The sequence below is a fragment of the Patiria miniata genome, unplaced genomic scaffold, assembly GCF_015706575.1.
Source record: "Patiria miniata isolate m_02_andy unplaced genomic scaffold, ASM1570657v1 HiC_scaffold_13, whole genome shotgun sequence".
In the NCBI taxonomy this organism is placed as follows: Eukaryota; Metazoa; Echinodermata; class Asteroidea; order Valvatida; family Asterinidae; genus Patiria; species Patiria miniata.
In genome coordinates, this window is record NW_024037051.1 from 5,921,244 (window position 1) to 5,988,375 (window position 67,132).

At 40.8% G+C, this 67,132-nt stretch overlaps 2 protein-coding genes and 1 pseudogene across 2 annotated transcripts; all 3 read left to right on the forward strand.

Moving 5' to 3' along the window:
- The first annotated feature begins 4,024 nt into the window (after positions 1–4,024).
- Positions 4,025–13,458, forward strand: LOC119719243 (annotated as a pseudogene).
- Positions 13,459–21,724: 8,266 nt separating this feature from the next.
- LOC119721528 lies at positions 21,725–22,063 on the forward strand. The gene has a single exon (XM_038191606.1). It carries the CDS (start codon positions 21,725–21,727, stop codon positions 22,061–22,063), a length of 339 nt encoding a protein of 112 aa, XP_038047534.1.
- Positions 22,064–26,992: 4,929 nt separating this feature from the next.
- LOC119721010 (A disintegrin and metalloproteinase with thrombospondin motifs 4-like) lies at positions 26,993–56,197 on the forward strand. The gene is made up of 11 exons (XM_038190876.1): positions 26,993–27,091; positions 35,034–35,106; positions 35,650–35,939; positions 36,162–36,315; positions 37,468–37,637; positions 38,671–38,757; positions 48,711–48,832; positions 49,337–49,477; positions 54,423–54,575; positions 55,268–55,321; positions 55,683–56,197. The coding sequence occupies exons 1-10, from the start codon at positions 27,032–27,034 to the stop codon at positions 55,293–55,295; spliced, it is 1,278 nt and encodes a 425-aa protein (XP_038046804.1). The 5' UTR covers positions 26,993–27,031; the 3' UTR covers positions 55,296–55,321; positions 55,683–56,197.
- The last annotated feature ends 10,935 nt before the right edge of the window (positions 56,198–67,132 follow it).

The window sequence follows — 67,132 nt, forward strand, 5'->3', positions numbered from 1 at the left end:
CAGGGCAGTGCAGTGGAAGAGGTCAGATCATAGAGGTAGAATTAGATGTACCCATCCAGGAAATGCTACCTCCTAGAGAGCACAATATTTGGCTAATATATGACGTTTTTCTATTTTTTTTTACCAATGAGGCGGCCGGCCATATGGGCCGCCATATTGGCACTTTTGACAAGGAGTACCTTGTGTGACAAAAGCAAAATAGCGCCCTCTTACATGTGTTGATGAAAGGATTTACTAATAATTGAAAAGCTACCACTCTCTTGTCACTTCCAATGAAAACAAGTATTTAGATCTTGAATGTATTGTTGCAGCACATAGTAATGAACATGAAAACAAGATGAGCTGAATTTCCACTGCACGTTTCCTTTAATGATGTAATTCAGTGGGTTGTGATGGCAATGTGTGGTGTGTATATCGACTTGAGTCCAACTGGAGTCAAGTCTAAGCTGAATTAGGAGCGTCCCGCAATGCTCAAAGTATGATGTGACCATTAAGCATTGCAAGATGTTGAAAGATGCCTTCGCGATGAGACTTTGTTCCAGCGGGTCTCTGCAGTTACTAACATTGCAAATTGTCAGTTCTAAAAATATTAAACATGCGCTGGGCATTTTGGCATGTTTGTATTTTGATCAAAAACCGGTTTGAGCCAATTATCCTGTGCACTTGTCTCAGGCATCAATGTCGCCAAAGCAAAGTCACGTGATTCTACTGTTCCTCTAGGACTACCAGCCTAAAGTTTTAACCAATAAACTAATGCGAATCGGGATATAACATGTTCGGGAAACCTTAAAATTCAATTTACTTTCTAATCCTTGAGTTTAATGAATTGATGAAAAAACAGCACTTCAAAATGCTGTTCAAAAATGAACTCATTCAGCAAATGAAACTTCACAATGCAAACGTTGGGGGGGGGGGGGGAGGTTGAAGGATGGTGTGTTTGGTTTTTGTCACTTCGTTGATCAGGAACTCTCTGAGAAGCACGCGTCTCATATAAATGTATAAAATGAATGATCCATTCCACACTCAGGTCGCAACGGGACACCGTTTCTTTTTAAACACCATGCTATGTTTGGGAATCTGGTTGCCTTACCGTTCAGGGTAACTCACAATGAAATAAAGAAATAAATAATAAAGTATTTATAAAGCGCTGTTACAAGATAGATCAAAGCGCTGTACAAGAGAGGACTATGATGTTATGAAAAAGAAACTTTTCAGACGTTTCTTGAAAATGGTGAGAGATAAGGCGTCCCTGATGTTGATGGGAATAGTGTTCCCGAGATAATTTGGGGCCTGCTATTGAAAAAGATTTGTCCCCCAATTTTGAACCTGTATGAATAGAGAGAAGTCTATCGTCGGAAGATCTTAATCCCGGTCTGCCTGGTTGATACAAAGTGAGTAAGTCACACAAGCAAGGAGGAGCAATACCATGTAGGCACTTGTAAACCATCAAAAGAACTTTGAATGATATACGCTGCTGGATGGGTAACCAATGAAGATTGGTGATAAGAGAAGTAGCCTGTACAGTGCATTTGACAGAGAAGATGAGCCGAGCAGCACGGTTTTGGATTTTTTGTAGTCTATGTTTTTCACCTTGAGTTATACCAAATAGGAGAGAATTGCAGTAATCAAGCCGGGATGTTATAAATGTACGAACATCATGGTGACATGGCGAATGCGCCAGGGGTTACGTAGTGAAAATTAACTGACCTACAGATGGAAGAGACATGGTTGGACACAGAAAATGGACAATAATACCGTGTCTATTTAAAGCTGAATGTACATTATCACTCTTGGATTTCAGCATTTGCCTACCTAAAGAAGATGTAATTAAGTGACATCCACAATTCAAGATCATTAACAGTTCAAGTGTCTTTTTTAAATAGTTGTAGGCCAGTTTCCTTATTTCAATTAAAATAGTTATTTGTTTTACGGTTAAGTTGCATCGAGGCGTTAAATTAACTCATAATGCTTAGGCACTCTCAAATAATTGGACTACCAGCCTAAAAGTTTCAACCAATTTACTAAAGCGGCTCGGGATATAACATGTTCGGGAAACCTTGAAATTCAATTTACTTTCTAACCCTCAAGTTTAATGAATTGATGAAAAAAAAAATCCTCAAAATGCTCTTCAAATAATGAACTCCTACAGCAAATGAAACTTCAAAATGCAAACTTTTATTATTATGTCAGGGCGGTGAAAATCAATATAAATTGCAATTCGCTGAGGATACTCCGACCGAGTAAAGTTTCCAACCAACCAACCAACCAACCAACCAACCAACCAACCAACCAACCAACCAACCAACCGACCAACCAACCAACCAACCAACCAACCAACCAACCAACCAACCTAATATCCCTTTTCTAAAACTCTTCCATTTGCGACAAATCAACCCACCTTGGAAATTCCTAGTTTTTGAGTAAAATCCATATATCTATTTCGTGAAAAACTTGTGGGGTACCAAAACGGTACCCCGCAAGTCGGTTGGCATTCCTTGTGGAGTACCTCCCATTGTTCCGGTACCCCACAAGGCAGTGTTTGTACACGCACACACACACACACACACACATATATATATATATATACTTGTTTCACATGACTAGTGTGGACTTTCCATTGCTTTCGTGTAGTTAAGAAAAACCAGTGAAAAAACTCATTTTTCTCAAACTGTGAAAACTCTTTCAACCCAATTTTTTTTCTATGATTCCCTTTAGTGTTTCTCTTCATTCTGCTACGGATAAACCTAACCCAAAAATGCCTCTAAACCTGTTTTCCAGAAATGGGGAAACACTGTGTGGACGTGGGGTAAGTCCACACAACGTCGGTGCTACCTACATTATGTGGACGTCTTTTGTTCGGAAGTCCACACTGCGTATGTAAGACAAACTCACCCCTACACAGGCATAGAAATGGGGTACTTCATTTTGTTCTCGTGTAATAACATTTTGCAACGTCGCATACTAACGTCAAAATGCTTTTATTTTAACCAGAATTAATTTTCTGGGCTGAAATTCGGACTAAATATCCCTGTTCTAAAACTCTTCCATTTGCGACGGATCAACCCACCTTGGAAATTCCTAGTTTTTGAGCAAAATCCAAAGTCGGTGGGCATTCCTTGTGGGGTACATCCCATTGTTCCGGTACCCCCATAAGGTAGTGGTTGTACAAACCCATGTTTGTTTTACATACCTAGTGTGGACATTCCTTTGTTTTCGTGTAGTTCAGAAAAACCAGTGAAAACAACTCATTTTACTCAAACCGGAAAACTCTTTCAACCCATTTTTTTTTGTCTATGATCCCCTTTAGTGTTTCTCTTTATTTTGCCACAGATAAAGCTAACCCCAATATGCCTCTAAACCTGTTTTCCAGAGGGGGAAACCTTGTGTGGACGTGGGCAAGTCCACAAAATGTCGTTGCTACCTGATTTATGTGGACATCTTTTGTTCGGAAGTCCACTCAAGTGAATGTATTGCTTGTACACCCACACACACACACATCCACCAGCCAACATAAGCGGCTCGAGCCCCGGCATGTTTCACACCGCCGTGGGAAAAAGGTGTAGCCCTATTCTTTTATCAAATGAATAGTAATCTATTGTACTTATTGTAGCTACCATGGTGTTCTAAAAGGGACATGCAAACGTCGAGTGCGTGAGTTTCACACGACGTTTGAAACTCAAGCTTACGACGTTTACCTGTCCCTTTTAGAACACCATAATAAAGTTGTACGGTCAAATTGCCCTCAGACTCAATTAACACAAGTATAGTTTAAAATATTTCAATTTATTGTGAAACACCAGCACGTTCTTAAGTGTTGATTGATGCTGGTGTGGAAACTATAGGACGTTTGAATTGGGCGCCAAGAAGCGCGTGCTGGGGCTACATGAGACGGTGAGAGGTCTTCTGTTTGTCTCCCTTTGTTAAAAAACGGGGGTTTGGGCGCGTGGACAAGCCCAAACGTAGCCTATAAAAAGTCCACAAAATGACTCAAATTCGTCATTCCGACAGACTCAACAGCTGCAGAATGATGCTGAAGATGGTCGTGCTTGCCGTGCTGGCCTACACGGCTTACTCCAAGCCAGGGGTACGTAGACTCTTCATTCAGTGCATCTTTGCAAGATAATGTTTCGAACATTGACGATTATTTTGTCGATATTGACGATTTTTTTTTATCCATGGTACTTTATAATCGTACCTCGTTTATTGTGTCTATTTTTTGTTTTGATGCATGCAGCGTTTTGAACATTTTTAATACAGATGAATAGTATCCTCATTGTCAGACAAATGGTTTTCAAAAACCTGTACCAACCTGAATAATGTTAAGACTGCTCTCCCTCACTCCCTGTACATCCAAATAGACCAATCAGCAGCTTAGTCCACATTTCTGATCGAAATAACGTCACGCAATTGGCTGGCGCGCGGGGTCGCACAAACGTTACATGATGGGATATATCAGGCGTTCGACCGTGGCTCTTGCACACGTGAATATCTGATCCTCAGACTACCCAAATACTAGTTTTCAAATTACGAATTGTTTGCGGCCCGGAAATACTCCAGTCGTTTTTTCTTTTGTGTGTGCTGTATTGGGCACGAAAAGAACCCAAAATAAAAGCGTCTTGAAGTTCTCGAAAGGGGTAACAACGTCAAAAGTAGAGAGAAAAAAGTAGTTTTTGTCCTTCATGATAAATCAGCATGAATATTGAACATTCGCCAGGGGAAATAGTCGACTACGCGGGTTAAGCAAGTTTAACTGCAATAGAAATTTTGTGGAAACTCATATCCATCCTCTATCTTATATAACATTTTACAAAAGGTGTAAAAGACACCACCCAATTATAAATGATTTATTTTCCAAGAAGTACAAAAGGGTGTGGTTTGGGTGTATTGAATACACCTGAAAACACTCGTATTCCTTATTTTTTTCCGCTGCGTAGGTTCGTACCAAAGATCTTGAATTTACAACACAGGAGCTCTCTCGCTACTTCGGTGTTAAAAGCCACGAAAAAGGTATTTGCAATTGATGTGGGCATCCGCGCTAAAACATCGTTTTATTTTAGTGACGTCTTTCCACACGGAATATGACAAAATTATGAACGTCTCTCGATTCATAAGAAATACGAACATTGCCGCATAAATATTTTGTTTATACGAAGTATAATTTATGTATCGGGTTTATTTGCAAACTACTGCGTTTATTCGCAAAGCTGATGCGTTTTATTTGCAAAACTATTTCGGTTCAGTATCACTTACAAAACCTGACACTATACTGCACATCAGTACGATGCTAGCTATTAAACTCAATATTCCAAAATGCATTGCCACAACGCATTCCTTTGTGCACGCTCATTACAAGGTGCAATAGTTTTTAAAAAAGTAGTGTTGAGAGAAGTCACCAAAAGTTCATTGCATTGAAGACCATAACATTTTTCTCTCTGTCCTGTGTAGCCCCGGAATATGAGATCGTGTACCCACTCGTAGTCGAAGCTGAAGGCAAGAGGAGTGTTGGCAAGGGAGCCACTGCCGCCTCATTCTTAGAACTGGAAGTCGAAGCCTTTGGAGAGACGCTTAACCTCATCGTAGACCACGACGACAGTAATTATGCCCCTGGACTCAAGGTTGAGATCTACACAGATGAAGGCATCCAGAAAGTGCCGCTTCGGACTGACTGCGTCTACACAGGGAAGGTAGCCGGTGAAAAGGACTCTCTTGCATCCGTAACCGTTTGTGACGGCTTGGTAAGTCATCGGCCTAGTGCTACGGTGAATCCCATAGCTGCCACCAAAATGTTTGATGAAGGGTTTATAGTATCATTGATTGGAATAAGTTTTGACATTTCCCAAGTAAATAATGAAAGGAATTATTTCAAAAGTAATCCTTGTCTGGAGCCGACACCAAAGGTCTGTTTGCATGCCTTTTATTCGGTTGTTTTATTTTCTGAATGGTGTCTTTTTTGCAAGATGGCGGTCATATTTCGCAACTATGGCCGTGGTGAGCTTTACATCGAGCCACTAGATGACGAACATGCCGTCAAGCGAGATGTTGGTCGGGGTCACCCGCACGTTGCCTATAGGAACAGACCAGTGGAAAGAGGGGCATTCTGCGAGACAGAACGTAATATAATGTATTTGCTTTTGTTTTTATTGATCACACTTTTAAAACAAATTCCGCAAGTAAGTCAAAACAATAAAGAACTCACATTTCTGACGCAGATCATTCATTCTGAAGCTGAAATCTGGAATGCTGAACTAAAGTTAAAAGGCTCAACTATTTCTTCGCCTTTATATAAACCTGCTCACAATAATTTCAACATTGATCTACCTTTTGTTGGTAATTTTTGACAATGAGTCGTCAGTTTCTTATGACAGCTTGTCAAACTCCAAGCTTGATGCCCGACTGGTTTGTTTTTTAATTGTTCTCCTAAGCGCCACCAACTTTGCCGTTAACATTTGCTGACGAGCCGCCAGAAACCTTGCTGATTGACACGAAGGCAACGAAATATCTGGAGCTGGCATTCATTTCCGATCCAATGTACACTATTATTAAAGGGGGCAGCACCAGCACAGCCACCACGTGCATTAACACCCTCTTCAACGCGGTGATTTTCGGATGAAATCCGATAATTTGCAATTATGCGATACCGGTTATATAATGACAGAAACCTTGCTCAAAGTGAAGGTTAGACTGTTTGTTACAACTGATAATATAGCAACCAACGGATAGCGTATCACCAACCTATAATTTCACACACAAATTGACCGGAGCTGTAGCACTATAACCGATCATTGACCAATAGTTGTAGTAAATGTTGCCACACCGTGGGTCAACTGTTGTTACATTATCGGTTAGGATCGAACAATCAGTCAAAAAGAAGAAGCTATTGCTTTAAACGAAAAAGCGAAAGCAGTTGACCTTATAAGTGCCTCTAATTTTCCATTTATCAATGTATACCTAGTGTGTCACTAAAGCATCAAATAATGTTGAAAAGCGGGAACTGTTGTAAAGAAAAAAGGTAAGCCTATAAAGTAAAAAAAAAAAAAAAAAAAAAAGAGTCCATTGGAAGAAAGGGAAAATTGGCCTACATGTGCTCGAGCTTATGCCAGTTTTTCATACCACGTTGCGATACAGATGCCTTTGTTGAGTTATTTTCCTGCGCCCATTGGCGGCGTTGGTGTCATTAGCAAATCCGAATGAATTTGAAGGCCAGATGCAGGCAGTTGACCAAATAGGTGTTGCTCGACCACGCCCCCATTATCATTTTGCCGGTATTATTTTGTCGTCACCATTGTTACCTTATTTTTGATACTTTTGAGAAGGCTTCTGCTTCTGCTCTTATACTGGCTGGACTCTATGACGAGTATAATAGCCAGGCTTGTGCGAGGGTGTGTGGGGATTTATTGGAGTTGCTGCTAAAAACTGATCAGTGACGTTGCATTGACTAATGAATCGTCCAGGGCATTCCACTCTACCACAGTTCGTGGGAAAAATTAGAACTTGTGGATGTCCAGGCGTGCACTTCGGGTGATGTAACCTTTGGTGTTGGTATAGCGGGAGCGGTTCTTCACATTGTGCGCCTACCATTGTTGGTGATGAAAGACGCATATTTACAAGTATTCTTCAGCGATTTTTCCTCTTTGCTTTCTCATTCTTATATATAATTAAGGTGAAAAATGTTTTGCAATTGGTTTCTCTGAGAGGAACTGCGCTGGTTCCCAAGCTGACGTATGTCAAGGTCTTTGGATCAATGGAGGTAGGTTTATGGTGAAACAGCATATGGAAGAGAGTCATGGAACAAAAGTTGAAGTTCAAATTAAAGCAGTCTATCTCTAATGAAGACTGGATTCGCTGAAGCCCATATGAAGTATTTTTTTTTTTAATATTGCATCAAGTCTAACGTGTCCAGGCTACATCTATCCTTTGACTGAAACTGTCTTTCTTTGTATTGATATATTTTTTAACTTAACGAAAACAATAACGGAAGTTTTGCAAGGTACAGAATAGTGTCTGCAACAATTTGATTATTTGGACTGTGGCTCACGTTTTAAACATATTCCCTTCTTGCCAAAAATTTAAATATGCCCTAAAGAAAATGATAAAGACACATGAAAGAAAATGTCAGTTTCCAATGCATTGTTACCCTATTAAAATACGTGTAGGCGTTTTAATCGTTCTTCACAGTATTACCTTAACAATAGCTATACAGTTTAGCAAGGTTGAACTGTTCGACGAAGACCATTTGCTTGCCATCATCACATAGTTTTTGTCTGGGTTTATTTAGCCTGGATTGGTAATGCATGTTGATGCTGACGACTACCTTGAAGGCGCTGCGCAATGGCAACATAATAATAGGAAATCGTCCTCAAGCATTGAGCATTGGGACAACGCTGCATTCTTGACAGGGTGAGTATTCGTGCGCAACATTGGCGTAAATCTGTGTCTGCGAGTGGGGCGGATTATTGTCGGGCCGCAAATAATTCGAAATCGATTTCTAGAGCAAAATTGGAATATCACAACTATTTTTTTGTCGATATCGTATTTAGAAGTGGAAACAATGTCTTGCTAGAAATAGCAATTAAAAAACAGATTTACTCTCGTGGTTGAATCTCGAAGAGCAGGACGGAGAAAACAACTAAAAAAGAGTAAAAATTCTAAATACTCAAAGTAAGAAAAGAACTAAAAACGAAACTTGACATGTGTAATACGTGGGGTGGAGAGCGTGAAACTCGACGGATTTTGAGCCTTGTTTTGAAAAATAAACAAACAAACAATGCAGGTTCCATAATTTTGATCAGATGTTTCAATAATAGACTTTAGTTTTGGACTCCAAATACCTACATGAAATGATAAAACTACTCCACACCCTTTGCGCTTTGTGTTTTCCTTTCGTCCCAAACAGAGTAGACATTTCAAGTTCAACGGCTGGTGACGGTTTACTGGGCATAGCCTACGTTGGGCAGTGTGGCCAGTGGGGTGCATCACTCAGTGAATTCCGTGGATTGGATGCCACTGGCACTACCGCACACGAGATCGGACACAAGTGAGTTTAGTAGCTATTATGGCAAACATAATTATAATCTTTTTGCTATGTTCACCAAAAATGGCCGCCACACACAAGGAGCCTATAATATTGATCCTGTAGGGATGACAATTTTCGTTTTCTACATTCCCGTGTAAGCTACTTCCCAGTGGCGGATCTAGAGGAGGGTTGCAACCCCCTAAACACCCTTTCGGCCGCTGATTAATGTTCTGGTCCTCGTAAATTGGGGAAAAATTAATAAATGGAATGCTTAAGTTCCTAGATGTATTCTCAAACTGCATTAGAATGCAGGAGAATGTTTTGTACAATTCAACATTTTAGGGTGGGGGGGGGGGTGCCCTTGGCAGGGTGTGCCTTAGGCACGCCTTCCCTCAAGCCCCACATTTCCTGAAAGCTACATCCGCCCGTGCTTCCATTCGCATATAATTTTTCGAGGACTTTCAAAGCTACGTGCTATCACAATGGTGATATCGTTAATTTGGCATGCTGGTTTGGCGCCTTCGCAGGACCCATAGCTATTAAAAACGCCCGCAAACGGGGCCGTATCATAAGTCCGACGCCTCATAAGTCCGACATTTCCGGAATTATGAGGCGTCCGATTTATGAGACATCGAACTTATGGATTCGGCCACATTGCTCTGACACCTCATAAGTCCGACACCTCATAATTCCGACAATCGACAAACGATGTTTCGGACTTGAGGCGTCGGACTTATGAGGCGTCGGACCTATGGGCGTCGGACCTATGAGGCGTCGGACTTATGGGTCTTTATTTGGTTGGGAGATGAGATTTTGTCAGACTTGTGAAGCGTCGGACCTACGAGGCGTCCGACTTATGCGCGGACCACCCCCCCCCCCCCGAAAACACCTTTGCGTGATTTAAAAAAAAAATTCGGATTTTTTTATTTATTCAATTTTCAAAATGTTCATGTCTACAAACGTGTCTAAATCTCCCCTTGCACCCTTATACCCATCACGTAAATCACTTTATTTCATCTGCATTGGTTCAATACATGTAGTCTACCTCATTGGTCCAATGGTACATTATTAAAACTGAAGACACTTTATGGCTTGATGGGTACAGCTCAGATACATTGTGTGCAGATATGAATGAAAAACGTGATTTATGTTATGTGTAATGGTATGTACACAAAACGAGTACAGTCATCCATGGGAATGTTTATTTCATAAAACTTTCAAAATGACAGCACTGATCCTTGTAAACTTATAGTTATTATAATGTGAATGTATATTGTGAACTTATAGTTAATATTAAATATATATAAATATAATGTGTTTGATGATGGTTATATCATATAGATGAGGTCCTTCATACGAGGTGAAAACAGAAATCAGGCCTTGCACCTCTAAAAGGCATTCCATTAATCTCAATCTACATTTTTTTATGGTGAAACAGGAATAAGACTATCAATTGGGACTTTAATACACCTTTAGATGATTCAGGTAAGCCTACACCAGCACAGCTGATTCACAATATTACTAAACAGATCAATGAATGATTAAAGCAAAAGTGAGTGTGTTGTCATTAAAATTCAAATTCAAAGAAAAACTTTTAAACTCAGATCTTGACTTTAATCAATGATTCAGGTAATTATGCAAAACCTACATGTAAGTTGATTCGATGCTGATGAAGTCCACGTAGGGGTGTTTGAGAGTGTAAAGAACATCTTACACTTTGTAACTAGGTGGAATCAGTTGATTTAAATGATTAAAATGACCCGCAATCAATTTATTTCGCTAAAAATAAGATTTCTACAAAGAAGTGATTTAAATCATTGATATTAAAAAAGATCATTCGATTTAAATCGCAATTTATATCAGTGATTTCAATCAACGTGATTTAAATCAACCAACCCTGTTAGAACGCATCCCTGGTCAGTTTATTCCCATGAGCTTAGTCAATTTCAAGATGCCTATGACTTATTCTAATGATACACTTGGCGTAATGATCTGACTTCCATTCGATTAATAATTGTTGTTTGTACTGCCCGTTCACTAATGTCAGGATTATTTATTTTGTGATGGTTAGATCTATTTTATTCTCTCTGAAAAAAATTGAAAAGTTTACCTGATGTTTTTTATCCAAACGTTAAGAGGAATTAAAATATGTAAACGCTTTTGTATTTATTAGACGTTTTAAGGTTGTACCAAAATATTTTCAACCTTCGGGTTGCAAGCAAGTAAAAATAAACCAATAATAATAATACTTAAGAAAAATAGTGATGCGGAATGAATATACGAGAAAGGGGTTAATGACCAACCTCGTCCCCAGAGCTTTCTTTATTTCCAACCTCATTTCCAATAGTAAGCCCTGAAATGGGAACTTGCTTCCTGTATCCTGCAATTAGCAGGTAATGGATTTATATCGTGTACTTGGTGTTGTTATTTTCAACGTGTATTACGTTTTTTTCACGTTTATTCTGTTATTCTTTCGTCCACAACTTCTGAAAAATAACCTTTCCTTTCCAACACATTAATATGCAGTGTGATACTGCATATTGGCTGGATAAGATTGTATTAACATTTTATCTTGAAACAAATCGTGTTTTCGTAACTCACGCTGCGACGAATTGATTCTGTTTTTATCCCAGACACCACATACAAAAACAAACACTGGTGTAAAACACAGGACAGCACCAGAATATTCTCATTTGCATATATACGTATCCAAAAAAAATTGGATATGCAAATGATCTAATACCAGGGTGAGGGAGAAGGTATATAGTGGTGGGAGCGTATTGCTCGACACCCTGGGAACCAGGTTGGTTAATGGCGTATCTGTGGTAAGATGTTATTGAAACCTTCAACGCCATCTTGATTTTTACATTTTTTTTTGCAACGATTACAGCTTGGGCATGTGGCATGATGCTTCAGGTCCATCGGGTGGTCCTAGAAACGGCTGCTCGTCAAGGGTTACTTGATGGCTCAATACAAAGCGAATCCTCGCTTAGATCTCGGCTGGTCGTCATGTAGCCGGAGCTACTACGATACCCGTATCACGTGAGTTGCCCCCCCCCCCCAAAAAAAGGGTACAAAACTAGACTTTTAATCAAACATATCAAGCTTGCTACCAAAATTGGACGGAGCACTCTGATTTGCTAAGAATCAAGAATCAGGAGGATATGAATATTTATATGATTTACCCATCTCACTCGGTGCAGGCGCCGGTCCCGGCCCACGGGTGTTATTACACTGACGCGCGTGGTGAATGCTTCCAGTGAGTGCTTCTAGTTCACCGTGCAACATAGCCTGGATCGCATCATCAAAGAACAAACAAACACCCCAAAACAAACAAACAAACAAACAAACAAACAAACAAACAAACAAACAAACAAACAAACAAACAAACAAACAAACAAACAAACAAACAAACAAACAAACAAACAAACAAACAACAAACAACAAACAAACACCCCAACAAACAAACAAACAAACAAACAACAAACAAACAAACAACAACAAACAAACAAACAAACAAACAAACACAACAAACAAACAAACAAACAAACAACAAACAACAAACACAACAAACAACAAACAAACAACAAACAAACAAACAAACACAAACACCAACAAACAAACAAACAAACAAACAAACAAACAAACAAACAAACAAACAACAAACAAACAAACAAACACCTCAGACAAACAAACAAAAAAGCAAACAAAAACAAACAAACAAACAAAAACAATATAAAATTATAATACCCGGATTGAGATCTATTAACAGATGTGATAATTTTCCACTATAATACCTGATTTTTGAAGGGCTAGAACTATTTTCCTTAAATACCATATTGATCTTGATTTTTCATTAACAGTCAGACGACATGCTACAACGATGCTTGAATTTTTACCAGGATGTGATTCAAATCGTAAGTACATATAATTTGCGTCACGTTCAATTATTAGCAGTAATTTCCCTTTTTTATTGTTTGCCTCTCTGGACCATCATAGACTGGGTTCAATTTTATCACTTTGATTTTATGGTCCTTAATCAATAAACTGAGGGTCCTTTAAGTGATTTTTTTTGGGGGGGGGGTTGAATTTGAGGGAGTAGATTAACTAAGTTTAGTATATGCAATGCTGTGTTCAAAATGAAACAAAATAAGAAAGACGTCTTGATAGGAACAATATCAGACAAGCAGAGTCTTTGCTTTCAAAAGCCACCTACTTTCTAAACCATGGGATCTTACGAAAGATATTTATTTGTATTTTGTTTGTTTGTATTTTCAGGACAAAGCGGGAAAATGATCGACATTGGTTTTTTTCTTTCGATTTAAAGTTTTTAAAATGCATTAAAAATAGGTCACTTGAAAGTATTGTTTTCATTCGTGAAGGACTGTTTCCACTGTTCAGCTCTTATACCAATACCGATAACACTCTACGCGTATAGAACCCTGTATGTATTATATTAGTCAGGAACACAATAGTGTGACTCATGTAGTGTAATTCTGTGTTCAGTTAAATTTCTTTTCACAAAACGTGCTATTCAGTATTCACATTAATCTTTACCCCGGGATAACAATAAGGCGTACGACGAAATTAGTGACTGAAGTTTCAAAATTAACTAAACGCTTAGCTGCAGACCACTGTCAGGCAACATTTTTGGTTTGAAACAGACTGTTAATTTGAAGAGACCACATTTCTGGCGGATTTTAACATTAAAAAGGACTTGATGAAAGCCACCAGATATCATTGTGAAATTTCCAAAACAGTCTCCCAAATTGAGCCTCTTCACCTGTATTGTTCACCCAGATTATGTTTACACTTATGATCAGTCATTAATTGCAAGTCTTGTACTGTTCCCAAACAATGTTCTATGTAAATATTTGCTGCGGTTGTATAAACTTGATACAGTTTTTGTTTTCATTTTGAGGTGAAGGGAATACATTTGAATAAATTTGATTTGAAGCATTGAAGCATCAAAATTGTTCTGTTTCTGTTACTCAAGAAAGTATTGAGAGGATTTTGAATCGATTTTCAGGGTGGTAATTATATCGTCACCGACACCACGAAGTAACACTCATGTACATACCGGTAAAAATTAGCAATCGGAGAAAACGGCATCTAAAGTTGAACGCCTTCTAGAACAACACTTTGCGTCAAAACTAAACAGAGTATTTTCAGTTGAGTTTCTCGTTGTAGACACTTGACGTATTGATGTTATTAAATTTGCTGTTTTTGACTCGTTTGTTAATTAAAACAACAGAAATAAGAGAAAAAAGATGAGTGCTAGTTCGTGAAACCAAAAAAGCTGCGAAACTGTAAAATTTCGTTTTCACGAAGTAGCACGCTTCAATGTATTACAACACTAGAAGAGTGTTACTTCGTGGAAACGGAGGTCAGCGCGCGTGCATTCAAACAACAAGATTGTTACTTCGTGAAAACGTTTTTGCTCGCATTTGAGCAGAGTGCGCGCCATGCATTGCAATGGTAAATAGAACTTGAATGTTACTTCTTCACTTTTGCGCAATAGTTGCCATGGATACTTAGCGTAATTATTAAAGTAAAGCTCTTGAAGCTTTGAAACTTCGTGCAATGGTAGGCCTTGATGAATAATGTTTAAAAATCCAAAAAAATGGAAATCGAAAAAAATATGGTTAAACACGGTAGAGTGTTAATTCGTGGTGTCGGTGACGATATTTATTGAACAGTGTCAAAAAATCTTTTGGTGCCCACCATCGTAAGATGTATTTTCAGCCGAACGTTCCTGAATTTTGAGAGAAATCTCAATAGGCTATATTATTATGACATCATTTATTTACGCTGTGGTGACCACAGGAGGGCGCTTTACCATTTTTGCGGGCTTATTTTTTTGGAAAACATATTTTTGTTTTACAAATCTATTTATCTTCATTCAAACGCCGTCGTATTTGGCGTAGTTAGTCGTTGAATCATATTAGTTTTCAGCGCAAAGGGTCACCGTTAGGGGCGCTTAAACATTTTGGGTATTTTATGGGGGTGTTTCCCACCTTGCTGACATGGTAAAGCGTTTCGTATTATGCATAGGCTTCCCGTTTACATAATACATGATCATCACTGCACTGTGATTTGCACGTCAATTTTCGAACAGCCATGACCGGACTAGGACTCGTTTTCGACCCAACTTGAAATGACTCGAGACTCTGACCCGGACTCGACTAAAGTGACTCGACTGCAATACTGAAAATAGGTATTGTTTTTACGAGTGTATGTAGTGAAACTGTGGTGTCAGGTTCAGGGGTGTAGTTAGTACTGATCGAGTCGTCTTTATTTCATCATCAATATATAAAATTATATATTAAAAAAAACCTATTAATAAAATCAAATCAAAATTAAACGATATAAACATTCGTAAATGCTACATGTACATGTGTCTTCCATTAATCAAAATAAACTTAATAAATAAACCTAGAAAGTATATCATATACATGTATATGTATGTTGTGCTAAAGTAGAACGACCCTTGCATGCACGGGTGACCTTTGACCTTGTCAGCGCCATAAAACTACACAACATTGTCATATACACAACGAACAAAATAGTGTGAAAATCTTCACCATACCAGCCAGTGCCTTGGGTCCCTGGGTTGCCTCTCCTTCCCTCGTTCGGGTCCCTAACTGCAAACAATATGGCCCTTCTATGGCCATAAAAATGAGTAAAATGTACTTTAACGAGACTCCAGCGAGCTCAGCAACTCGTCATCTGTGAGAATGCCCGCAAAACCCGTTCACGTAAACTTATGTTTACTATTAAGCCGCACACAGTTAAAATAAAAATCACCAATGGATACTCATAGACTTTCCATTACTTATTGGAAATTTACCCTAATAGTACTCGACCTTATAAAAATGGATGGACCCCCTTTTATTTCACTTATATCCTCAAAAGGACCCCTTAATTATGCACGCACTACTTTTTATTCATATAACCCCCAAGAAAATCCACGGAAGGTCGACCCGTAAACTGAAACAGCGCCGTCAATCGGCTGTAAATGAACTTTACAATTCTTATTATAAACACATTATTTCTAATCACTACACAAGTAAAGTCGTTTATTATAGAGCGCCTGTTGGTTTTGCTGTAAAAGGATAACTGGAACACGCTGAAAAGAATATGAAAGCACAAATAACATGAATATATGAAAAAAAACAGAGTTCACATCAGTTCACTTTGGTACTGATTTGGTGTTTGGTGAGTCGTGGCTGAAGGGCGCTATCTAGATATAAGCGTACTTTCAGCAAAAAGTTTAGGTATATAGCTGAAAAAGAAGACGAGATAAGAGTTTTGGTGGAATACAAAATACATCAAATCTTATTTCTCAAGGTAAAGACGATGGCGATAGGCTAGGTCGGATGATAAACATCGAACTGCGAAAGTTGCACGGTATAAGAAGAAACTGATAGAAATCAAAATGACGTAAAAAAAAAAGATAGAAATGCAAGTGGCCGAAAGATTAGAGCACGAAAAAGGAAACGAAAACTTACGATTTCCACATCTCAGTAACGAAAAAATAAGTTTAATTTGTACGTCAGGCACGACATTTTTACCCTGTCAGCTCTTACGACAATAACTCTACAGCACTAGCCTTAATTTCAAGGCTGTGCTGTATCAGCGGGCGCGTATCACTGCCAGGGCAACAGCTAGCTTACCCAGCTCTGGCCCCCGGCCCTGTACACACACGGAGAAACCCCGATACGTAGTATGAAACCCGCAGTACATGCACATCAGTATGGAGCCCGTTGCTGGCGAGGGCCCCCTGCTGGAAGATTGTGACACCGGTTCTTCTGAGAGACGTTTTGGATGAATCATAGATGGAGAAAGTTGAAGAAACCGAACATTTTATTTTGTCTGGATAGATTTAACGGGAAGGTGCATTGAAAGGACTATAAGGTACACTTCATGGCCGGTCGTGTGGCCAATGTGTGGAACGACGAGCAAGCAAATGTGTTTCTTCCTGTCCCTCCAGGGACCAGCTTTAAGTGTGTTGGGCTGGCAGCCGGAGGGTAGGAAATATTCCTGCAGGGATTTCATCCACTCTTATTGTTAGACCAGAGGTTCGGCCCAGGTCAACAGGCGGAGTACAATTTAATGGAGCTGCGACATCGTCGTCAGGGAGACAAAGAGACATAACTGGAGTCAGGGCAGAGTATCAGGGAACTCTCTGCGTTGGCGTATCCCGAATTCTCAGATGAAGGGAGGGGCGTACCGACTAGCGAGAGGATTTTCATGGATTAAGTTGGAAAAAGGGCGATTAGAGAAGCGATTTTCGGGCCAAACCAACATCCCTGGATGACTCGATTAAGGCATATCTGGCTGCTGAGAGCTACCACAAGGTGGAGGAGCAGAGAGCTGCAGACAAAACAAAGAAGTATGTAAGAATGGTGCAGACAGAACCAATCGTGGAGGTCGAGGCTACGGGAGAGGTTCCGATTAATCAGGAAGTTGTAGATCGAGCTGTCCAGCAGATAATTTCCCGTGTAGGGGAGAACGTGCCAAAGGAGACGATACGAGCTTTCGGACGCTGCAGGAAGGCAAACAATGAAGAAGTGCCACAATATTGAAGGTGCTAAGGACATTTTGCATGAAACTGCAAGAAGCCGAAGGTAACGAGATCAAGGGTGTCTGGAAACGACATGCAGCCGTCTCAGGGACCCGTGGGGTGGCTGGGAGAAGTCAAGGGTCAGGAAAAGTCAAGGAAGCCACCCCAAGGTGGAAGCGGATCAGCAGATCTTGAGGTGAACACCCACCAGTAGCCCGACTGCCTTTGGCCGTACAGTACTATTGCAAGCTCTGTAGTACGGCCAGACAGCCAATGCTCCCCTAAACGCTAAACTCTGATGTAGCGAATTTGCTATCAATTTTGATCAAGATTATCTTCTCATCCAGGACAGAAATTTCCAAAGTTAAGGTTCCTAGTCGTAGAGGAACTCATACCTTTTCAAAAAAACCCCGTTCTTTTATCTAAAAATGTTCATCCATCTGGCCAAAAGACGACTTCCAGTCACCATCTCCCACGAATATCGTCCCAAAAATTTCCTCCATGCGATTTCAAAATGGCGGCCGCGTTGTAATGTATGCATTATGCGGGCGCTGTGGTCCAATGGTTACGGTGTTCGACTCGTGTGCCGTGGTGCATGGGTTCGACTCCTGACCGTGGGAACATGGTACTTGTGCTCTTGAGCAAGGCACTTTACCATTATTGCTTCGTCCTTCGGATGGGACGTAAAGCCGTAGGTCCCGTGTGTTGTGTAATGCACGTTAAAGAACCCAGTAACACTCATCGCTAAGAGAAGGGGTTTGCCCCGGTGTTTCTGGCAGTGGCTGCAATATGCGCCGCAGTACCTTGTAAACCATTATAAGGTGCTACATAATGGGTCTCATATTTCTCATAAACTTTATTTACCTTTCTTTAATAATTGACATAATTTCCAGCGCCTTGAGTACCTAATTGTTGGTAGATACGTGCGCTATATAAGGCTCCGTTATTATTATTATTATTATTGAGCAAGATTATGAATATGCATATTGATCAGTTCATGACCTCGTGTTTGTATGGCCAGCCGCCCCGCACGCCTGAAAAAGTCATGAACTAAATGCATATTTATTTATAAAGAGGAGGCTGTGTATGCACTTAACGACAGCAATGAACATTGCGATACCTTCTCAGCACAGGCATCAAACGAGAGTGAAGTGCTGATTGCGACACCCCCGAAGAGTACACCTGAAGTAGTGGATACATTTCCAGCATGTATGTCAAACAACGAAGTTGGAGTCCGACGGAACGAAGGAACCAGTTACAAAGCCAGAGGCTGAGACGACATTGTATCCAAACAAGACACCAGAACCGGACAAGACAATCGATCACGTCAAGACAGCGGATCCAGTCAAGACAGCGGAACCCGACAGGGCGCACAAGAACAGTGAAACAACGGTTCTGGAGCTGGTGCAGCATGGTCAAAAGCAGCGCCTGCTTTAGGTGATACAGCTGCCGAAAGCAGAACTTTTGACATACGATGGAGATCGTATTGGGCATTCATACGATCCATTGAGAAAGTGTGGACAGCTCCAATTTGGAGGACAGTGCTAAGTTGATTCGGTTGTTACAGTACTGTACTGGTAAGGCAAAGAAAGTGATACAGCGTTGTTCTGTAATGCAGCCACATGAAGGGTATAAGAAGGCTAAGGCCTTGCTTAAGGAAAGGTTGGTAACAAGTATACAATTGCTGAAGCTTGGGTGAATAAGGTTACTGAGGGTAGTAGTATTGGCTCACGTGACAAGAAATCACTAAGAGAGTATGCAGATGATCTGAAAACCTGTAGGGAGACCCTTAATGCCATGGGTTACATTCAGGAAGTAAATACTCAGAAAGTGTTGGTTACTATGATTGAAAAAATGCCAAGTTATCTCCGTAACCGATGGATCAAGCAGATTAGGGTAATCAGAAAGAAAAATGACAGGTCACCCCAAATAGGGGATATGGTAGAATTTGTAGAAGACGCAGCTAAAGAAGCTAATGATCCAGTATATGGTGCATTGAGTAAGCCAAAGGACAGACATGTTGTAACAAACAAGAATGTTCCAAAGTCCTCTGTAAGTTGTTATAGCAAAGGTAGTTACACCATGATGACAAATGCCAAACCGTAATATGGTAACATGACAGGTGTACTGTGTTACGGTAGTCACACCTTGTTTGGGTGTTCAGAATTTAAGAGTAAGAAACAAGAAGATAGATTTGAATTTGCTAGGGCAACAAAACTGTGCTATAACTGTTTGAGACCTGGGCATACATTGTATGTCAAATTCATGTACATTAAACCGAGTTTGCTCTGTTGCAGGGTGTGGGAAAAAGCATACTAAGTTCTTGCACCAGATTAAAACCATCCGTCCCCGTAGGTCAGTATACCCCGAGAACTGAGGTCACGACGGCACCAGCAGAAGCAGTGGCATCAGTGCAAAGTCTCTCACAACATTGGCAGGGGCAAACGTGCAAACAGCGACAACTGTCATCAGTCTGATAGTTAGCGGTATCGACTGCGAAACCCCAGTGGAACTTCCGTTGGTGTATACAAGACGTGAGCTCCCTATCCACGATGCTTACTTCGCCAAGCAAGAGGACATTGAAAGATGGCCTCACCTGCAAGGTATCAAGCTGCCACAAGTTGACAAAGGTCGAGTACAGCTATTGATTGGTCAAGATGCACCAGAAGCGTTGATGCCACATGAACGTTGATGTCAAGAAGGGTGAGAAGAACGCCCCATATGCGACAAGAACACAGCTCATATGGTCGCTGAATGGACCACTGGGAATGGCAAACAAACACACATCAGCTACATCCAACTTCATTGCAGCCGACGACAGTTTAGAGAGACAACTAATGATGTTCTGGAAGTTGGACAGGACTGATCCTTTCATGATGACACCAAGGGGATATCGGTGAACGACAAGCAGGCTATTGCGATATGGGAGGAAGGTGTTCGTCTCACCGATGGGCACTACGAGATAGCGATCCCATTTAAGAATTATCCTCCGCACTTGGTTGATAATCGCACTGTTGCGGAACGTCGTCTTATTTCGTTGAGCAAGCGGCTGCAAAGAGAGACACACTACTGCACGCTAAGTACACGGAAGGCATGAACATACTACAACAACATATTACGGTTATACCATCCGAAGAAGCCGGACAAGGTTCGCATAGTATTTGACTGTGCGTCTAAGCATTGCGGAACATCACTCAACGACGAGGTGCTTGGTGGACCAGATTTGACCAAGCTGTTGGGGGTACTCTTGAGGTTTCGGCAAGAGACAGTGGCACTTATGGCTGATGTCCAAGCCATGTTCCATCAGGTCAAAGTCACTCATGAAGAGCGAGATGTCTTGAGATATCCGTGGTGGTCTGATGGTGACAGCTCTCGACAGCCGAGTGTGTATAGGATAACTGTACACTCCTACGGTGGTATACATGGAGTCCAAGCTGTTGCACCTTCGCTCTGCAACGTACCGCTGAGGATAATTGAGCGGACATCCAACCCGACACAGTCGACACAGTCATGCGTAAATTTTACGTAGACGACTGTTTGAAATCTGTCGCCAGTGAAGAGAAAGTCTTCTAGCTAGAGGAGGTTTTAGGTTGACAAAGTGGGTAAACAGCAGCCCACAAGTTCTTGCGTCCTTCCCCATGGAAGAGAGAGCGAAGGATGTCAAGGAGCTCGATCTGAACTACGAGGCATTGCCGACCGAGAGAGCGCTCGGAATGCAGTGGGACGTTGAACTCGACTGTTTTGGCTATAAAATCAGTCCCAGTGACAAGCCATTGACAAGAAGAGGAATACTTAGTGTCTGCAGTTCTATCTATGATCCACATGGGTTTGTGAGTCTGTTCACTCTGAGAGCCAAGGTTATGCCGCAGAAAGCTAACATGGGATGAGTCGCTTCCATCTGAGCACCTCAACAGTTGGCAACAGTGGAAACAAGCACTACCAGAGATAAAACAGTTCAGGGTGAACAGAAGTATAAAGCCTTATGGTTTTGGAGAGGCAGGTAAATATCAACTGCACCATTTCTCGGATGATTCAGAACTGAAGTGGCTTACGGAGCGACAACCTATTTGCATATGACAAACTCGGAAGGCGACAAGCAGTCTTGCCTTCTTTTGGCCAAGTCACATCTAACCCCTCTGACAAAGATGACCATACCCAGGCTGGAATTGATGGGTGCGACACTCTCCGTCAAACTTGATGCTGTGGTTCGTAGAGAGTTAGATGTGCCATTAGAGGATTCGGTATTTTGGACGGACAGCACCATAGTACTGCAGTATGTGAAGAATGAGGAGCGACGGTTTCTTACATTCGTGGCAAATAGAGTTGCAGTTATCCACAGCGGGTCATCACCAAGTCAACGGTATCATGTTGAATCTAGGCTTAATCCTGCCGATGATGTTACAAGAGGACAAACAGCTAAGGAGCTGCTTGCTGAGCGATGGCTCAATGGACCCGACTTCCTTTGCCTGGAAGATAGTGAATAGCCAAAATCACCAAGCCTGAGAGATCTTGCAGATGAAGATCCAGAGATAAAGCCAGACAAGGAGGTGGTTACTGTATGTGTTGTAGACGATGTGGTAGACAGGTTGTTGAAGAGGCATTCCTGTTGTGGCATGATTGTTGCGGGTGAAAAACTACTTGCGAGCCAAGGCAAAGAACAACAGTAGACATGCCGATGCTCCTGACCGTAGATGAGATGACGAGAGCAGAGGATGATATCATATTATATATCCAGAGACAGTCCTTTTGTGAAGAATTGAAGTTCCTCCAGAAGGACAAGGTAGATTCCAAAAGGTCAAAGGACTACATCAAGAAGACAAGTCCTCTTTACAAGCTTGACCCAGTGTTGTCTGCTGATGGTATCATTGGGATTGGTGGTCGTCTGAAGAACGCTCTAGTAGACGAGGGCGTGAAACGTCCGACCAGCACCCCCTGGCAAAAGTTTGTTCCAGCGGCAGTGCTACACAAGTCATGTGAGGGCAAAAGGAATTGTGGGGGGAAAGAGATCGGTCAATGTGTGGCATGCATTCACGTACGAGTGGTCCAGTTTCGTAGAGTGAAAAGGTGTTTTTTTTTCTTCTCTGGATATAATTTGATTAGTATCCGTTCCCTGCTGCTTGGACACGAGGCTTTGGGTCTCACCACACATCAACTTCATAATTTGATGCAGATGGATGGTGTGCCTCGTCCTACACGATGAGAACCGTTGGAGCAGTACAAAGGAGGCTACATCAACTGATGAAGTTGATGACTTGTCTGTGATCCACAGCCTCATGTCAAAGCAGGAGAAAACGGATACTCGTGTCATCCTTTACCTGATCTATACGCGGTTGAGGCTGGAATGCCGATGTTCATACACCAGACACAAACATTGTCTTCATCCACAGTTTACATTATCTACAGCAACTAATCAAAATATATTCAGAGAAAAAAAACACCTTTTCACTCTACGAAACTGGGCCACTCAATCGTGAATTCATGCCACACAATGACCGATCTCTTCTTTCCACAATTCCTTCTGTCCCCACATGACTTGTGTAGGCGAGAAGAGGAGGGTGGTCGATGTCACTGGTGTAGAACTACTGTCCTGCACTGATGATCATCTACCTTTCACGGGGAGGACTGAAAGTCGTCCCATACCGCAGAAATTCCCCAAATATCAAGATGCTTTTAGGCATCAGGGAGTTTGTGGAGTGGAAGCTGATGAGGCAGGAGATTTATGAGTTGTTGGAGGAATTCACCTGCTTGCTACAGTCATGCTCGCCTCACTCATGATGACGAGATGAGGCGAGGACAGTGATGCTCAAGAAGATGGTTCGGGATGAGGAGAACCTGAACAGCAATTCTGTCTACCCTGCAAAGACTCTCTCATCCCTCATAATCAACCGAGTAAGCTACAGGGTGTATCAATTGAAGCGGTACCACGTCCAAATTTACGACCTAGCTCCCAAAACCAGAGGATGGACATGGCTGGGTGAAGACCGATGGCACTCTCGAACCACTTTGGTCACTCTGTCCAAAACTTCCTCCTTCACTGCACTCGTACAGTTACTTTTGAAGCAGATTTTGTGGTAGCTGTGAATCGACCTCGCCATTGCACGCTGGAAATACCAACACCAAGTACACGATATAAACCCATTACATGCTAATTGCGGTATCGAATCAGGGTACAGGAAGAAAGTTTCCCATTCAGGGCTTACTATTGGAAACGATGTTGAAAATAAGGTAAGCCCTGGGGACGAGGTTGTGCTTGCGTCAGTTGTTCTTTGCACTTGACTCAGGTATATATCTGTGACGTCAAAACTCACGAGATTGTCACTTTTCCTCTAGGGCTACGTACCAGCAAAAAAGTTTCACTCAAATTGCTGATGAAACTATATACGGATACTACGGATATTGTTTTGGGGCAACCTTCAAAAATCCATTAACTCGAGTTTAATGAATTTGTGGGGAAAAGGCTCGAAAAGCTCTTGAACTTAGCGAACTCCTTCAACAAAATGAACGTCAAAGTACGAACCTTGGGTGAAGGATGGGATTGATTTTTTTGGGGCTAAGTGCTGGCAGTGTTTGTTTGTTTGTTTGTTTGTTGGTGTGTTTATTTGTTTTTCAGCTTCGTTGACACGGTTGAGGAGGAACCGAAGACACATTGTAGTAACTCTAGAGTTCAGGCCGTTCCTACGCACATCTCTCGAAAGCGAAGCGTGAGACCGACCGTTGTTCATTTTTATATAACGCCTATCGGTACTGTGCACTTTAAAAAACCCTGCCAGCAGGTCAGATTTGAGCCGGACGGCGGGTCACATTTCACCTGGTACTTTTCAGGGTCAAAATAACATTTTCCCGATCTTTGTCCAGTCAGGTCCCCCCGAAAACCTTCGGGATGAGAGCCACTTTTTCTATACATTTGGGGGAAATGACCAGCGGAGACTTCATGGGGAATATTCAGTGTTGGAGGTCTCGAGGCCGGCCTCGGCCTCGAGGCCGGCCTCGGCCTCGAGGCCGGCCTCGGCCTCGAGGCCGGCCTCGGCCTCGAGGCCGGCCTCGGCCTCGAGGCCGGCCTCGGCCTCGAGGCCGGCCTCGGCCTCGAGCCGGCCTCGGCCTCGAGGCCGGCCTCGGCCTCGAGGCCGGCCTCGGCCTCGAGGCCGGCCTCGGCCTCGAGGCCGGCCTCGGCCTCGAGGCCGATTTTCATGGCCTCGGCCTCGGCCTTGGCCTCGGAGGTGCAAGGCCTCGGCCTTGGCCTTGGCCTCGGAGCCTTCCGGCCTCGGCGAATCGGTCGATTCGGCCCATTTTGATGTGTTTTCTATTCTAATTTATTTGTAATTTTTTACCGTATCAAACCCTCGAGATTCTGCCGCAGTGGGTTCCGTGAAACGAACGCATATTATGTACGCACGAATGAACTGGAAATGGTTGCATTGAACGTACTCACGTACGTAGCATCTTCGCCTAGCCTGCGCTTCAGCTTTCCACGTGCGTGCAAGCGTTATAACTGTTACCGCGTGCCAGACTACATAAGTCTGGCACCGATCCCATTTGCGTACAATAACATGTGGTAGTAGACTAGTCTGGTTGCAGTGTTGTACACAATTTTCTCGTTTCGCCTCTGTACCCCGACCTTTAAAAATGATTTGCGGCAAGGTGCGGCAAGCTTTATCATTTCTTTTTATAGGCCCTGTTTCAGTAAAAGTCTGAACTTTCTGGGTACGATCGAGTGTACTAGTCCGTACCATTTTTCCCCATAAAGATATGATAAAAACAATTACGATTTATCAAGTAGATTTTATTTTTACACGGTGATTTAAATGAAAGTTCCGGCTCACACGGTAATGTTTGGCGCAAATGGTCGATATGGAAAGCGCGATTTCAGAATTCGTTTTTCCATCCAAATGAATGCAAAGTTCTGAATGAATGTTTTAATAATAGGAGTCAGTATTCCTCGTGGTACCAGGTTACTTTTTTGTATTTTTAGAGCCATATGTTGATACTTCTTACATGTATAAGCACGGTTTGAAATTGCCTAATTTTGCGTGGTTGCAGATATATGGCCAAAACCTCTGGACTCCCTACCTCTTGCCATGATCTTAAAATTCTTCAAAGCCATTGGATTCAAATCGGATGATCCGAGAATTGGTCATTTTGATGAACTGAGTGATATCATGCACGCATTTTCCATGTTGCCGTGTTGTTTGGAGCGGGATTGGCCGCGGTATTAACAGTGATAATGCGTGGACACTTATCCCGTTGTGTGGAGCGGGATTGGAACTATGCTTTGCCCGTGCGTAACGACGGGCCGTCTGGCATTGTCTGGTCGCATCGCGGTGTTTGTTCGGCGCGCGCCTGGACAGTGCGAAGGTTGGGGGGGGGGGTCGTAACTTTTTGGTTATGAGTGGTAAAAACCTGATTCAAAAATTCAAGTTGTTGTTTATTTAATGGGGATTCCTATGATATTAAGCATTTTGATAGGTTTTGAAAATGATTTATAAAACATGCTAAAAGTAAATGATGTAAATCTTATAGAATAGAAACTCAAAATTTGGCCATTTAAATTGTTGTATCTCCAAAGGCAAACACCTATGAGCCTGATTCAAACGCCATTGATTTTGTTGTGTAATTTGCTTTCAGTGATACAAAACTTGAGATTTCTTTCTTTAAAAAATAAAATTCGCCGGACTCCCTACAAGAGGAAACCCATTGCAAGCTGTAAATTTGTAAGCCAGGCACTCCAAAACTCAGTGAATTCAACTAAAAAGATTTTAAAACTCCAACATAATCTTAGCCTTGTTTTAGTGATATATATTTTATTACGTGTTTTGATAGCTGGCCTCGACCTCGGCCTTGGCCTCGGAGGTGGTGGCCTCGGCCTTGGCCTCGCGGTTGTGGCCTCGGCCTCGGCCTCGGCCTTGGCCTCGGAGGTTGTGGCCTCGGCCTTGGCCTCGGGTTGTGGCCTCGACTTCAACACTGGAAATATTACTGCCTTACCTTACCGTTCAGAGTAACACAAAATTCGTCTGGGTCTACTTTGTTGATTTTTCATCATCAGCTCTAAATGCATTTCAGCATTGGCCTACGGATGCAATCAATTTGAAGCCCCATTAGCCCCTAGGCCTATTCATTATTTAATTAAAAGAAACAGTACAAGTGTACCTATAAGTATAGTTTTACGATTAAGTGGTCTCTTCACGTTTATTAACTTATAACGTTTGAAGTATTCGAATGTAATTGTGAAGCCCATAATTCTGAAGTGTTTATTGATGCTGGTAGGGTAACAAGGACGTTTGCATTGGGCACCAAGAAGCGCTTTCTGGGGCTGCATGAGACGGTGTGAGGGCTTCTGTTTGTCTCCCGTTGTACAAAAAACGGGGGTTTGGGCGCATGGACAAGCCCAAACGCAGTCTATAAATCGCCCACAAAATGACCCAAATTCGTCATTCCTACGACTCAACAGCTGCAGAATGATGCTGAAGATTGTCGTGCTTGCCGTGCTGGCCTACACGGCTTACTCCAAGCCAGGGGTACGTATAGACTCTTCATTCAGTGCATCTTTGCAAGATAATTTTCGAACATTGCCGATTATTGTGTCGATATTTATTTTACTAACATCCAGGTTACTTCATAATACCTCGTTTATTATGTCTTTTTTTGATACAGCTTTTTGCACAACTTTTTTAAATTACAGCTGAATGTTATCCTGTCAGACAAATGGTTTTCAAAAACCTGTACCAACCTGAATAATGTTAAGATTGCTCTCCCTGTACATCCAAATAGACCAATCAGCAGCTTAGTCCACGCATGTTTACGTTACATACCAAGTGTGGACATTCCCTTGGTTTCGTAGTTAAGAAAAACCATGCAGTCAAAAAAACCTCATTTTTCTCAAACTGTGAAAACTCAACCCATTTTTCCCCCTATGATCCCCTTTAGTGTTTCTCTTCATTTTGCCACCTGTAAACCTAACCCAAAAATGCCTCTATAAACCTGTTTTCCTAAAATGGGGAAACACTGTGTTGTCTCCTCTGCCACACCAAGGGCGGATCCAGAACACAATTTGGGGGGGGGGCCCAAAAAAATTTGCTCCCCCCAAAAAGTGGGTCAAAAAAATTACGGCGTGGTTTTTTTTGAGGAAAAGATGGTGGTGTACTCATTGCCTGCCTTTATTGCGATGTCACATACAAAACAAAAATTGGTTTCGTTTGGGGGGGGGAGACATGGCCCCCTTTGGCCCCCCCCCCGGATCCGCCCTTGTGCCACACACGTAAACACCGGCAATCGTGGACGTCCCATTGTTCCTAATCCTCTTTCCTTTGTTTGTTATCTAACTTTTTAGCAACAGCTCTCATTGGTTTTGTGTGGACGTATTGTTTGTGCCCCAACTCTTTTGTCCTACGTCCACGATTGCCGGTGTTTTCACACGCACACCCACACACCCTAATTATTGTCGTTAGCTTTATTCATGATATTTCAGTTAACCTTTATCTGTCATTCCTGTGCATACTCATCCACTTCGTTATAATTCATCCCTGTTTATCCTTTGCAACTAACACTGAGCTGTGCTTTGCGGGGCATTTTGCCACTAATCGACCCGCGCATTGCTGTTGTTTTTGTGCGGGGCGGCTCCCCTAATAAAAGCTCAGTGTCGCTTGGACTCACTTCCCTTCTATTGCAGGGAACACTTGGCCGGCCGTGAAATAATATTTACATCTAAACATTAGAAAACATTCATTATCTTTTAGGGGATCGTGACATAGATTTTACTCTAAAATATATTCTGCACTTGCTACTCCTGCTAAATGTAAACCTTACATCTGACCTCCCTTTCGGGTTAATGTTATTATGTAACGTGCACTTTCGGAACTATTTGGCATTTCCCAGTTTTTCTTTTTCTCATGACAATTTCGCGCGTTGTTGCTGTGATGTTATTTCATGAAGGCACTGTAGTAATTAAGATTTTCTGTACTATTTATGAACCACACTTCATGATGTGCTTCCTGACCCTTTTCTGCCTAGCATATTGCCATATTACGGAGCTTTTAAAGGGACATAGATGAAAAAAAAAATTGAAAACATCTTCGTTAGAAAGAAAAAAATCTGCGTTCGAACGAAAAAAAATCTGCGTTCGAACGAAAAAAATCTGCGTTCGAACGAAAAAAATCTGCGTTCGAACGAAAAAAATCTGCGTTCGAACGAAAAAAATCTGCGTTCGAACGAAAAAAAATCTGCGTTCGAACGAAAAAAATCTGCGTTCGAACGAAAAAAATCTGCGTTCGAACGAAAAAATCTGCGTTCGAACGAAAAAAATCTGCGTTCGAACGAAAAAAATCTGCGTTCGAACGAAAAAAAATCTGCGTTCGAACGAAAAAAATCTGCGTTCGAACGAAAAAAATCTGCGTTCGAACGAAAAAAAATCTGCGTTCGAACGAAAAAAATCTGCGTTCGAACGAAAAAAATCTGCGTTCGAACGAAAAAAATCTGCGTTCGAACGAAAAAGCTGTTTGCTGTTTGCTGTAAGCTGTTTGCCCTCCCTGTGCTGCCCCACCACTTATGTGGGTGATTTTTGTGGGTCAAAACATTCTTTGCCCTGAAAACTGTTGTACCAAACATGTAAAACGTATCAGTCATGATGTGACTCATATCATGCTCTTGTAAGTGCAACAGTTTCTCCACATTTAACTGGTTATCCATGGGCCACCAAAAAACATGTCGGGCTAGCCATGGCTATCAGAATAGCCCGACATGTTTGTCGATTGCTATGAGTATGAGTAGGAATCAGCTAATTAGTGAATCCCGTATCTGAAAGTTAGGAAGCAGAAAGTACATGTACATGTACAAGTGTTAGACTAGTAAAATAGGCTTATTGAAAGCCAGAAATGATCAAACAATATATACATGTCAGTCGCTTCTAAAGTTTGGAACTATTACAAGGATTAGGAATGAAAATTTATACTGTAAAGGATTTGTGGATAGACAAATTTCTGAAAATCACAATGACGACCAGTTATATTTTTTTACCTGAAAAATTTGAAAGATAATTATATAGCCTTTTTTAATTATTTTTAAAAACTTGCCTCACTTTATAAAAAGAAACCAAAAAGGCAAATTACTTTTAAAATGTCTCATAAGTGTGTTGCCTCAGCATAGCATAATGGGTGGGACTGATGGAGTGGGGGGGGGGGTTGTGTTGTAGCTAGTATTGTAACAGGATAGGGACTCTTAAAAAAAGAAGGACAATTAGCTAGATCTTCATTGCAATGGTTAAACTTCATGACCAACTAACAGCAAGCCCTAGTAAGACCGTTTGAAAGCTCATAGACTGCTTTAAGACCAGTTATTGAAATTCCTACATTAGGCACATATGTCATGCATGTAGGACCTGAAAAAACATGACCAAATCACCCACATAAGTGGTGGGGCAGCACAGGGAGGGCAAACAGCTTACAGCAAACAGCAAACAGCTTTTTCGTTCGAACGCAGATTTTTTTCGTTCGTTCGAACGCAGATTTTTTTTCGTTCGAACGCAGATTTTTTTCGTTCGAACGCAGATTTTTTTTCGTTCGAACGCAGATTTGTTTCGTTCGAACGCAGATTTTTTTCGTTCGAACGCAGATTTTTTTCGTTCGAACGCAGATTTTTTTTCGTTCGAACGCAGATTTTTTTCGTTCGAACGCAGATTTTTTTCTTTCGAACGCAGATTTTTTTCGTTCGAACGCAGATTTTTTTCGTTCGAACGCAGATTTTTTTCGTTCGAACGCAGATTTTTTTCGTTCGAACGCAGATTTTTTTTCGTTCGAACGCAGATTTTTTTCATTCTTACGATGATTTTTTCAATTTTTTTTTTCACCTATGTCCCTTTAAAAGCTCCGTACCATATACCTGTATCATAACAACAAACTATTAAATAGCAATACCGCTAAAACAGCCAAATGTCCAGGATTCTGGTCCCGCATTGTGCTGAACTATTTGTGACATTAAGGTATGTGTTTGAGATGGCACCACACTTGTGCCCTTACATTTGGAGTTTCTTGATATGGCAGAACAACCTTGAGATTGAAAACAAGGGTAAAAGGGGCACCTATTACCTTGTTTAAAATTTCCGATGTTTTCCTGCTGTATTGTCTTTGTCATTATATCTTTACAATCACAGAAAAGTGTGTTGCATTAATGTTTTACCTATTGCCTGTGTAATGTCTGGTTGTAGGCCATCAAGTTTTCTCTAGATTTTGTGCTTTAAACCAATACGGCTCATTCATATTATTGAGTAAAATATTTATCCTGCAGATTGACGGGATGGGCGAAAACCCCGTAAAAAAACTTTTTGAGGAAAAAAACACGGGGAAATTCCCAATCCGGCTCCACAAGTGGCAACCAAGTTTATAACTCCGTAGATCGGCGTGTTTTGAACTTATTTATTAATTGCTTCAATTGTTCTGACTCATGGCTTTATTAAGTTCTGGTTCTGATAATATCCTAGTGCTAAATTGTAATCTTTGCGCCACTAACTGCCAACCTTTCTCGTAACATTCCTTTATTTCCAATATTTTGGAACGTTCATCTCTAGTTAAGTTGAGCTTTAAGCTTTAAATATGTAGACGATCTGACACTTGCAGAGGTCCGTCATGCTAATAAATCTAGCCAGATTGGATTTGATCTTGAAGGCCTGGATGCGTGGACGAAGGACAGCCACCTCAGGCTCAATCCTACCAAATGCAAAGTTATGCAAGTTTGCTTCAAAAAAGACCCTCCAACACCACCTTGTCTTAAAATTGGTGGGATTGAGCTTGGGGTGGTGTCCGAGACTAGGCTTTTGGGCCTGATAGTCCAATCTAATCTTGGCTGGCAATCTCAGGTTATGATATGGTCTCAAAAAGTAGTCGTAGGTTATACGTGCTTGGCCGCCTGAAAGAGTTTGGTTTGCCTATCGACGACTTGGTCTCTGTGTATACTTGTTATGTCCGTCCAATTTGTGAGCATGCAGCCCCAGTTTGGCATGGTAACATCAGAAATAATCAGACATATCAACTTGAACGCATTCAAAAGCGTGCGTGTCGTATTATTCTTGGAGCTGACTATGAGTCATACTCAATCGCTTGTGATCGGTTAGGCCTTCAAACTCTGGAGGACAGAAAGACTCCATCTCTGTTCCCCATTTGCTAGTAAATGTACAAAATCAGTTAGATATGCAGAATGTTTTCCTCCTAACAATAGCACCCACAAAATGACTCTGAGACAATCCAACATTTACCAGATTCCACATCACAAAACAAATAGGTATGGCAATAGTGCAATTCCCTCTCTGACAAAACTCCTGAACCAGAATTCCTTAGCAGCAATAATAACAATAATAATGTTATGTCCCCTTTTGTGTGTTTTTAGATTTATATTTAAACTGTAGATACATGAAGTTCTGTAATTCTTATTCATTTTAAATTCAAATTTTTCTTGTTGAATTTTCTTGTTGAATTTTCTAGTGGTTTTTTATTTTCTTGTAATAACCATGCAATTCAGCGTCCGGCTGCAAATTGGTCTAATAAAATATGAATATGAATATGAATATTTAGCCTTCCAATAACCTGTTGACCTTCTTCAATTTAAAGGTCGCTTTCAAACAGTTGCCTTATTTTCCCTTATCTATCACGAACTTTTAGTAATCTTGCTAACGCTGGCGTTGCTTCCAGAATATCATTTTCTTTTTTTCAAAAAATTGAGACCTTATCTTTACTGTGGTACCTGTTGTTTACAACTCTTTTTGCAATATTCCTTGATTACCATGCTCTATAATCTTGACTTTATTTTTTGATTTTTATATTTATTTATTATTATTATTTTTTTTTTTTACTTTTTTTCGAACTATTTCTAAATTCACCAATATTTATTTCCGGTTATTTTGTTCTTTTCATTCTTTCTTGGCCTTTTAAGGGCAACATGTCATGTCGTATATTCGGGATTACTTTCCCATAATCTCTTACCATCATTAAAGTTACTTTGATGGTTATTTAATAACATTACCTGACTTTCATTGATACAATGACTTAATTTCCGTAATACTATTTTTTCTAACATTACCTGAACAGGATTAGTAAAATTGACTTGGTTATACTCTGACTTACTATCTGTAATCAATTTGTCAAGAACTTTCAATTTTTGCTTGAATCATTTATGTTGTACAGGATGAATTATGTTTGTTAGCTAAACTTGATCCAGCCACCTTTTACCCATGTAAAACTAACCGGGGTTTGATGTACTGGTTTGTTTTGTGGACCTTGATTAATTGCCTACTATAAGTCCGTGTGAAAGCACTGCGTAAGTTATTTCAAATTAAGCCTTAGTATAGGTGCACCCAGAGCACTTGCTCAGTGTTTCCGGTGGTTTTGGTAATTAATACAATAGTTGTTATGAATTGTGTTAGCTTACTCTACTAAAGGAGGCGTCTTTCTACTATTTGGCCTTTCAACTTTGAGTTTTTCGATAACAACTCGTGTCGCGGGTGTCAAGTGCTGAGTCTACGTTTCAGACACCGTATCTTCTGAATATTATATGTATTTGTATACTAACTGCAACCCTTGGCATACCTTTCCAACGGCTAAGTTTATTTTATCCGTGTTGTAGGTTGTCTTGGGTGAGAGAAGCCAGCCTTTCCCCCTTCTGCACCCTGTTTTGTTCAGTCTTTCGTGTGTCAATTAGCTGAAACGGATTATCCCGTTCTTGCTGAATGATTCTACGTGCGTTTTGGCTATCCAATCTTTCACCCGTGCTTACAATATCAAGATTAACCTTGCAATCAAGGGTCATTACCTGATAGAGTAGGGAATTGGTTAAGCCCCTCGATACCCACATACCCACTGTACAATGTTCTTGTGCAACTACAAGTCGGCCATGCATGAATATCTTGTGAAAATTTGAATATGTCAAGCAGAAAATGGCTGCTGTCTTGTTGCTGGCACATACTTAAGCTTCACATGTCTCCCTTTACATCTTGGTTGTACAGGCTTCAGTGCTTTTTCCGTTTACTTACAGGGCGTCCTGAAAAAAATGGTGCATGTAAACCCCTCCATTTTTGCTAATTTACAACCAGGGGCGGCGGAACCGGGGGGGGGGCTGGGCTGGGGGTACGTTTGCCCCCCCCCCCAGATTTTCCCAAGTGCCCCTTTTAAGGCCATAAATGTGCCCCCTCGATCATTAAAGTGTCCCCTCGAGATAAATAAAAAATGCCCTTAAAGTATCTTACTATTTCTTAGAAGTAACCTTTTCCAAATAATGTTAGAGAATTTTTTGATATAAACGAGGAATATGAAAACCAAGTCCTATAATCCATACAAGACGCCCTGAAAATTGGCACATAATGTATGTTTAGCATATAATCATTGGTTTTGAAGAGCGCCCCCTATGTTGAAAGATGGTACCAGCCCCCCCCCCCCCCCCCCCCCCCCCCCCATTTCAGCACGGGTTTGCAAGTGCCCCTTTTGGGTGCTCCCCCTCCCCCGTTTCAAACCCGTTCCGCCGCCGCTGTTTACAACAAACATTTTCTACAGATGTTTACACCATCGTCAAGATAATAGATTTAGCTTGAGAAGATCGTTTGTTTCATTGAGATAGCTTTTGAAAATCCAAAGATATGTTTGAATAACGGCAAAGCCAAGAAGCTACTTTCTGTGAAGCAGTTAAAATCAGTATAGTCCCAATCTAAAACCAAATCATTTTACTGTTAGTGAGTTTAACATTTTTAAGCAGAGTGTGCAATATTTATTTATATTTAATTGAACTCTTTCATTGAAGTTTTAAAAAGTGAACCTGTCTGTACTATTAAATCGTTTCAACATAAGAACAAAACCCTATATTGTCGTGTGAATGGAATGTTTGTCTTACACCCATAGGGATAATCTTATAAAAAGAGCCATGCTGGCATTGTCTGACCTTTGAAGCACTCGCTTCCTAAAAGTGGCAGAGAATGGTGTTTTGGGCTTTGCGGTTATTCAAACATTTCTCTGGATTTTCAAAAGCAATCTTAATTAAGCAAACGGTTTTCTCAAGCTAAATCTGTAACCTTGAAGATCGTGTGCTTACACGATCGTGTGCTTACACGATTTGCAGTAAATTCCGGTTGTAAATTGGCGAAAATGGCGGGGTTTACATGCGCCATCATTTTCAGGACACCCTGTATGATTTGCATTTTCATGATTATGTAACCACGTACTAAATGGGATTCAGCTTTCTGCTTTGTTCCCTGTGATTCTTTTTTAAGTGCCATGTACAGCTCACAACTCCCGTGCGGATGTGATGCACTATAAATAGAATGACCAGTCATCCATACATTTCATTAAGAGTTATTTAATTTATTTACAAATGTGTAAAAGACACCACCCAATTATAAATGATTTCAAAGAAGTATAAAAAGGTGTGGTTTTGGGTGTATTAAATAAACATGAACAACACTCATATTTCTTATTTTTTTTCGCTGTATAGGTTCGTAACAAAGATCTTGAATTTGCAACGGAGGAGCTTTTTCGCTACTTCGGTGTTGAAAGCCACGAAAAAGGTATTGTGGCACAATTGATGTGGGCAACCGCGCTAAAACATCGTTTTATTTTGGTGACGTCTTTCCTAACCGAATATGAAAAAATCATGATTGTCTCTCGAAACATAGAAAATATAATTATTGCCACAAAAATATTTGCTTATACGAAGTATAATACATGTATTGGGTTTATTTGAAAAACTATTGAAGGTTGTCGCAAACCTTTGCGTCGTTTGCAAAACTATTTCGTTTCAGCATCACCATTTAGGGCCCCAACCCCCTTGCCCCGCTCAATGTTGTCTCTCATTGCGCGGCGTGTGCTCCAATAGCTGGAGAGAACAACATTGACCGGGGGAGCGGGGGAAAGGCCAAGGAAGTGTCCCAACCACTTTGGCGGGATTGTAGCTATTAAACTCAGTATTCCACAACGCATGACCACAATGCATTCCTTTGTGCACGCTCATTACATGTTGCAATAAGTTTGAAAGGGGTATTGTTGAGAGAAGTCACCTAAGAAGGTCATAGCACTGAAGAAGATAACAATTAAATTTCCTTTCTTTGTAGCCCCGGAATATGAGATTGTGTACCCACTCGTAGTCGAAGCTGAAGGCAAGAGGAGTGTTGGCAAGGGAGCCACTGCCGCCTCATTCTTAGAACTGGAAGTCGAAGCCTTTGGAGAGACGCTTAACCTCATCGTAGACCACGACGACAGTAATTATGCCCCTGGACTCAAGGTTGAGATCTACACAGATGAAGGCATCCAGAAAGTGCCACTTCGGACTGACTGCGTCTACACAGGGAAGGTAGCCGGTGAAAAGGACTCTCTTGCATCCGTAACCGTTTGTGACGGCTTGGTAAGTCATAGGCCTAGTGCTTCGGTGAATCCCATAGCTGCCACCAAAATGTTTGAAGAAGGGTATATAGTATCATTGATTGGAATAAGTTATGATATTTCCCAAATAAATAATGAAAGGAATTATTTCAAAAGTAAACCTTGTCTGGAGCCGACACCAAAGGTCTGTTTGCATGCCTTTTATTCGGTTGTTTTATTTTCTGAATGGTGTCTTTTTTGCAAGATGGCGGTCATATTTCGCAACCATGGCCGTGGTGAGCTTTACATCGAGCCACTAGATGACGAACATGCCGTCAAGCGAGATGTTGGTCGGGGTCACCCGCACGTTGCCTATAGGAACAGACCAGTGGAAAGAGGGGCATTCTGCGAGACAGAACGTAATATAATTTATTTGATTTTGTTTTTATTGATCACACTTTTAAAACAAATTCCGCATGTAAGTCAAAACAATAAAGAACTCACATTTCTGACGCAGATCATTCATTCTGAAACTGAAAACTGGAATGCTCAACTAAAGTTGTAATGACTCGAGTCAATGACTCGACTCGAGTCCGACTCGAGTCACATTTTTTTGGCGACTCGACTCGACTCGAGTCCCGACGGGTAAATGACTCGACTCGACTCGAGTCACTGGAGCAAATGACTCGACTCGACTCGAGTCCCTCATCACAATGACTTAACTCGACTCGAGGAAGGCTAATACGACTCGAGTCCCAAAATAAAAGCAAACCTTATTTGCGAAAAATATTTGCAATGACTTACGCCGCGCCGTTCGCGTTGCCAGTTTTTGTTCACGTCACATTATGTTCGCGAATAATGTACGCTCATATACAGCGGCCGTCTGTTTTCCTTCCTCCATAGTGATACAACAAACATACACCGTGTCGCGGACTCCCACCTTGTGGTTCTATACCTGTGGCATGTAATGCTAAACCCGGAACCAGACTTAAAACGCATTTCTCAATCCGTGGTTTCATCATTGGTTTCGGGCGATTTCTTATTAAGCTCTTGGTGGAACGCTGGCTAAATTTATTTCCCGATTTTACAAAACAAAATGGATACGGACGGGCCAACCTTTTAATAATCAGAAACAGTTTTGTATAATGCAATTAGGTATTGACGTTGTCGGGGATCAGCGAACAACAAAATCTAGACCCGAAGCCAAACCAGTTATAAGACCGAGGTTTCACATCTTCTTATCTGTGACATGAGCTAGCAACTGTTGGTTGGGTACCATATAGCATACTTTATGTCTTTGGATTTTCGTAATAGACTGGTGCCTGTATTCTTTCTCACTTGTGTTTGTTGCTTTTTAGTGTAATTTATAATATAGTGTTAAAATATTTGTGACTCGAATTGACTCGACTCGTTGATCTAATGACTCTACTCGACTTAGTCACTTCTTTAAAATGACTCGACTCGAGTCACAAAAATCAGTGACTCGTTACAACTCTGCTCGTCAGTTATGACAGCTTGTCAAACTCCAAGCTTGATGCCCGACTGGTTTGTTTTTTAATTGTTCTCCTAAGCGCCACCAACTTTGCCGTTAACATTTGCCGACGAGCCGCCAGAAGCCTTGCCGATTGACACGAAGGCAACGAAATATCTGGAGCTGGCATTCATTTCCGATCCAGATTTAAATTCTCGTAAAGGGGGCACCAGCGCAACCACCACGTGCGTTAACACCCTCTTCAACGCGGTGAGTTTTCGTATGACAGTATATCAATGACAGAAACCTTGCTCAAAGCGAACATCAGACTGTTTGTTACAACTGAGAAGAATGTAGTAACCAACGAATAGCGTATCACCGACCGATAATGTCTCACACAAATTGACCGATGCTATAGCACTATAACCGATAATTTAAAAAACATTGACCGATAGTGTAGTAAATGTTGCCACACCATGGGTCAATTTATGTTACATTATCGGTTGGTGATACGTTATCCGTTGGTTACTACATTATCCGTTGTAACACCGTTATCAAACACCCTGCGAAATGATTCGGAAGAAAACTAAACCTGACGGATGTTTTGAAATAATAGGGTGCCCGCGGGCAACTTTAAACGTGCGTTAGCAACGGATTCCAGTTAGACATGTTTTGTTCCTGCATTCATATAAAGCAAAAACTTCAGCAGGATGCACCCTACCTAAACTTTGAAGCTATTGCTTCAAACGAAAACAAGTGCACAAAAGCAGTAAACCCTATACGTGCCTTTAAAACACTTTCCATTAATCAATGTGTACCTAGTGTGTCACTAAAGCATCAAATAATGTTGAAAAGCGGGAACTGTTGTGAAGAAAAAAAGGTAGGCCTAAAGTAAAAAGGTCAATTGGAAATAAGGGAAAATTGGCCTACATGTGCTTGAGCTTATGCCAGTCTTTCATACCACATTGCGATACAGATAGTGGCCTTTGTTGAGTTATTTTCCTGCGCCCATTGGCGGCGTTTAATTGGCGTCATTATCTAATCAAAATGAATTTGAAGGCCAGATGCAGTCAGTTGACCAAAAAGGTGTTGCTCGACCACTCCCCCATTATCTTTTTGCTATTACTATTTTGTCGTCACCATTTTCGCTTTATTTTGGTACTTTTGAGAAGGCTCTTCACGTTGTGCGCCTACCATTGTTGGTGATGTGCGCCTACTATTGTTGGTGATGAAAGACGCATATTTACAAGTATTCTTTAAGCGAATTTTCCTCTTTGCTTTCTCATTCTTATATATAATTAAGGTGAAAAATGTTTTGCAATTGAGTTCTCTGAGAGGAACTGGGCTGGTTCCCAGGCTGACGTACGTCAAGGTCTTTGGAGCATCTGAGGTAGGTTTATGACGTATAAGCCTATACAAGTCATGTAGTTATCACATGGAAGCGAGTCATGGAACAAATTAAAGTTGAAGTTCATACTGAAGAAGTTTATCTCTAATGAAGAATGGATTTGCTGAAGCCCATATGAAGTATTATTTTAATATTGCATCAAGTCTAACGTGTCCAGGCTACATTTATCGTTGGACTGAAACTGTGTTTCTTTGTATTGATATATTTTTGAACTTAACGAAAACAATAACGCAAGTTTTGCAAGGAAAAGTATAGTGTCTGCAACAAGTTTTTTATTTGGACTGTGGCTCACGTTTTTAACATATTCGTTTCTTGCCAATAATTTAAATATGCCCTAAAGAAAATGATAAAGACAAATGAAAGACAAGAGGTCAAGGCGTTTGTTGAGTTACAAACGCAGCGTGGTCGGGCCGACAACTATTTCATTAGACACAGCCCAGTTAAGGTATGAATAATTTTATGTCAAAACAAAGACCACGAAAATTTAACCTTTCCAGTGCAACCAATGATTTTGTTTAAAACAAAAATGTTTTAAAACAATTTTGTTTAAATATTTTTTTAATATGACGTCACATGTCACGTGATGACGTCATCGTGACGTCACTTAAATTTTCATCTATAACACATCCCGGTTTAGGTGCATACCAAGTTTCAACACAATCAGACCTGTAGTTCTGTAGATATTGGCCTTCAAAATATGCAATTTTTAATATGACGTCACATGTCACGTGATGAAGTCATCGTGACGTCACTTAAATTTTCATCTGTAACACATCCCAGTCTAAGTACATATCAACTTTCATTCCAATCGGACCTGCAGTTCTGAAGATATAGCCCAATCTGTGAGATCTAGCCGAATTCTGCTAGAAAATAGTCACAACAGAAAAATCGTATATAATGTGACGTCACGTGACTCATGATGACGTCACGATGATGTCAATGTTCGGTACACAACTTCAGCTGCTGGTCTAAAGTGTATGCCAAGTATAAAGTCAATCGAATTGATTTCAGTGCCCAAAGTGCCGGTAACAAAAAACGTGTACAAATGATATGGGCAAACATAGGGCTTTTCCGCTTATTGAGTGGTCAGGCACAACCCGACCACTGTCTAGAATTGTTCTCACAAATCTTCTTTGTTGGGTGTCAAATTACAAGCGATTTTACATGAAAAAGGGTCCAATTACTTTCACCCATAACTCTTGAACAAAATAACCAGTGATGTTTATATTCTGTAATCAGATAGACCATGAATTGATAAACATTTCTTTTTGTGTACGTTTGTGAACTCACTTAACCCTTTCTTCCGGGTCAACCGGAAGGTTAAAGTTATGTGAATTCCAAATGAAGACTTGAACCTGAAATCAAAACTAGAGTTTTGCGTTTGTTGTTACAAACGCAGAGTGGTCGGGTAGACAACTATTTTATGAAACACTGTCCAGTTAACGGGAACATGTAATAGGATTTATATGACTTAAATACATTTAAAACAGCTTTCTTGCCATGTGCAATGTAACTATGAAGTTTCCACCTCCTTTGTAGCAGTAAAAGAAAGAAATTTCAACATTTAAGCTTTTATGCTAATGAAAATGTCCATATTCATGAGCCAAAGCGTGATGTCATTCAAGGCAGAACCGAAGTGTCTTTATAGCTTTGTGTATCCAAATATATGTCAAAGTTTTCTTTATTTTCTTGGAGTAAATTCTACTTGTTATTGTTTATCATGTAAAACAGCTTATTTGGACAATCGTAGTGGCAAATATTTCTTCCAAAAAAGTTTTGTGGGTAATTTTGAAGGACTAATGTTTGTACTGTTCATAACGCACCTTTGGCAAGGAGTACCTTGTGTGACAAACAAAATAGCGCCCTCTTATATATTGATGAAAGGATTTACTAATCATTGAAAAACTACCACTTTCTTGTCACTTCCAATGAAAACAAGTATTAAGATCTTGTATGTATTGTTGCAACACATAGTAATGTGCATGAAAACAAGATGAGCTGAATTTCCACTGCATGTTTCCTTTAAGTTATGAATATTTTTATGTAAGAAAAAGGATTTCGAAATAAGATCATTTCCAGTAAAATCAATTATTTTTATCTGCAAGTAAAAACATACATCTTTAACGGTGTGATCAATTTCAGTAAGCATTCTATGTACACATGCAAGTTCTTTCTTGGTTGATGACGTCATTAATCAAAAACGGAAAGAGATGTTCATTGTAAAGTAAAATGACGTATGTATTCATAACAACCACCTTCCGGTTTGATGACGACACAGTATTTGGAAGCAAAGGTGAACATTGTAATGGATACCTTTTTTTGGGCTTAGATCGACATGAATCAATTGATAGAATTACATTTAAAATATGATCGTTTTCAAATTCTCATAGAAGTAACTTCCGGTCTGATGACGTCATGAATTTGAAACCTTGCCAAGTTATATGTGGTTAATCAAAGAATATCAAGGGGCGATGTGGTAAAATTTGAACGGATAGTTTTCAAATTAAAGAAAGCTCACACTATCTTCTGTGCCGCTAGGGGGGCGCCCTTTCGAAAGATGACGTCATCACACTGTTTTATTTGTCTGACATTCCTCACTAAACACTTTCCTAATTTAATGTGTGTAGTAAAATGCTTCCGCTTTTGAGTTATGTTCGGTTTTTATTCCACTTTGAATAATGACGTCATAAAGCTAGAAATAACTTGTATGCGTACATGTAATGTTTACTCAAATTTATCGCACCGTTAAAGATGCATTCTCAACAAAGAATTGATTGTACTGGAAAGGATTTAATTGTGAATCTTTGTTCTTATATAAACATATTCATAACTCAACTCGGCAGTGTTTAATGAACAAATTGCCTGCCCGACCACTCTGCGTTTGTAACAACAATGCGAACCTCTAATTTTATTTTTTGTATGACTTTATGCTTTTTTGCCAATAGTCATGTAGATTATATTTTTTGTTTCAAAGTTCATAAAAAGTTATATTGAGCTAGTATAGCCATCAGATATATAATGTATAGAAATAAGTTGATGGTATCATGTTGACATCACTTCGGATTTGGCATTTGTTGACGTCACATGCCCTACTATGACATCATCTTGATTACGCTTAATTGGTACTGGAAATGTTGAAGTTCTTTTTTTCTGACATTCCGTACGGCACTTCTCCGCGGGTTTTCTCCTAAACGGTTGATGGTATGAACTTAAAACTTTAAACATATATCGACCCTCATCCCGAGTGGTGCAAATTACTCTGACGTCACGATGACGTCATACGGTGTTAAATTACAAGCGATTTTCGTTGAAAATATGACCGTCTTCTTCTGCCTATTACTCTTGAACAAAATGATCAATTATGTTCCAACCTTGTAATTAGATAAACCATTAATTGATTAACATTTTTTTGTCGTGTACGTGAAAACCTGGTATGAACTTCAATGCCCGTCCGAAGGTGTTAAAAACAAATTTGACGTTATCATGACGTCATCATGTATCAAAGTACAAGCAATTTAACGGCCAAATTTGTGAAAATAGTTTCAGCTATATCTTTAGAACTAAATAGAGTATCGTGTTCGTTTTTGCGTTAGGTTGTAAATGATGCATCAGGCAACAATTCTTATTCCCTAGTACAAAACCGCTTGACCTTCACTTCCGGTGTTACCGGAAGGGCAAGAAAAATTAAATATAACTCTAAAATGGAAGCATTTTACTACAGACAAATACATTATGGAAGTGTTAAGTGAGGAATGCCAAACACAAAAACATAATTTTGACGTCATCCCTAAAAGGGCGCCCTCTAGCGGCACATCAAAAAGAGTTTAATCTTTTCACATTTAAAAACCCTCGATCAAAATTTTATCACATGGCCCCTTCATATTCCGTAAGCAACCACGAATGAATTTGCAAGGTTTCAAAATCATGACGTCATCAAACCGGAAGTTACCGTAGGGAGAATTTAACAATGATCATTTTGTTGATTTCCACTTCATTTGATCCCTGTCTCATGACTTTGTTCCTAGTCCAGTTTATGACATCTGCTACACTTAAAGTTGACCTTTTGCTTCCAAATACTATGACGTCATCTAACCGGAAGTTTGGTGTTATTATTACACACACTTAGAAAGTCCATACTTCCATGAGTTATCTTTACTTTTTGTTAAACGGGTATTCTCCTTGAACTAAATCAGTATTCCCTTCCCTTTTTTGACTGACGTCATCAAACCAGAAATAACTTGTACGTGTACCTAAAATGTATACGGAAGTTCAAATTTCATGATCCTTTGTTCTTACCCAAAAAATATTCACAACCCAACTGGGTATTGTTTCACAAAACAGTTGTCTACCGACCACTTTGCGTTTGTAACAACAAACGCGAACCTCTAGTCTTTCTTTCTTTTCCGTACAGCACGTTTCCGCGGGTTTTCTCCTACACGGTGTTTGATATGAACTTGTAACTTTCATTTAATATCAACCCTCATCCTAAGTGCTGCATGTTACTCTGACGTCATTATGACGTCATCGGGTGTCAAATTACAAGCGATTTTCGTTAAAAAAATGACGATCTTCTGTCACCTATAACTCTTGAACAAAATGATCAATCATCTTCCAACCTTGTAATCAGAAAGACCATTAATTGATAAACATTTTATGTCGTGTACGTGAACTAGCTTGACCTTGCCTTCCGGTTCTACCGGAAGGTCAAATTTAGGTGAATTCAAAATGTAGACATTAGCCTGAAATCAAAACAGTTTATGGTATGATCGTAAAACCTAGTGTGAACTTGAACCATGTTACGAAGATGTTATAAATTTTGTTACGTCATCATGACGTCATCAAGTATCAAATTACAAACAATTTGATGGCACGATTTGACAAAATAGTTTGACCTATATCTCTTGAACTAAATAGAGTATCGTGTTCATTTTTTGTGAGGTTGTAGACTATGCCGTTAGCAACATTTCTTATGCCCGGGCACAAAACTGCTAGACCTTCACTTCCGGTGTTACCGGAAATGCAATAGAAATTGAATCTAACTCTAAAACGGAAGCATTTTACTACAAACAAATACATAATGGAAGTATTAAGTGAGGAATGCCAAACACAAAAATATAATTTTGACGTCATACCACAAAATGGCGCCCTCTAGCGGCACATCAAATACAGTTTAATCTTTTGAAATTTCAAACCCCTCAATCAAATTTTTATGAAATTGCCCCTATATATCACGTGAGCAATCATAAATGAATTTGCAAGATTTCATAATCATGATTACGTCATCAGACCGAAAGTTACTGTGGGGAGAATTCAACAATGATCATTTTATATTTAATTTAAATCCATCATTTGATCCCTGTCTCGTGACTTGACATCCAAATTGACATCTGTTACACTTAATATTTGTCTTTTGCTTCGAAATACTATGACGTCATCAAACCGGAAGTTTGTTGTTTCTAAAATATACCCTAAAAAGACGCATTCTTTTTGTACACAATTATTGGTAATGGAAATGTTAAAGTTCTTGATCCCTTTTTTTTCTGACATAAACATTTTCATAACTTAACTGGACAATGTCTAATAAAATTGTTTACCCGACCACTCTGCGTTTGTAACAACAAACGCAAACCTTTAGTCTTTCTTTCTTTCTTTTTCCCGTACGGCACGTTTCCGCGGGTTTTCTCCTGACCGATTTATGGTATGAACTTGTAACTTGCAATATATATCGACCCTCATCCTTAGTGGTGCATATTACTCTGACGTAATTATGACGTCATCGAGTCAAATTAAAAGCGATTTGAGCTGAAAAAGTGACCAATTACTTTCACCTATAACTCTTGAACAAAATGATCAATCATGTTCAAACATTGTAATCGGATAGACCACTAATTAATTAACATTTTTGTTGTGTAGATGAACTCGCTTGACCTGTACTTCTGGGTCAACCGGAAGGTCAAAGTTAGGTGAATTCAAAACGAAGAAGTTTAGCCTAAAATAAAAAAAGCAACATTTAATCCAAACAGTTTACGTTATGATCATAAAACATTGTGTGAACTTGTACCATGTAACGAAGATGTTATAATTTGTTACGTTATCATGACGTCATCAAATATCAAATTACCAGCGATTTAAGGGCAAATTTTGACAAAATAGTTTGCGTCATATCTTTTGAACTATTAAATAAAGTATCGTGTTCGTTTTTTCGTGAGGTTGTAGAATATGCCGTGAACAAAACATTTCCTGTTCCCAGACACAAAACCGCAGGACCTTTACTTCCGGTGTTACCGGAAGTGCAATAAAAACCGAATATAATTTAAAAGCGGAAGCATTTTACTACACACATACACATTAAGAAAGTTTTTAGTGAGGAATGTCAGGCACATAAAACAATGTGATGACGTCATCTTTTGAAAGGGCTCCCCCTAGCAGCACATAGAATAGTGTTTGCTTTCTTTAGTTTGAAAACCATCCGTTCAAATTGTACGAAATCGGCCCGTGATATTCTTTGATTAACCACATATAACTTGGCAAGGTTGCAAATTCATGACGTCATCAGACCGGAAGTTACCTCTATGAGAATTTGAAACGATCAAATTTTAAATTTAATATCCTTTGATCCATGTCGATCTTAGCCCAAATAAGATATCTATTACATTGTTAACCTTTGCTTCCAAATACTGTGTCGTCATCAAAGCGGAATGTAGGTGTTATGAATACATACGTTATTTTACTTCACAATGAACATCACTTCCCGTTTTTGAATAATGACGTCATCAACCAAGAAATAACTTGTATGTGTACATAGAATGTTTACTGAAATTGATCACACCGTTATAGATGCATTTTTTTAACAAAAAAATAATTTGATTGTCTTGGAAAGGATTTAATTTCGTGATCCTTTGTTCTTATATAAAAATATTCATAACTTAACTGGACAGTGTTTCATAAAATAGTTGTCTACCCGACCACTCTGCGTTTGTAACAACAAACGCGAAGCTCTAGTGACACTCTTTGGATCTGTTACGATTTCTTTCTTTCTTTTTTTGTTCCGGACAATACTTCTCCGCGGGTTTTCTCTTAACGGTATATGGTATGAACTTGTAACTTTCAATATATATCGAACCTCATCCGAAGTGGTGCATATTACTCTGACGTCATGATTACGTCATCGGGTGTCAAATTACAAGTGATTTTATCTGAAAAAGTGACCAATTACTTTCACCTATAACTCTTGAACTAATCAATCAATGATGTTTGTATTCTGTAATCAGATAGACCATTAATCGCTTAACAGTTTTTGTAGTGTACGTGAACTCGCTTGACCTTTACTTCCGGGTCTACCGGAAGGTCAAAGTTAGGTGAATTCAAAATGAAGACGTTAGCCTGACATCAAAACAAAGCAGCATTTCTTCCGAACGGTTCACGGTATGATCACAAAACCTTGTGTGAACTTGTACCATGTTACGAAGATGTTGTACATTTTGTTACGTCATCATGACGTAATCAGGTATCAAATTACAAGCGATTTAAGGGCAAACTTTGACAAAATAGTTTGCGTTATATCTTTTGAACTAAATAGAGTATCGTGTTCGTTTTTTCGTGAGGTTGTAGACTATGCCGTGAGAAACATTTCATGTTCCCGAACGCAAAACCGCTTGACCTTTACTTCCGGTGTTACCGGAAGTGCAATAAAAACTGAATATAACTCAAAAGCGGAAGCATTTCACTACAGACATATATATTATGAAAGTGTATAGTGAGGAATGCAAGACGCAAAAAACAGTGTGATGACGTCATCATCCGAAAGGGCGCCCCCTATCGGCACATTAATATAGTTTCTTCTGTAATTGTAAAACTATCCGTCCAAATTTTACCAAATCGCCCCTTGACATTCTCTGATTAATCACAGATAAGGTGGCAAGGTTTCAAATTCATGACGTCACCAGACCGGAAGTTACTTTAAGGAGAATTCGAAATGATCAAAGTTTAAATTTATTTCTATCATTTGATCCCTGTCATATCTTCGAAGTCCAAATAATGATATCCATTACAATGTTCACCTTTGATCTCTAATGCTGTGACGTCATCAAACCGAAAGTTAGGTGTTATAAATACATCGTCAAACCGAAGTTGTGTGATATTAATACAAACAATTATATTTCCCATATTTCATACGTTATTTAATTTTAAATGACAAATTATCCTCTCCGAACTTTATCAGTATTCACTAACCATTTTTGACTGATGACGTCATCAAACTAGAAATAACTTTTTGTGCACATAGAATGTTTACTGAAGTTTATCACACCGTTAAAGATACCTTTTTGAAACATTGATTGTACTTAAAGGATTTAATTTCGTGATCCTTTTTTCTACATATATTCCTAACTTAGCTGGGCAGTGTATAATGAGAAGCTGTCCGCCCGACCACTCTGCGTTTGTAACTCAACAAACGCGAAACTCTAGTTCTTTCTTTCTTTTTTTCCCGTACTGCACGTTTCCGCAGGTTTTCTCCTAAACGGTTTATGAAAGGAACTTGTAACTTTCAATATTTATCGACCCTCATCTTAAGTGAAGCATATTACTCTGACGTCATTATGACGTCATCGGGTGTCAAATTACAAGCGATTTTCGTTTAAAAAATGACGATCTTCTTTCATCTATAACTCATGAACAAAATGATCAATTATGTTCCAATCTTGTTATCAGATAGACCATTGATTGATGAACATTTTTTGTTGTGTACATAAACTCGCTTGACCTTTACTTCCGGTTCTACCGGAAGGTCAAAGTTAGGTGAATTCAAAATGAAGATATTAGCCTGAAATCGATTTTAGCCTGAAAGCACAATTTCTTCCGAACGGTTTACGGTATGATCATAAAACCTAAAGTGAACTTGTACCATGTTACGAAGATGTTATAAATGTTGTTACGTCATCATGACGTCATCAGGTATCAAATTACAAGCGATTTGAAGGCACGTTTTGACAAAATAGTTCGACCTATATCTCTTGAACTAAATAGAGTATCGTCTTCGTTTTTTCGTGAGGTTGTAGACCGTGCCTTGAGCAACATTTCATATTCCCGGGCACAAAACTGCTTAACCTTTACTTCCGATGCTTTACTTCCTGTGTTACCGGAAGTGCAATAGAAATTGAATCTAACTCTAAACGGAAGCATTTTACAACAGACAAATACATTATGGAAGTGTTGAGGAATTCCTATCACAAAAAACTTAATGTTGACGTCATCCCACGAAAGGGCGCCCTCTAGCGACACATCGAAAACAGTTTGATCTTTTGAAACCCTCAATCACATATTTATCAAATTGCCCCTATATATCCCGCGAGCAACCACAAATGAATTTGCAAGATTTCATAATCATGACGTCATCGAGCCGGAAGTTATTGTACGGAGAATATAACAATGATCATTTTATTTTTAACTGAAATCCATCATAATGATCCCTGTTTCATGACTTAAATCCTTGCCCCCAAAAATGACATCTGATACACTTAATATTGACCTTTTGCTTCCAAATACTTTGACGTCATCAAACCGGAAGTTGGGTGTTATTATTACATACACTTAATTTCCACATTACCGCGTTATTTTTACTTAATGATAAACAAGTGTCCTCCTTGAATTGAATCAGTATTCCCTTCCCTTTTTTGACTGAAGACGTCATCAAACCGAAAATAACTTGTACGTGTAGGCCTACCTAAATGTTTACTGAAATTTATCATACCCTAAAAAGACGCATTCTTTTTGTACAAAAAAATGGTACTGGAAATGTTAAAGTTATTGATCCTTTTTTCTGAAATAAACATATTCATAACTTAACTGGACAATGTCTAATGAAATAGTTGTCTACCCGACCACTCTGCGTTTGTAACAACAAACGCGAACCTCTAGTTTTGTCTTGGTTTATTTAGAGTGGATTGAATACGGTTTCTGATGGTAACAACTACCTTTCAAACTGCGCGAGCTGGCAAGATAGTAATAAGAAATCGTCCTCAAGCAGTGAGCATTGGGACAACGCTGCATTCTTGACAGGGTGAGTATTCGTGCGCAACAGTGGCGTAAATCTCTGTCTGCGAGTGGGGCGGATTATTGTCGGGCCGCAAATAATTCAAAATCGATTTCTAAAGTAAAATTAGAATATCACAACTATTTTTTGGTCGATATCGTATTTAAAAGTGGAAACAAATGTTTTGCTAGAAATAGCAATAAAAAAGCAGATTCACTCTCGGGGTTGAATCTCGAAGAGAAGGACGGAGAAAACAACAACAAAAAGGTAAAAATTATAAATACTCAAAGTAAGAAAAGAACAAAAAACGAAACTTGACATGTGTAATACGTGGGGTGGAGAGCGTGAAACTCGAAGGATTTCGGCCCTTGTTTTGAAAAAAAAACCAAGCAAACAACCATGCAGATTCCTTAAATTTGATCAGATGTTTCAATAATAGACTTTAGTTTTGGACTCCAAATACCTACATCATGTAATGCTAAAACTACTCCACACCCTTTGCGCTTTGTGTTTTCCTTTCGTCCCAAACAGAAGAGACCTTTCAAGTTCGTCGGCTGGTAACAATTTACTGGGCATAGCCTACGTTGGGCAGTGTGGCCGGTGGGGTACATCACTCAGTGAATTCCGTGGATTGGATGCCACTAGCACTACCGCACACGAGATCGGACACAAGTGAGTTTTGCTATGTTTTCCACAAATGGCCGCCACACACAAGGAGCCTATACTATTGATCCTGTAGGGATGACAATTTTCGTTTTCTACATTCCCGTGTAAGCTACTTCCCAGTGGCGGTTCTAGAGGAGGGTTGCAATCCCCCAAATACCCTTTCAGCTGCTGATTAATGTTCTGATCCTCGTAAATTGGGGGGAAAATTAATAAATAGAATGCTTAAGTTCCTAGATGTATTCTCAAACTGCATTAGAATGCAAGAGGAAGTTTTGTACAATTCAACATTTTAGGGGGGGGGGGCATGCCCTTGGCAGGGCGTGCCTTAGGCACGCCTTCCCTCAAGCCTCACACTTCCCGAAAGCTACATCCGCCCGTGCTTCCATTCGCACATAATATTTCGAGGACTTTAAAAGCTACGTGCTATCACAACAGTGATGCTATCGTAATCTTGGCATGCTGGTTTGGTGCCTTCTCAGGACCCATAGCTACACTCAACCAAAAAAGAAAGCCCCCTTCCAATACTTTTTTGTCTAACTCAAAAACTACTGAGCACCTCGCGCTCGAATAACGACAAATCTGTACAGAAATTCCTTAGCAATCCAGCCATACTCTTTATTTGGCCCAGAACGATAATTATGTGTACGAATTTATACAATTTATGACAAATGATACCGAAAACAGTTGCAATTTTGTATACGTGCAAGTTGCGGTTCACACTCACCTTGCACGTATACAAAAGTGCAAAAATCATTTTGTACACATTATCACTGTTTTCGGCCATACAAAGAGTATGTCTAGATTGCTAAGGAATTTCTGTATTGATCAGTCGTAAAATGAGCAAGATGTGCCCAGTAGTTTTTGAGTTAGACAAAAAAGAATTAAGGGGGGACTTTCTTTTTTGGTTGAGTGTATTAAAAACGCCCGCAAACGGGGCCGTATCGTAAGTCCGACGCCTCATAACTTGAGTCCGACATTTCCGGAATTATGAGGCGTCCGATTTATGAGACATCAAACTAAGGGATTCGGCCAAATTGCTCTGACGCCTCATAAGTCCGACACGTCATAATTGGGACAACGAACAAACGATGTTTCGGACATGAGGCGCCGGACTTACGAGGCGTCGGACCTATGGGCGTCGGACCTATGAGGCGTCGGACTTATAGGCCTTTATTTGGATGGGAGATGAGATTTTGTCAGACCTATGAAAGCGGAAAAGCATTGTTTTAGTTCTAATTTTTGGCTTTTTCGCAAGTTTGCGAAAAAGCCTTTCTTTGTGTTCTGATTTTTTTTTGGCTTTTTCGCAAAATTTGTGAAAAGCCTTTCTTTTTTTTCTGATTTTTGGCTTTTCTGCATAGTGCGGAAAAGCCTTTCTTTTTGTTCTCTCTTTTTTATTTCTTCTTTTTGTCGCCTAAATCCCATAGACTTTATACACGTTTGGCATTAATCTTTGTCATACATCATTCAAAGTTACCACAGGCATAGCCCCTATAGTCAAGTTGTGTCCCGAAGAGTGACGTCATGGTGACGTCATCATTGGTCACGTGACGTCACTTTACAGATTTATAGATTTAATCTTTGAAAATTAATATAAAATAAACCGTGAGAGACCTGAACTTGATTTTTGCGGGAATTGATATAATAATCCAGGGTCTTTATTTTATCTCGTGTGCGTAAAGTCACGTGACCCTTCCTTCCGGTCCAAACCGGAAGTAGCTTATAATTTAAAACTGGAAAAAAATGTGAACTTGCTTTCAACGCTGTTAGTCTGTGGTTGTAGTTGTAGTTCACAACAAATTACGGGTGAAGTCATACATTTAAGAGCGCCCTCTAGCGGCAGGTTGAAAAATGTTTAAAATGAATTTTGAGTTGATGTCTGTGGCGAAGTTTGCGGTAATCGCTTCAAAATGAGGGTATATAATGACCTTAATGCAAACAACACCTGTGTGCGAAAAAAAAATGATGACGTCATCAGACCGCGGGTTTTCTCCTAAACGGTATAATGACTTTCAACATATATCGGAACTCATCCCTAGTAGTGCATGTTACTCTGTGTGATTTTATGTCAAATTGTGGAATTTTTGACCTTTAAGCCATATCTCACGAATGCAACATGCAAAATTCAAAATTCTTTTCGTATTATGTTTGTGAGGTATCAGGTATATGCACAAAATTTTGAAAAATGTGTGACATCATCATAACGTCATCAAAAATGCGATTTTTGAATACACATATAAGGGAAGGTCCGATTGTCATGAAACTTGGAGGATAGCTAAGTAATGGTACCAATATGCAAATTCCGAAAAGACGTCACTATGACGTTTACGGTTGATTTTTTTATGAATTTTTTTTCATATTTACAATTTCATTGCGCTTCTAAAATTTAACACATCCTTTCATTGGATTGACTTTAAGCTTAGTGCAAACCAAGACCACAATGCAAAAATGTGCATTGGAAAGTGTAATCAAGATGATGTCACAGTAGGGCATGTGACGTCATCAAATGCCAAATCCAAAGTGGTGTCAACATGACGCCATCAACTAATTACATTTTATATCTGTTGGCTATTCTAGCTCAATATAACTTTTTATGAACTTTGAACCAAAAATATAAACTACATGACTCCACATTGGCAAAAAAGCAGAAAGTCATACAAAATAAAATAAGCGGAAAAGCCCTATGTTCTGTTTTCAAACAGACATAGATCTCTCGATCCATTTATACTGGTTCAATACATGTAGTCTACCTCATTGGTTAAATGGAACATTATTAAAACTGAAGACACTTTATGGCTTGATTGGTACAGCTCAGATACATTGTGAGCAGATATGAATGAAAAACGTGACTTATTTTATGTGTACATGGTATGTACGCAAAACGAGTACAGTTATCCATGGGAATGTTTATTTCATAAAAATTTCAAAATGACAGCACTGATCCTTGTGAACTTATAGTTATTATAATGTGGATGTATATTGTGAACGTATAGTTTTTAAATAATTATTAATATCATTATTATTCTGGTTTATTAAAAATCCAATGTCTTGCAGCATTGCGGCTGAATTGCACATGGTTACAAAGATAAAATATCAAAATATATTGTTTGATGATGGTCCTTCATACGAGGTGGAAAACAGAAATCAGGCCTTGCACCTCTAAAAGGCATTACATTTATCCCAATCTACATTTTTTTTATGGAGAAACAGGAATAAGACTATCAATTGGGACTTTAATACACTTTTAGATGGTTCAGGTAAGCCTACACCAGCACAGCTGATTCACAATATTACTAAACAGATCAATGAATGGTTAAAGCAAAAGTGAGTGTGCTGTCATTGAAATTCAAATTCAAAGAAAAGCTTTTAAACTCAGATCTTGACTTTAATCAATGATTCAGGTAATTATGCAAAACCTACATGTAAGTTGATTCGATGCTGATGAAGTCCACGTAGGGGTGTTTGAAAGTGTAAAGAACATCTTACACTTTGTAATTAGGTGGAATCAGTTGATTTAAATGATTAAAATCACCCTCAATCAATATATTTCGCCAAAAATAAGATTTCTACAAAGAAGTGTTTCAAATCATTGATATTAAAAAAGATCATTTGATTTATATCGCAATTTATATCAGTGATTAAAATCAACGTGATTTAAATCAACCAACCCTGTTAGAACGCATTCCTGGTCAGTTTATTCCCATGAGTAGCCTTGGTCAATGCTCTCGTCGTTATTCGTCCCGTACGCGGTCAATCGTCGGCATATATCCTTACGCGCTATGCACATGTAAAAATACAGCGCGAACAGCGACCTCACGCGGCCACTATTTTTATGCAAATCAGTTGGAGACGATGTCGAGCCTTGGTTCAATCGTCGGCCAAAGCTTATGTTTTTCTTTACTTTGCGCTAGATTTCCAGCGCACCACCTCGTATGCGAATACAGATAATGTAGGCGGGGCTAATATGTGGAGTGTCCAATCACACCTTGGTAAATCCGGACGTCATCAAATTATTTGCAGCTATTCCGGCTTTTGCGGACGTGACAGGAACCACAGTTTTTGTGCATTGGTGCCGTGTGCAGAGACACACAATGTGTACGTGTATGGATTATGTACGGTGCCACGTTTCACTATGCAAGTTTCCACGCAACGATCGACCAATAAGAAAACGACATTTAAGGTCAGCTACGGCTATTAACATAATGAGCACCACCCCCAAAACCTCACATGGACGATTGAACCAAGGCTCGACATCGTCTCCAACTGATTTGCATAAAAATAGTGGCCGCGTGAGGTCGCTGTTCGCGCTGTATTTTTACATGCATGTGCATAGCGCGTGAGGATATATGCCGACGATTGACCGCGTACGGGACGAATAACGACGAGAGCATTGACCAAGGCTATCCCATGAGCTGCAGTCAAGTTTAAGATGCCTGTGACTTATTTTAATGATACACTTGGCGTAATGATCTGACTTCCATTCGATTAATAATTGTTGTGTCAAGTTTGTACTGCCCTTTCACTAATGTCAGGATTATTTATGTTGTGATGGTTAGATCTTTGTGTATTTCATTCTCTCTGAAAAAAAAATTGAAAAGTTTACCTGATGTGTTTTTATCCAAACGTTAAAAGGAATTAAAATGTGTAAACGCTTTTGTATTTATTAGACGTTTTATGGTTGTACGATAAATACTATTAAACCTTCGGGCTGCAAGCAAGTATAAATAAACCAATAATAATAATACCAGAATATTCTCATTTGCATATATACGTATCCAAACAAAATTGGATATGCAAATGATCTTATACCAGGGTGAGTGAGAAGGTATATAGTGGTGGGAGCATACTGCTCGACACCCTGGGAACCAGGTTGGTTAATGGCGTATCTGTGGTAAGATGTTATTGAAACCTTCAACGCCATCTTGATTTTTACATTTTTTTGCAACGATTACAGCTTGGGCATGTGGCATGATGCTTCAGGTCCATCGGGTGGTCCTAGAAACGGCTGCTCGTCAAGCGGTTACTTGATGGCTCAATACAAAGAGAATCCTCGCTTAGATCTCGGCTGGTCGTCATGTAGCCGGAGCTACTACGACACCCGTATCACGTGAGTTGCCCCCCCCCCCCAAAAAAAAGGGTACAAAACTAGACTTTAAATCAAACATATCAAGCTTGCTACCAAAATTGGACGGAGCACTCTGATTTGCTAAGAATCAAGAATCAGGAGGATATGAATATTTATATGATTTACCCATCTCGCTCGATGCAGGCGCCGGTCCCGGCCCACGGGTGTTATTACACTGACGCGCGTGGTGAATGCTTCCAGTGAGTGCTTCTAGTTCACCGTGCAACATAGCCTGGATCGCATCGATCAAAGAAACAAACAGCCCAACACCCCCACAAACAAACAAACAAACACCCCAACAAACAAACAAACAAACAAACAAACAAGCACCCCAACAACCCCCCCAGCAAACAAACAAACAAACAAACAAACAAACAAACAAACAAACAAACACCCCAACAAACAAACAAATAAACAAACAAACAAACAAACAAACAAACAAACACCCCAACACCCCAACAAACAAACACCCCAACAACCCCCCCAACAAACAAACAAACAAACAAACACCTCAGCAAACAAATAAACAAACAAACAAAAACAACTATAAAATTATAATACCCGGATTGAGATCTATTAACAGATGTGATAATTTTCCACTATAATACCTGATTTTTGAAGGGCTAGAACTATTTTCCTTAAATACCATATTGATCTTGATTCTTCATTAACAGTCAGACGACATGCTACAACGATGCTTGAATTTTTACCAGGATGTGATTCAAATCGTAAGTACATATAATTTGCGTCACGTTCAATTATTAGCAGTAATTTCCCTTTTTTTATTGTTTGCCTCTCTGGACCATCATAGACTGGGTTCAATTTTATCACTTTGATTTTATGGTCCTTAATCAATAAACTGAGGGTCCTTTAAGTGATTTTTGTTGGGGGGGTTGAATTTGAGGGAGTAGATCGACTAAGTTTAGTATATGCAATGCTGTGTTCAAAATGAAACAAAATAAGAAAGACGTCTTGATAGGAACAATATCAGACAAGCAGAGTCTTTGCTTTCAAAAGCCACCTACTTTCTAAACCATGGGATCTTTACCGAAAGATATTTATTTGTATTTTGTTTGTTTGTATTTTCAGGACAAAGCGGGAAAATGATCGACATTGGTTTTTTTCTTTCGATTTAAAGTTTTTAAAATGCATTAAAAATAGGTCACTTGAAAGTATTGTTTTCATTCGTGAAGGACTGTTTCCACTGTTCAGCTCTTATACCAATACCGATAACACTCTACACGTGTAGAACCCTGTATGTATAATTATATTGGTACAGGAGGACACAATAGTGTGACAATCATGTAAAATGTGTAATTGAAAGTTTTCGAGTTTAACTGTTTTCTGTTCACAAAATGTGCTCAGTATTCACTTTAATCTATACCCCAGGATTACAATAAAGTGTACTACGAAATTAGTGACTGAAGTTTCAAAATTAACTATACGCTTAGCTGCAGACCTCTATTGAAAACTACAGTCTGGCAACAATTTTGGTTTGAAACTTTTAATTTTAAGGGACCACATTTCTGGCGGTTTTTAACATTAAAGGGAATATACAACATTTGCAAACATCGAAAAATAAAACTATCAAGTTTTTACAAAATACCTTACTAGGATGATGGTAAATGACAGTCTAAAGCATCCTGTAAAATTATGGCACACGGTGTGAAGTCATTTTCAAGAAAATGGTATTTTTGTATACATTTCCTACGGTGGTTGGCCGACCACCGTTGGAAAAACTTAACTATTTTTCAACTTCTGCTTCAAATTTTCCATTTTTTACAGTCCAAATGTTGTTTGCTATTTGTTACATGGTCATGAACGGGTGCAGGCCAGCTGCACTGGTTCCCTTACCTTACAATTTTCCGGCATCTACAAATTGATCCATTTTATCCTTAGTGGAGTCAGGGGAATAGACTACTTGAACATTTTTGTTTTTCTTGGTTTTTCAAACATTTTTGAACACAAAACTTCGGACATGTCAGGGCAACAATATTTGATCTATTATACTAACCCCTCAAATAGTTCATTTCTGAAAATTACAGTAAAAAAGCCAACCATGTACATTCCCTTCAAAAAGGACTCGATGAAAATATCCTTTTGAAATTTCCAAAACAGTCTCCAAAATTGAGCCTCCTCACCTGTATTGTTCACCCAGATCATGTTTACACATGTCAATGAACAGTCATTAATTGCAATTCTTGTACTTCCCCCCCCCCAAAAAAAATAAAAATAAATAAATATATAAATGAAATATGTAAATATTTGCTGCGGTTGTATAAACTTGATACAATTTTTGTTTTCATTTTGAGGTGAAGGGAATAAATTTGAATTGTTGAACATTGAAACATCAAAATTGTTCTGTTTCTATTATGAAAGTGTCTAGAGGATTTTGAAATCGATTTTCAGGGTGGTAATTATATTTATTGGACAGTGTCAAAAAATCTTTTGGTGCCCTCCATCGTTAGATGTATCTTCAGCCGAATTTCCTGAATTTTGAGAGAAATCTTATTAGGCTAGTGGTTGGTGCTCTACAATATTATGACATCATTTAGTTGCGCTGTGGTTTAAATACCACATGTGGGCGCTTTACCATTTTTGCGGGCCTCTTATTTTTGGAAAACATATATTTTTGTTTTACAAATCAATATCTTCATTCAAACGCCGTCGTATTTGGCGAAGATAGTCGTTGAATCGTATAATAGTTTCAGCACAAAAGGTCAGCGTTAGGAGCGCTTAGACATTCTGGTTATTTCATAGGGGTGTTGCCCACGTTGCTGACATGTATTGTTCTTCATAAGTCGTTCAAGCTTGTTCACTTTCTTTTACCACCGTGTACTATTAGTGGGAGGGTTGTTCTTCCGTGGTATAACTTGCTTGAAATATATGTTCCTGAGGTTGGCAGAAATCTGGTCAGGCTATAGGAAAAAAAAGGAAAACTAAATGCGAAGCCATATTGCCGTGAATTTTGATTGGGGGAGGGAGGGTTAGGGCAATATTGGAAAATGATCAATTGAGAATATGTTGAAAAAAGTTAGGAAATCTTGGGGGAAAATGTGCTTTGCCCCCTCCTCCCCTGGAAAATATCCTGGCGACGCCCATGCCTGTGTAGTGTACCGGGGTGGAGGGAGTGGATAAACTACGTGGATTAGGGATTGGAGTGGAACACACCCCTGAAAGAACAAATGATTGGAAACGTGAAACTACTTTGACTTCTAAACTGGTCCCACCTCCGATAAAGCCAGGTGAACAGACATTTTAGAAGCGGGGTTTATTCTATCCTGCTCTGCCTTTTCATAAGTCTTGAGTTATCCACGGAGCCCAGTCTTCTGTATAAAGGGCCTGTCACATTATATGCGATCTCATAGGAGACCTTACGGCGACCAAAAATATTTCATAAATTTAACAATCGCAGCGAGGACGCAAGAAAATGACAACTTTCTGTCTCAAAGAAGCTCAAGCTATGCTCATACTGTGCTCTTCCCGCGCTTACGATGCACTCAACTCGCTCTCTATGCGCCCCGAGGCTGTCAAGCTCAATTACTCGATCTAGTTGCTGCCGCTGCGCTGTCACTGCGTTCACACTACGCTCTGCTCGCTGTTGATACGTCCTAGTAGCTCGCGTCGCGCTCTCTATTCGACCAAAATACGACTCAAAATACGTCACTTGCGCTGTATAAATACCACGACAAAACGGTCAATACACAGACCCGATATAGAAAGTGCCCGCTGATTGGTAAAAATCTAGAGGTCAAGAGGGGGTTGTCTTGCATAATTAATCAGCGAATCTGCTCACATATAATAGACCACATGGCTACATACATGCAGAGACTACCTTTTTTATAGGCTTCATACCCAACTAACTGGCTGTACAATACTTATTTTACTAGTGAAAACACGCAAAACGTTAACAGCCCTATCATAATTTTAAAAAATGTCGTGCGGTGACTTGGGTGTACGCCCACTCAAATAATGTAAGCAATCAGGTTTTACTAATAGTTATCCTGCAACTTAGCAAGGGTTATTTTACCATATAGTTTTAGTGTAAAATACAGATGGTGACTTCTCGTATCACAATACACGAAGCCATGCATTGCATGCATGCATGCGCGGATATGTACACACAGTACACGGCGCATAATGCATGGGCTGTACGTTGCTTCCTTTTCCCTGTGGACATCGGTATTCGTCTCTTCATACTTCTTATCTTCTTCCTCTGGCTATACTTCTTCAATTCATGTTGTTTCTTCATCTTCTTGCTTGTTCCTTCTTGCTTGTTCCTTCTTGAATTCTTATTCCTCTTCTTCTTCCGGTCACTGGCATCCGCTTGGTTCTTCCCACAGGGTTTGTTCTGGAGAGGCGAACAGAGCATGCACTCGATCGCTGTTCCAGCTCGCCTATGCACTTTTGGCAAAGCTGAATCTGGGTCGCGGTACGCGCGCGCCCTCTAATAGGCTTACTTGCGCGTAGCGCGTATCGCGTATGCAAAACGAGTCACCAACCCTGATGATGAAATCTCAGCTGCATTAAAGTACATAACACACAAACAATGGGTGCATTCAACATTAGAATCACACTCGGAACAAAATGGTCAGGTTAACTTATTCTTTATGATGGGTTTTGCCGAAGTCAATTGAGTGTGATCGTCCGACTGATAAGGTTTACGCACAAAGTAAAAGTCTGTCCCGAGCCAATGTGCTCATGAGGCCGGCGTTTACCTCCGGTTTCAGTAGCATGAAACGACTGAGAATATTTCTACTCCCCCTGGATGGGATGCTAGTCCATCGCAGGTTACTCCCCAGCTAATGCCGGTACCCATTCATACTATCCTGGGTGGAGATGGGCAAGTGGGGGTGAAGTGCCTTGCCCAAGGACACAATATATGACCAGCGGCTGGATTCGAACCCCGGACCCTCTGATCATGAGTCACGAACCCTAACCACTAGGCCACACACTCCCGCACAAAACCCCAGGCAAATGTGGTTTTGTATAGAAAGGTGGCCGAACCACATTTTGCGAAAGTGTGCTGGTAATGAACACTGTGCGCATACGTCAAATGCCTTGAATCGTTATGAAACTTGCATAAGTACCTGAGAGAAACAACAGTGTAAAGCATAGTTAATGGCTTCTTCACAACATTATGGAATTATTCTACAAATACTACGAATATTTGGTAAGTCTAGACAGTGAATAAATACTGGATTTGAGAAGTGAAAATGGCCCTGTCGTACGAGATTCATGATCAGGAAACCAGACTACCCGCAAGTACGGAAAGATTACTCAAAAGGAAAAGGTGATTTTTGTCACAATATTTTGTATGTGTGTCCAGTCCATTTCGTATTATGCCTAGGCTTACATGTACATAATAGTACGTGGTCATCATTGCAAGTGTTTCCTCACGCGGATTTTCGAAGAAGGCTGGACTCGGACTAGGACTCGGACTTGAATCAGTGATTCAACACTCGGACTCGTTTTCGACCGAACTTGAAGTGACTCGAGACTCAAGTGACTCAACTACAAGACTGAGTATAGGTATCGTTTTTACAAGTACAGTCGTTAGAGCGCCTGTTTGGTTTTGCTGCAAAAGTATTACTGTGCGGCGCTATCTAGATACTGTGACGTCGGTGCCGGGCCGCCGGCAGAGGGCGCCAGCGCGGACCCACGGTGCAACCTTAGCGTTGGGACCCCTGCTGCTCGGCCAGGGAGACCCGTTGTCGGACTTGTATAACGCTCTTTTCTTATTTGTATGTAAGCATTGTCTTTTAAAAATATTTGTAAATCATGTAAAACATTGTGCAATTCGGCCGCGAGGCTGCGATATGATGTTTTTAAAATAAACCATTTAATAATAATAATAATAATAAAGTAGCACACACATTCATACACCGGATGCATGCTTCCCTCCGGAGCAGCCCCGTGGCACACGCATTCATACGACAGACGCACGTTTCCCTTCGGAAACGGCTCCGTCCCGTGCATATACATGCGCCGGATGCGTGTTCCCCGGTAGAGTTGCTCCGCACGGGAGTCTATGGAGCGGAGCCGGCGAAGTTGCTCCGCACGGGATTCAATGGAGCGGAGCCGGTAGAGTTGCTCCGCACGGGAGTCTATGGAGAGAAGACCCCGGGGATGGCCCCAGAGGAGAACTCAGGCGCGGATCCAGAGGGGGGGGGGGGGGGGGGGGGGGGTCAACCCCCCCCAGCTCTGTCAACCAAAAAATTCCATACAAATTCCTAAAAAATAAGTCGAACCCCCCCCCCCCCCCCGTTGTGACACCACAAACAAATTATACTGGTATAATGTCTGCCTGTTCAAAATACGGTTCACCATTTTGGAATATAGTGTTAATAATCGTCGAATTTGAACAGCGCCCCCTATTGAAACATGGTCCCCCCCCCCCCCCCCCCCCCCAGTTTTTCATTTTACGGAGGCCAAGTGTCCGGAGAAAAAAACCTCTGTACATTTTCAGATTTTTTTGCTGATGAAACCCCCCCCTCCGAAAATTCCTCGATCCGCCCCTGAGAACCCAGAGGTGATCCCAGCGGAGAACCCAGAGGAGAACCCAGAGGAGACCCAAGAGGTGGCCCCGGAGGAGACCATGGAGGAGACCAGGAGACCCAAGCGGATATCCCAGCGAAGGCGCCGCCTTGTTCGGGGACGAACAAGGGTCTTCGGAGGGGGCTGTGTGACGTACGTCGGTGCCGGGCCGCCGGCAGAGTGCGCCAGCACGGACCCACGGTGCAACCTTAGCGTTGGGACCCCTGCCGTGCTGGGCCAGGGAGACCCGTTGCCGTACTGCGCCGACTCAGTAGTGTGACATTTTTGTATAACGTTCTTTTCGTTGTGAGTTGTAAAGAGAGCCTCGTGTAAAGAAAGTGGTAAGAATAAATGGCCTAGAGCCCCGAAACCCTGAAGAATAGTGTCTGTGGTTTCCTTCGTCTGGCGTGTCCCAGGATTCGGTAGACGTTGCACTACTTTTAGCAAGAGGTTTAGGAGTAAATCTAAAAAATCATGACGAGATAAGACTTTAGGCGAAATCCAAAATACATAAGATCTTATTTCTTAAGGTAAACACGATGGCGATCGGCTTTTTTGCGAAATATAAAACAATTATTTTTTATTTCAATTTTTAAAACTATTATACGGAAGCCCGTTCGTGCAAGGTTTTAAAAGTTAAAGAAAAATATTTGTAATGAGAAATAACGCGATACTATGGAGGCCCACTCGTGCCAAGTTTAAAAAGTAAAAACAAATATTGTTATTGCGATTTAATAAATACCTTGGAGAGTTGATGGTTTCTGATTGGTTGAGACTCGATCACGTGGCCGGGCATTAACGGTGATATAAAGACCGGCTTCAAAAAACAAGCGAATAAATGGCCCCTGAACCAGCATTGATCCAGCCCCATGGAAGGCAATGATTGGCCAAATTTACAACAGTCATACGGCAGCTTGTAACAATACAGCACTGCACATGCGCTCAACCACCTTCGCGTGAGACTGACGCGCGTTGCTATGGGTGCGCGCGCGTAAGGAAGTAAGGAAGTTTTGAAACGACATCGTACAGCGGCAGTGCACTTTACTGAGGATGTTCCGACGAAAGTGTAGATCTACGATTTATTTTCTGTAAATACTTCGCCCATCGACATATTTACCTTTCCTAAACCAAGCATCTTTGTTATTCTGGACACAAGGAATGTGTAAACGAAATGTCAGCTTCCTCCATAAGGTAAAAATATGAAAACATTGTTGTAATTTGTATGGCTACGGCAGCAGAAGTCGTACGCGTACGCAATGAAGACGTTGCAATTGTCCAGCGCAGCCTGGGCCCGGCTGTGGTGTATATAACAACGCTTATTGAAGAGACAGGGTACCATGCATAAGCTGAAATATGGCCCATGAACATGAACACAAAAAAGTCTGGAAATATCGTCGGAAAAAGTCACAAAATTGGAGCATTTTAACTGTTTATTTCGTTAAAAAGGTATTTTTAACTTCGTCTCGGTCCATTAACAGCGGTCACCCCCAAACCCGGTCATTATCACGCAGTGAAGACCGGCTCCTCACACTGTTATTCCCTTTAATAACGCAATAGTTGTGCGAAATAATGCAATACTTTTGCGAAATCACGCAATACTTTTGCGAAATAAGGCAATACTCTTGCGAAATAACGCAACGGTGTTGCGAAATAACGCAGTAGTATTAGGGGAGTATGTAAGGGGGACCCCCGTGCACCCCCCCCCCCCCCATATTGGAACATAGCACATAAAATGCTACACACACTGCACACGCGCGCACTGTACATATGCCTATACATTGGGTGTGTGTCTGGGGACGAGCAAGCGCGTACATGCACACATCACGCAACGGGATTTAGCGTTATAAAACCGTGGTGTCTATTGCTGGAAATACACTACTATTGACTAGGGCAATGGGTTACATTTGACCAATCACTATAAGTTTTACATGAATGTAATGAGAAAGTATTAGACTCCAACATGCCGCTTGATCCAAATGACAACAACAAACGCTTTGGAAGTTATAGCAGGTTTTCTTGCGCAAAATAGCGCAAAACGTGCGTTTTTCACACCTTACCGAAAACGTGTTGACTTTAACAGGAAAGGGCAATTTATTGTCAGATGGCAAACAAAATAAGTCTGTTACTAATTGAAAGAATGTGAGTTCCTCTGTCAAATAACGCGTGATCCAGGAATATTCGTCATTGTGATCTCGATATACTTTCAATTTAACGTTTGAAAACGGTCCTGTTGCTGCGTATTTACTCTAATTGTAACAACACAAATGAGCGCTATGTTCCGTTATCCCCCGAACTAACTTTCACCAATTTTTTGGGGTGTCTTTTAGGGTCCTAAGGCACATTTTGGATGTTAACAGTAAAAATAATAAAATCCGATGCGAAGGAGATATTTAAGATGGCGGCCAATATGGCCGCTGTAAATGGTAAAAACTGGGGCAAAAATATATATTTGCCAAATTTTGTGATAAAAGCAGAAATAAAATGGTTAGTTAATTGTTTTAGACCCTCAAAAACTATTACTGATATCCTTGTTTTACTATCATGCTTCAAATTAAAGATTGCGGCCAATTTGGTGGCAAATATGGCCGCCATATTGGAAAAAAATTGCAAAAGTCATATATCAGCCTGATAATATGATAAAATCATAAGTGATATTGTTAGTTATATGTTTTTGACCCTCAACAATTCATTTCTGGTATTGCTTTTTTGCTATCATGCTTCAAATGCATGATGGCGTCTAAGATGGCGGCCAATATGTCGGCCAAAATTGTGTATAAAAATGAAAAAAATCATATATCAGCCAAATAGTGTGATCAAAGCATCAATAAAATTGTAAGTTGTGTTTTTTACCCTCGCAAATTCATTTCTGGTATCCCATTTTTTGTTATTATGCTTCAAATTCAAGATCACGGCCAGGATGGCCGCAAATATGGCCTCCAAAAGCTGTCAAATGTGAGACAAATTATATATATTAGCCACAGAATATGAAAAATGCATACATTTAATTGTTATATACATGCTCTTAACCCTTACAAATTCATTTCAAGCATTCTTTCGTTTTGCTACCATGAACCAAATTCAAGACGGCTGCCAATATGGCTGCCAAAAATGGTCAAATTTGAGAATAGCTATGTTGTAACGTAGAACGAATCTGGGGTTCTCACACGCCAGACGAAGGAAACCACAGACACTATTCTTCAGGGTTTCGGGGCTCTCCGGCCATTTATTCTGGCCACTTTCTTTACACGAGGCTCTCTCTTTATACAACTCACAACAAAAAGGGACGCTATACAAAAGTCACACTACTGAGTCGGCGCAGTCTGGCAACGGGTCTCCCTGGCCCAGCAGCAGGGGTCCCAACGCTACGGTTGCACCGTGGGTCCGTGCTGGCGCCCTCTGCCGGCGGCCCGGCACCGCCGTTACACAGCCCCCTCCGAGGACCCTTGTTCGTCCCCGAACAAGGCGGCGCCTCCGCTGGGGTATCCGCTTGGGTCTCCTGGTCTCCTCTGTGGTCTCCTCCGGGGTCACCTCTGGGGTCTCCTCTGGGTTCTCCGTTGGGATCACCTCTGGGATCACCTCTGGGTTCTCCTCTGGGCCCTCCCCGGGGTCTCCTCTCCGTTGACTCCTGTGCGGAGCAACTCCATCGGCTCCGCTCCATTGAGTCCCGTGCCGAGCAACTGCGCCGGCTCCTCTCCATTGACTCCCTTGCGGAGCAACTCCACGGTTCCGCTCGATTAACTCCCGTGCGGAGCCACTCTGTCGGCTCCACTCCATTGACTCCCGTGCGGAGCAACTCCATCGGCTCCGCCCCAAAGACTCCCGTGCGGAGCAACTCCATCGGCTCCGCTCCATAGACTCCCGTGCGGAGCAACCTCGCCGGCTCCGCTCCATTGAATCCCGTGCGGAGCAACTCTACCGGCTCCGCCCCATAGATTCCCGTGCGGAGCAACTCTCTGTGCTCCGCCTCATTGAATCGTGTGCGGAGCAACTCTACGGGCTCCACCCCATTGACTCGTGCGCGGAGCAAGTCCACTGGTCCCGTCCCATAGAGTCGTGCAGTGACGAGCCTGCTCCGAGTGGAGGTCAGGACTCGCCATACTGCGATAGTGGGGACGAACGTACTGCTGGGGGAGATCCACTCCCGGTCGTGCCGCCTGAGGCGCGCTCGGACGGTTTCCCGCCCCCGGTATGTGGGCAAATCCAGCCTGGGGCGCCCCGAATGGGAGGCCGCACCAGTCGTATCCATGTAAGCACCGAGTGGTGCTTCCATGTGGGGCCTAGCACTGTTTTTATGAGCGTAGGGGTTGTGGGTTGCCCCAGGACGAAAACCCGCCCCCGCTGCATCAACCAGCACAGCTCGGAATCGCTCCGAATGGAACGAGACGTCTGCTGCGCCAGCGTCTACAGCACGGGGCGGCCCCTCGTGGGACCTGGCATGTACTGTGTTATTACCACAAACTGGGGTATGTCCCGACGAAGCCCCGCCCCCGCTGCATCGGACAGCACAAATCGGGATCGCTCCGAGTGGAACGAACCGTCTGTTGCGCCATCGTCTTGCAGCACGGGGCGACCCCTCGTGGGACCTGGCACGTGTGTTGATGCGGGGTGTCTCCGGACGATCAAGCCCGGCCAGCCCTGCTTTATTATCAACAGGCACAACTCGGCAGTGTTCCGAGTGGAACAGAGCGTCTGTTGCGCCGTGGTGCACAGTGCGGCGCGATTCCCCATGGGTTTTAGCATGTGGGCCTAGCTGGCTCCCCGAAACCCTGAAAAAGTCCAACTCCGAGTCATCCAACGTGACGAACGCTTTGCTGGCCATCTCACCAGGTTGGTTTACGCTCTGCGAGGCCCTGATCCAGCGTGCGTACCCGCCGCGTGGCGAGTCGGACGCCAGACTAACTCGACCCGGTGTATTCCTGGCGAAAAACACTCCAAATTCTACCTGTTTTTTCCTCCGTCAGACATGCCACCGCTGCCACCAATGTAACGTAGAACGAATCTGGGGTTCTCACACGCCAGACGAAGGAAACCACAGACACTATTCTTCAGGGTTTCGGGGCTCTCCGGCCGCTTTATTCTTGCCACTTTCTTTACACGAGGCTCTCTCTTTATACAACTCACAACAAAAAGGGACGCTATACAAAAGTCACACTACTGAGTCGGCGCAGTCTGGCAACGGGTCTCCCTGGCCCAGCAGCAGGGGTCCCAACGCTACGGTTGCACCGTGGGTCCGTGCTGGCGCCCTCTGCCGGCGGCCCGGCACCGCCGTTACAATATATTTGCCATAGATGTAAATGACATATATCAGTGAAAGTTGAGATTATTCTTAAAAAGACTTCATAGAATATCTCGATTTGTCTTACTTGCTAACATGTTCCAAATTCAAGATCATTCGGTAGTAAGGCCGAGCTTCCATCACCGGCCGGTTTAAGTACAGGCCAGCCGGTAGCTTGGCCGGTGAGTTTAATCCTCTTCAAAATGGCCGCGCAATCGGCCAGTGTCCGGCTAAGGCACCCACTCAATACATGTATAGGTAATCTATTGTGTTCATACCTGATAATTGCAGGTCCATCATCTGGGACCCAACAATGAGGAGTATTTAATCAACTTAATCCTCCACGGTCAGCAAAAGGCCTTAGGTACGTTACTGCTATAGAAATTAACTGGCCACTTTCCTCGGGAGTCAGTTACAGGCGAATGGTTGTGATAAATAATTAGGGATTAATTTCTGCTTCTTCTTTTGCTAAATTTCACTTTCATAGAAACCAAACTGCTAGGTAATACGCTCAAATGAAATGTAATGAATAAATATGTGCCAGCCATCCATCTATGGAAAGATAGAGTCTGGAAAGTTTGTTTACGCCATGTTTAAACAATAGACACTAATCCGCTTAGAACTCTTTGTTTAACTTTGGAGGCAGACATCAGGCTGCATACCAGTAGGTTGTTTGTTGAGTGACTGAGGGGCAAAAATACCGGCTGAGGATCATACCGGCCTCAAA

Bases quoted from the DNA above. Each gene is read 5' to 3' on its own strand.
- LOC119721528 (XM_038191606.1), top strand. From the start codon at position 21,725: ATGACCATACCCAGGCTGGAATTGATGGGTGCGACACTCTCCGTCAAA.
- LOC119721010 (XM_038190876.1), top strand. From the start codon at position 27,032: ATGATGCTGAAGATTGTCGTGCTTGCCGTGCTGGCCTACACGGCTTAC. The intron at 35,940-36,161 runs GTAAGTCATAGG...CTTTTTTGCAAG, and splicing joins TAACCGTTTGTGACGGCTTG to ATGGCGGTCATATTTCGCAA. The intron at 54,576-55,267 runs GTGAGTTGCCCC...CTTCATTAACAG, and splicing joins TACTACGACACCCGTATCAC to TCAGACGACATGCTACAACG.